Source organism: Bubalus kerabau, chromosome 19, assembly GCF_029407905.1.
Source record: "Bubalus kerabau isolate K-KA32 ecotype Philippines breed swamp buffalo chromosome 19, PCC_UOA_SB_1v2, whole genome shotgun sequence".
NCBI classification, from domain to species: Eukaryota; Metazoa; Chordata; class Mammalia; order Artiodactyla; family Bovidae; genus Bubalus; species Bubalus kerabau.
This window is the reverse complement of record NC_073642.1, coordinates 36553016-36622820: the sequence shown is the minus strand read 5'-3', so window position 1 is coordinate 36622820 and position 69805 is coordinate 36553016. Positions and strand designations below refer to the sequence as shown.

General features: G+C 39.1%; 1 long non-coding RNA gene across 1 annotated transcript; it reads left to right on the top strand.

The window, feature by feature from the left end:
* Positions 1–9484: 9484 nt before the first annotated feature.
* Positions 9485–46376, top strand: LOC129634344 (uncharacterized). Its single transcript, XR_008705568.1, has 2 exons — positions 9485–10338; positions 46120–46376. It is a non-coding gene; the product is annotated as an uncharacterized LOC129634344 (long non-coding RNA).
* Positions 46377–69805: the final 23429 nt, after the last annotated feature.

Here is a 69805-nt window from a genome sequence, read left to right as displayed (position 1 = left end):
TTTCTCATATACTTTAATATAAGTTTGTATATTTCAGGGCATGCTTGCTCTTACAGATAGATAACATAGATGATAGAGAGACAGATACATAGATAGATCTTCCTTCATAACAGATGACTTTGAGAAAAGGTAATCAGTAGTGAGTGTTATTCATTATTGCTGTAGGGAGAAGTGGAAAGAGAAATGGTGTGAAAGGCTGGGCTTTAGGTTTCCAGAGTACAGATTCTGACTTTGATTTTATGTTTAAATAAATAAGGGGAGAGAGAGAGAGAGTGAGAGAGAGCCTTAGAAACCCTTTCCACTCTACAATCTTACAGAACAGAACATAAAATATAAATCAAATGATTGAAGTGGAGGATGAGAGGGCTAGGTGCCCATTTTCTAGTCCATCCATTCTTTTCTGTTGCTCTTGAGACTCTTTTTAGGAATCTCTAATGGAAAGCAACATTTGAAAATGACTTTCAAAAATAATATCTAACCTTTTACCTTCTACATTGTTTAAAGTCCCTCTTTGTTAGTGAAGCACTTCTTGACCCTTTTATTCTTTTCCATCTTCTTCCTCATCTCCCATTTCTGCAGTACTTCTTCTGTTTAACTCTTTCATATCCTGCATTTTGAAAGCTTGTCTATGATTATACTGATTTCTTGAATTTTTATTTACTTTATTTTATTTTTTTAACATGAAAAACATTTTATATTGGGGTATAGCTGATGAGCAATATTGTGATAGTTTCAGGTGAACAGTGAAGGGACTCAGACATACATATACAGGTATCCATTCTCCCCAACCCCTTCCCATCCAGGCTGGCACATAACATTGAGCAGAGTTCCATGTGTTATGCCATAGGTTTTTGTTGGTTATCCATTTTTAATATAGCACTGTGTACATGACCTTCCCAAAGTCCTTAACTGTCCCACTCCCCTGGCAACCATGAATTTGTTTTCTAAGTCTGTGAGTCACTTTCTGTTTTGTTAAATAAGTTCATTTGTATTATTTCTTTTTAGATTCCACATATAAGGGACGCCATATGATATTTCTCCTTCTCTGTCTGACTTACTTCACTCTGTAGTCCATCCATGTTGCTGCAAATGGCCCTATTTCATTCTTTTTAATGGCTGAGTAATATTCCATTATATATATATATATACACACCACATCTTCTTTATCCATTCCTCTGTCGATGGATTTTCACTTTCCATATTGCATTTTACTTTAGTCAGAAAAATTGAAAAATGGAGCTGGCTAATCAGATTGTTTAATACCATGGTACTCTGTACCATTTGCCTCTTGCCTGGTTTTTTCATTATTTTTTTGTGTAGTTATAAGGCTTATGAGAATATTTAACAGTATCCATTGCAGTCAGGCAAATAAAATTCTTGCATCCTGCTACTATAAAGAATTCTGATAATTATCACTCATCCCCGAAAAATGAATTACCCAAAATGGAGTATTCTAGATCTTGAAATTGTAATTTTGCATTACAATAGGATTGTGCTGGAAATGCACTCCAAGCTGATTGTTCAACTAGCATACTGTGTAGCAAAAAATGTTTCCTATTTGGGTATTTGAAATAAATTAACAAGATCACTAAATATAATGGCTACTCAAAACTTGGAAACAGAAACAAATGGGCATGCGTGTATGTGTGTGTGTGTGTGTGTGTGTGTTGAAATAAATCATATTTATGTCAGAGAAGATAAGTGAACTTCAATCTCAAGATGAACCCAGCTAAGTTACCTAGATACCGTGAAAGGTCTACTAAGCTATCCTGAGTCTTATTTGTACATTACTGTCAGGTAAAGCAAAGAAGAACATATTTCAGCATTTGAAATCCCTCTAGTGACTAAATTGCTTATCTGTAGCTATTTTTCAAAAGCCATAAAATCACTTGACATATTGAAAACAAAATGCTCCATTTTGGTAGTCTGGAAATATTTATAGGGACCTAAAAGTTAAACTGTTGTCTTTATATAAGGTTCTTATCGATGCATATTCAATAGTGCAGTAGTACTCTGCATTTTATTTCAGTGATGAAGATACATGATCCATCCATAGCATCTTACTAGTTTTTCCTTAGTATGATAGCCTTTATTTATAAGATAAGTGATGGTGAAGAGAGCTATCATCATTGACTAGAGAACAGGATAAAGCTACCAGGCCCTAATGGTGATAAAATGAACCTTGGCTACTTTAAAAAAATTCTTGTAGTAAGAGTTTTATATTTCTGGCTATGGTGAATTAATTTGTAAAGACTAGCCTTTCTTCCTGTAAGAATAAGTAAGACTGGATAAGATGAAGAGAAGTCCATTTGAATGCACTGGAAATAGTACGAAGTCAGCAAGGACTACAGAGGCTGAGATCTTAGAGAAATACTGGAGAAAATGGAATAACAGAGAGGTGAGCTTAATATTCAGATTTGCTTCTTCCTCCTAGTGTTTATTCATTCATGGAAGTGGCCAAGGAAAAGCTAAGCAAAACTTTATTCAGTGTCCTAGAGCTTGGGAGACAAAAATTGGAGTTCAGTCAGTTCAGTTCAGTTCAATCGCTCAGTCATATCCGACTCTTTGTGACCCCATGAATCGCAGCACTCCAGGCCTCCCTGTCCATCACCAACTCCCGGAGTTCACTCAGACTCATGTCCATCGAGTCAGTGACGCCATCCAGCCATCTCATCCTCTGTTGTCCCCTTCTCCTCCTGCCCCCAATCCCTCCCAGCATCAGAGTTTAGGGACTGTCAAAGTGAGATGCCTGGGCTTCTAGTTGGGATTTCTAAAGATACATCTTGTGAGTGTGAGAGTGAGAGAGCTGTGGAATATCTTATGAGAAAGAGCAAATCAGAAAATTGATCAGCCTTCTTGAAACTGAAACCTAGCTTTAAATCAGCTCAATCACAGATTGGATTAATATGTTTTCCTCATAGCCTAAAATTGTCAAAAATAAAAACAAAAACTATTAAATCCTTGATAAAAGAGGACAGAATCTTTCAGACTCTCAAAATATGACAGTTTTCACACACAGTGATTATTATTTAGTCAAAAGTTACCATACACAGCAAAAAACAGTGCCAAATGGCAAAAAATTATGGGAATGTAAGTGATAGTAGGAAGACACCCATGAGAGATACAGATTTTGCAATTATTAAACACAGACTTTTAAATAACCATGATAAATATGTCCAGGAATACAGATGACAAGATGGGGAATCTATTAAAAAGAATCAAAGTTATGGAATTGAAAATTATAATAATCGTAACTAAAAACTCAATATATGGATATAATAGAAGATCCAATAAATCTCTTCTTGTCTATTTTTCTATCTTCCACCACTAGCAATATAAGCAGTTTATAGAATATAAGTTTCGTGAGAACTGAGATTTTCTTTGTTTTTCTGCAACATCTTTAACAATACCTAAAATCTGATGGATATTCAACAAATATTTTTTAAATGAAGGAATTAATGATGGCTTGAGTGTGTGTGTGTGTGTGTGTGTCTGTGTTATTAGTTGCTCAGTCATGTCTGACTCCTTGCGACTCCATGGGCTGTAACCCACCAGGCTCCTCTGTCCATGGTATTCTCCAGGCAAGAATACTGGAATGGGTAGCCAGTCTCTTCTCCAGGGGATCTTCCTGACCCAAGGATCAAACCCAGGTCTCTGGCATTGCAGGCATATTCTTTTCCATCTGAACCACCAGGGAAGCCCAATGATAGCTTGTTACTGCTAAGTCGCTTCAGTTGTGTCCGACTCTGTGCAACCCCATAGACGGCAGCCCACCAGGCTCCCCGTCCCTGGGATTCTCCAGGCAAGAACACTGGAGTGGGTTGCCATTTCCTTCTCCAATGCATGAGAGTGAAAATTGAAAGTGAAGTCGCTCAGTCGTGTCGGACTCTTAGCGACCCCATGGACTGCAGCCCACCAGGCTCCTCCGTCCATGGGATTTTGCAGGCAAGAGTACTGGAGTAGGGTGCCATTGCCTTCTCTGATGATAGCTTGGTAAGAGGCAAATAAAGTGGCCTACCCTTTTTTAAGGCCAGAGTTGTAAACAAGGAGATGAGAAAGGAAAGACATGGGCATAAATATTTGTTGGCAGAATGGCAGCAAAAGATGAAGATAGGACAAAGTTGCAGATTCATAGACAAGCCTTCACTCAATTTGGTCTCTTATTTGCCACCCTCTAATTCTCTCAACTCCCCCATGATAATGAGACTTTGTTTGGGTATAGAGAGAAATGGTTAAAGACCATCTGTTATTATGCACCTAGTATGCAATCATGGGCTTCCCAGAAGAAACAGTGAGTTACTAACTTGGTTCAAATCTCAATAGGAGAAGATATTAATAGAACCAGTAAATGTCCAGATAAAACTTTCCTCATTCAGATGGTGCTCTTTTCCTAACCTCTCATAGAGGGGTTGCAGGGAAATCCTTAGAATCCTCTACAGCCCAGGGGAACAGGGTTTACATGAACTACTTTTGTTTCAAAGGACACAAGAGGTCTCAACTTAGGTGGCAGTTTGTAATATTTGTGGATTCAAAATTAGATGGTAATTAAAAGGAGCCATAATAATTGGAAAAGAAGGCAGGGGTTAAAAAAGGTGAAGAACACAGGCAGGAACCAAGTAGTCCAGGCAGTTTATAGGCAATGGTTCTAACTTCAGATCCTTCTATTATGGCTTCTCTAAATATCTTCAAATTAACAGTAAGAGGGAAAGAAAAGGATTAGCTTTAGCTACAAAGTAGTTAGACTATAGGAAATGTTGAAAGCAAAAAAATAAAAGGCTAAAGTTAAGTATCTCCAAAGAGCTTTTCCTATCTCCATAGCACACACAGTTTTCTGGGAACTTTCCCCATTGATGTATAGAGATTATTGTTAGATGAGCTCACCAGTCTAGCCTGTCATCAGGTTTCTTTGCTTTAATTTTCAGTTCAGTGTTAGTGGTGTCTCTGTGAGGCTGGTGCAAGCCATCTACTGTGGACCTTAGCTACGTCAAAATGGAGGAGTCTGAATGGGCGCAGTTGAATAACAAATCCAGGTCCAGTGGAAGGAGAAATGTTGGGGGCCAGGGCCAGGAAGCCACTCCTAGAAGAGCCAAGAAGACACACCAGAATCCCAGCAATCATATACATGAGACACCCTCCCCTTGGCAATTTGGGGTAAAAGCTGACTAGAACGAAAGCTGGTCAGGGGCAGGCACTCAGGTCATACAAGGGCAGTTTAGAGTATTCTCTTTAATTTATAGGGACTAGCATTCTTTGTACGGAGAAGGCAATGGCACCCCACTCCAGTACTCTTGCCTGGAAAATCCCATGGACAGAGGAGCCTGGTGGGCTGCAGTCCATGGGGTCGCTAAGAGTCAGACACGACTGAGTGACTTCACTTTCACTTTTCACTTTCATGCATTGGAGAAGGAAATGGCAACCCACTCCAGTCTTCTTGCCTGGAGAATCCCAGGGACGGGGAGCCTGGTGGGCTGCCATTTATGGGGTCGCACAGAGTCGGACACGACTGAAGCGACTTAGCAGCAGCAGCAGCAGCATTCTTTGTTAAGGTCTAAGAATGGCCTCTTCAAACTCTGCTTAAAGGGGCAACTTGCCCTTTCACTGTATCTTTTAAAATACAGAAGTCATATTGGGTAGTTGGATCTTCTCTCAATCAGTCCCATTCTCCAAAGCAAAATAGAGCAATTAAAAGAACACTGGAGGTGTGTGAAAATATTAATGCTTTCCAGAGTTTGAGTGATTATTTGTGCTTAGCTTATCTGTGCTTTTGCATAGTCCCAGTCATTAAGAGGTGTTGTTTTAATAGCCGAGAAGAGAGCTCTCTTCATTGAAACATGGCAAAGAAGGAGAGAGAAGTTATAATGACAGTGGCTAGAAGGATTCTGGACAACTCTCTGTTAAAATTATGCAAAAGAATACACATACAATGCATACATATAAACACATACACACACAGTGAAATACAAATGATTCTACTGGAGCCCATTAGCGATTTATTTTATTCCTTTAAATCAGTGCCTTGCAATCCAATAACACACTATGAAACTGGGTAAGGGGGCTGTTTTTGTCACTCAGTGTGTCATGGTATAATTTTACCTATCATTATTTCAGCTGAAGGTGGCATTTAGGAGTTCATTAGCAATTAATAGAGCCCGCCATTGCTCAGAGATGATCTCAGATATTTAAGGAAAGCATTTAGTTTAGATTGACAGTTTTTCGACTCTTAGGATGGCTCTAAAACAAACAAACTAAAAAGTTATGTTGAATTCTATTAAGAAAAGTGTATTTCATGTAAATTTGCCATAAGATGAAAGCCTTCATGACAATGAAACATAGCTTTCTCTCTCTCTCTCTCCCAGCAAGCTTCATTTCCCTATCAAAAGAGAGCAGTGCTTGCAAGGTCTGAGTAGAAGACTCCTACCATTTTTCAGCACCGTCACTCTCTTTTTATGTTTTGTTCATAATGGCAACTGTCTGGCTTGATACATTGGTTCTGATGCTTTCACCTGCTTGTTGTCATTCAGGTGCTAAACGAGGAGGATGAATATGTATAATTCTTTCAAGAGTGCATGAGAATGACCCATCTTGGCATATTTTATGACATATCCCACCAGACCCTGATTATTTTGTGAAGTTGGCATTCCAGTTAAACTGGTTGGCTTTAATAGCTTTTGCCAACTTCCTCTGAGCATATGATTAATCAGTACAATAAAATGAGACACTCTAAAATGCAGGATTGATGCATGGGTAAGGATTTTAAAACTTTCATTCCTTTATCAGTCATTTGAGACAGTTTTAGTGGCTCGTTACCGGAAAGTATTTTAGGAAATCTCCCCCTATTTGATCACTGTTGCCAGTATTGTATAGCCTCTCTGGAGAGAGACGAATCTTTTGATTTTGATTAAGTCTCTTTCTTCCAGAATGAGGATGAAGTGTTTTCTTCTTTGGAGCCATGTCAGGTACCTTTGATAGGTAATAGAAACCAATAGCAGCTGGAGAAACTTAGGCCAAATTACTTTAAATGGCCTCCTGAGAAGAAAGTGTGGGCTTAAAATTGGAGAAGCCTCCTCTATATATGCCTATTGCAGGGTACCAGGAAAAACACACTTAAAGTTGGAAACTTGCAATCGCTTTCATTAATTCATTTATTTCATAAATTCTTAGTGAGCTCTGCATGTCAGGGACTAGGATAGAAATGATAACAAGTCAATAGTGAGTCCCTGTCCTTAAAATACTCATAGTTCAGTTGTAGAGGAAGATGAATATATGGAATCTTTCTGAGTTTAATGGGTGGAAGGAAAGTGTTCATAGAAATCAACTGGTAATCATTCAAACCTTAGAAGTGCACTTTCAGTAAATGCCTTAGCAAAGATCACGGCTTCGTATCGATGACTTCAAGAATCAACAAATGCAGACCAGATCAGTTAATACAGAAAGAAAAAAAAAAAAGCATATATTACAGAAAAGAAGAGTCAGGTTGGACTCTTATTCTCTTAGTCACATCATTTAGCTTGGGGCTAGTGCACTGGGACGACCCAGAGGGATGGTATGGGGAGGGAGGAGGGAGGAGGGTTCAGGGTGGGGAACACATGTATACCTGTGGTGGATTCATTTTGATATTTGGCAAAACTAATACAATTATGTAAAGTTTAAACATAAAATAAAATTAAAAAAAAAATTTATGGTCATTTCCTTACTGTGAAGGTCTGGAGTTTCATTTAAGGATACACTATGTATCTTTCATATTTAGTTTTATTTAAGTATGTCTATTGGAGTCTATACACTTTTCTTTAAGATTGTTAAGCCATCTTCATAAAATTATTTTTGTCATCTTCACACAATGCCAAGTTAAAGAATCTTTTGGCTATTGTACATACAATACTGGAACCTGGTGAACAACTTTAATTAGTAAGATCAAAATTGTGGTTCCCAGTGGCACCATTTGCAGAATCCCATCTCACCTGGCCAAATATTGCTAAGGCAGGGACAGAACCACCATGGTTTTCCACTCTTAACAAGGTCTCTTCATGGGAGATAAATGAAAGAGGATTCACAGTAGTGGAGGGAAAGCTAGGAGAAGATTCAAAAATTTCTAAAGTTTTAGGACCATTTATCGTGTTTTGCTGCTTCTCAGCAGAAGTAGAAATACTGATTCACCACAGTGTATGTTGTATGTCTCTTCCAAGATCTCTTTGTGTTCATCTTCATTCCTCCTACTGGCAACAGGAAGGAATTGATGAAATTTGTAGCTCCCTTTATATTCCATCTGTCCACAGAATCACCCCCAATAAGCCTACTATCTTAGTAAAATCAAGTTTGTAGGAAAGTTTCCATTCGTTTCCACTACCTGTCCCTCTCCCTAACTGAATTTGGTCCCTAAATGCCCCATGGATATCCCTGCTTATTACTTTTTTTTTTTTTTAATCTCCAACCAAAACAATAAATGAGGACTGGATAGGATAAAACATGGGAGCTGGACAGTTACCTGCAAGTCATAGTCCCTCTGTGCTACCTCCCTAACCTCAATGGATTTCATAGGATAATAACAACACGGAGAGCAGCCTGTGAAGGAAAAACAAGTTTCAAAAGACAAAGTTTACAGAAAATAATAGTAGTGTTTAACACTTACTTGATGCCAGTTGCTGTTCTGTTTGCTTTAGAATATTATAGCACTGAGCCTTAGCTTATTTAATTCACACATGCATTCCCAGTATGTAAAAGAGCTAAGATTTAGGCCTGGGTAGTCTGACCCTTGGAGAAGGCAGTGGCAACCCACTCCAGTACTCTTGCCTGGAAAATCCCATGGACAGAGGAGCCTGGTGGGCTGCTGTCTCTGGGGTCGCACAGAGTCAGACACGACTGAAGTGACTTAGCAGCAGCAGCAGCAGCAGTCTGACCCTAAAGTCATGTCCTTATACCTGGAGAGCAAGTTCTTTTTCATCCTACTGTCTACTTTCTCAAGCAACTCAAGGGGGGTGCAGAGTGGCAGCTTTAGTTTTAGATGAGGGGGTGCTTTTGAACCTCTTTCAGGGCTTTGAATCTGAATTAATTGATCATTTGATATTTATGAAGGAGTCAGTGCTGGTGAAAAGAGGTTGTGTCTAGGAGATAGAAGGGGTTCTATTTTCTTAGTGCTGTGTTGACTAGATTACAGAGTTAACTATCTAATTGCCAATTTTAGAAAAACCAAAAACTCTGTGACAGTTATGAAGTAGGTTGAAAATATGGAATAAGTCTGTATCCATCTTCACCTTCCCTTCCAGATGCCACTGGATTTAGATGAGCAGCTCCTTGGAGACAGAGACTCACTCCCTGCTTGTCCAGGACCAGTTTATCAACACAAAATTAATTTTCTCTACACCTGTTCATTTCATGGGGAGACTGAGAATAAGAAGATAATCTCTGTAGACTTCCAAAGGTAAGATGCTGCTGAATGCTTGATTTTTTTTCACAGAAAGTAATAAATGGAAGTGCCTAAAATTAATACATAGTTTTCAAAACAGAACCTTGGAGACACCTTTGATAAGCAGACGCTGACTTAACTGAAAACAAATACATGGGGCTTCCAAAGCTGAGAAACAAAAGCCTGGGTTTCTCTGCCCAGTTAAACAGTTACATTTCAGAAGAGGCAACCACAAGTGGTAAAAAAAATTTTTTTCTTTAAATCTATAGGGAAAAGATGTCTGATACTATCCTCAGCTTTTTGGTCTTTTTAGTTCATTTTCCAAATCTATACAAAAAGACAGTGAGAATACAGTAGAAAAATGTGTCCAGGAAGGAAATAAGTGCATTGGGGAATTGAATGAAAATGATAAAAATCACTCACATTTCTTTATTGTAATAATTAAATATGAAGTGGAGTGGAGAGTGGCAGATGAATTCTAATAGTAATTGAATTAGCACTTAGGAGTTATCTTATCTGCATTGCCACAATTCAAAAGTTCCACAGTTGTTTTCTCTCAGTCCGTATTATACTAATTACGCCTCTCATGCATCCTGGTGTTGACCGAAGTAGTTAGTATGCATGGAGAGGCGCCCAGCTCTCCTAAAGAGGTCTGGTCAGTACTGACTCCACATCCTCCTTGAAAATGCCATCTGCTTCTTGCGTACACCGCCATGGGGGACCCTTCCCTCCCGCTTTTGGAAAAAAGAACATATGTTTCTATTTGATATGATAGATGGTCAGGGAGAAGGGGCAGACCCGGAAGTGCATCAGCATCCCCTTCCGGGACGCGCTCGGCTGCCACCGTCTAACAAGTTTGTCTTGGTTTCTGTGTTTGAGAAAATCCTGAACTTCGGTTCTTGTCAACTCCATCTCCAAAAGTATCTGATTCTCTGAAAGTAAGTTCTCTCTCTTTTGTGTATCTTCGGGGATCCCAACTAGTGCATGTTGTTCGTGCAAGATATACTTGCTGATAACTTATTTGAACGTGGATATTTGTTATAAAATTATTCCTCCTTTAATATTGTTTTAGTATGCAATATATTCATTTCATGGAGAGGAGAACATTATTAACCCATGTTTTCCAGTCAGTTTTAATTATTCTGCCTCTGATCATCATACTTTGTTTTGGTTGGGAAATATAATGAAAGGTGATTCTGACTATATAGAAGTTCTTTCCAATTTGACTATATGGAGAAGTATTTGTTTTGTTTTAGCAGTATCTAGTTGGAAGGCTGAATTTGAGGAGTGGGAATTTTGCTTGCTAGAATCTTTCTCTCTTACTGTTCTGCTGTAATAGTTACAGCAAAAAAAAAAAAAAAAAAAAAAAAAAGAGGGGGTATTAACTACATTTAACCTAAGGCTTCCTCTTAGTATCTTCTGCTTTTGTTAGGTCCATACCATTTCTGTCCTTTATTGTGCCCATCATTGCATGGAATGTTCCCTTGATATCTCTTAATTTCTTGAAGAGATCTCTAGTCTTTCCCATTCTATTGTTTTCCTCTATTTCTTTGCATTGATCACTTAGGAAGGCTTTCTTATCTCTCCTAGCTATTCTTTGGAACTCTGCATTCAAATGGGTATATCTTTCCTTTTCTCCTTTGCCTTTAGGTTCTTTTCTCAGCTATTTGTAAGGCTACCTCAGATGACCATTTTGCCTTTTTGCATTTGTTTTTTCTTGGGTATGGTCCTGATCACTGCCTCCTTTACAATGTTAGGAACCTCCATCCATAGTTCTTCAGGCACTCTGTCTTTGCCAGTGGACCACGTTTTGTCAGAACACTCCACCATTACCCACTGTCTTGGATGGCCCTACACAGCATGGCTCATAGTTTCATTGGATTAGACAAGGCTGTGGTCTAATCAGTTTGATTCAGTTCAGTTCAGTACAGTCACTAAGTCGTGTCTGACTCTTTGCGACCCCATGAACCACAGCACGCCAGGCCTCCCTGTCCATCACCAACTCCCAGAGTTTACCCAAACCCATGTCCATTGCGGAGAAGGCAATGGCAACCCACTTCAGTACTCTTGCCTGGAAAATCCCATGGATGGAGGAGCCTGGTAGGCTGCAGTCCATGGGGTCGCTAAGAGTTGGGCACAACTGAGCGACTTCACTTTCATTTTTCACTTTAATGCTTTAGAGAAGGAAATGGCAACCCACTCCAGTGTTCTTGCCTGGAGAATCCAGGGACAGGGGAGCCTGGTGGGCTGCCATCTATGGGGTCGCACAGAGTCGGACATGACTGAAGCGACTTTGCAGCAGCAGCAGCATGTCAATTGAGTTGGTGATGCCATCCAACCACCTCATCCTCTGTCGTTCCCTTCTCCTCCTGCCCTCAATCTTTCCCAGCATCAGGGTCTTTTCCAGTTCTAACTGTTGCTTCCTGACCTGCATACAGGTTTCTCAAGAGGCAGGTAAAGTGGTCTTTTATCCCCATCTCTTTCAGAATTTTCCACAGTTTATTGTGATCCACACAGTCAAAGGCTTTGGCATAGTCAATAAAGCAGAAATACATGTTTTTCTGGAACTCTCTTGCTTTTTCCATGATCCAGCAGATGTTGACAATTTGATCTCTGTTCCTCTGCCTTTTCTAAAACCAGCTTGAACATCTGGAAGTTCCTGGTTTATGTATTGCTGAAGCCTGGCTTGGAGAATTTTGAGCATTACTTTACTAGCATGTGAGATGAGTGCAATTGTGCAGTAGTTTGAGCATTCTTTGGCATTGCCTTTCTTAGGAATTGGAATGAAAACTGACCTTTTCCAGTCCTATGGCCACTGCTGAGTTTTCCAAATTTGCTGACGTATTGAGTGCAGCACTTTAACAGCATCATCTTCCAGGATTTGAAATAGCTTAACTGGAATTCCATCACCTCCACTAGCTTTGTTCGTAGTGATGCTTCCTAAGGCCCACTTGACTTCAGACTCCAGGATGTCTGGCTCTAGGTGAGTGTGAGTGATCACATCATTGTGATTATCTGGGTTGTGAAGATCTTTTTTGTACAGTTCTTCTGTGTATTCTTGCCACCTCTTCTTAGTATCTTCTGCTTCTGTTAGGTCCCTACTGTTTCTGTCCTTTATTGAGCTCATCTTTGCATGAAATGTTGCCTTGGTATCTCTTATTTTCTTGAAGAGATCTCTAATCTTTCCCATTCTATTGTTTTCCTCTCTTTCTTTGCATTGACCACTGAGGAAGGCTTTCTCATCTCTCCTTGCTATTCTTTGGAACTCTGCATTCAGATAGGTATATCTTTCCTTTTCTCCTTTGCTTTTCACTTCTCTTCTTTTCACAGCTATTTGTAAGGCCTCCTCAGACAGCCATTTTGCTTTTTTGCGTTTCTTTTTCTTGGGGATCGTCTTGATTCCTGTCTCCAGTAGAATGTCATGAACCTCTGTCCATAGTTCATCAGGCACTCTGTCTATCAGATCTAGTCCCTTAAATCTATTTCTCACTTCCACTGTATAGTCATAAGGGATTTAATTGAGGTCAGTTTGATTAGTTTTCTGTGATCGTGGTTTTCTTTCTCTGTCCTCTGATAAGGGATAAGGATAAGAGGCTTAAGGAGGCTTCCTGATGGCAGAGACTGACTGAGCAGGGAAACTGGGTCTTGTTCTGATGGGTGGGGCCATGCTCCCTAAATCTTTAATCCAAGTGTACTGGAGTGGGTTGCTATTTTCTACTCCAGGGGTTCTTCCAGACCCAGGGATTGAACCCTCATTTTCTGCAGTGCTAGGCGGATTCTTTACCCCTGCTCCACTTGGGAAGCCCCGTCTATATCACTGCAACTAGTTTACTCCAAAAGTCATTCTCTGCCATTGTTATTTGACTCATAAATCGTTCTGTCTTGTCTATTACCCTTAGTTTCTGGCCAGACTGAGATTCAATCAAGAATAGATTTTCAGTCTCCATTGAGACCCCAAACTTAATTTTCACATTCTGATCTACCAAAATGTAGACCAGACTGAGAAACGATGCCTACAACCCTGCCATTCAATAAAATGGATATTGGAGATAACAAGACTTTTTAGAATGAGAAGCACTAATTTCAAAGTATACTTACATTTTAATCTTTAAAATATTTCTTGGTATTTTAAAATGGTTCCAAAATAAGATATAAGATGTCAGTTTTGGCAATCTTTGATAGAAGGGCTAACCTGCCATAAAGTAAAAATACGATCCTGAATAACTTGATTAGATCATCTGTATTTATCAAATTCATTACTTACTAAATCTACCTCCTTGCCTAGACTTGATGGACAAGGCAGTAAGTGTACAGGCTTCAGAAAGAACAAAACTGTAAATGTTGTAACAGAATGAAAGATTTAACACCAAACAGTGTGATTAACTAATGGAGCTGCATTGCAAATGGCAGTGCAACAGGAAAATCTTTGCAATATTGTGAGAAAAAAAAATATTAAGATGGGTAAAATGTATTAAATTCTACAAATGAGAAGGAAAAAAGTTGCAAGGAAGAAAACTTAAATTCTAGTGCAGGAAAATCAGCTTAGTGAAAATTGAAAATGCATGTAATAAAACTAATTCAAGCAGGATAGTAATCTTGTGTAAAAAAGATAAAAGCATGTTAAAGCCTGATTGTAAAATATTAATGTGCTAAACCATCATAAAACTTCACATATGCCCTTTAGCGATAGTATTGTTCATGATGATAAAAACTTATTTGCAAATTCTTCTTTTATGAAGTCTGGAAACAGAAAATCTGAAAAACGACTTATGTAGACATCTACGGTGTGTAAAAGACAGGAAATGGTGAAGGTTAATGAGGTTCAGGGTAACTAGTCTCTTGACATTTAGTTATGTGACCATATCAAGGACCCTCTGCAGGCTGTGAGTGTGATGATTCCATGTAATAGAGTTTGCACCCTAATAAACTTGGGGTATTCTTAACTCTATTCCTGGTATACTGATGGCCCAGAATGCTCTTGGAATTACATTTACCTTGGTTCACTATAAACTATAAGGCACCTTCATCCCTAGACTTTATCTTTCCACTGAAGCTCTATTTATGGAAAGCAAAGAGAATATGTATCCATCCTTATTTTGCTTTTGTGTTATTTTATTACTGGTTTTAAATTGCAGGGCTAGATTTGCTGAAATTCTGTGATAGCTCAAGGCATTGTTTTTGTGTAATAGAGATAGCATTGTATAGCAGGAAGAACTGAACTAGATGGTGAAATTGGCTTGACCTGTATGTTTATACCACTTACAATAGGATATTGATTAGTTTATCAAACTTCTCTGGGTCATGCATGCTTCATAAGAAAAATGCATAAACACACAAATAGGAATAATAAGTAATAATTGAAGTCACTCAGTTGTGTCTGACTCTTTGTGACCCCATGGACTGTAGCTTGCCAGGCTGCTCTGTCCATGGGGTTTTCCAGGCAAGAGTACTAGAATGGGTTGCCATTTCCTTCTCCAGGGGATCTTCCAGACCCAGGGATTGAACCCAGGTTTCCTGCATTACAACGAGGCTCTTTGCCATCTGAGCTACCAGGGAAGCTGCCTCTAAAATTTCTGTCATGCTTCATGTGCTCAAATGTAATAAAATGTATTAAAATGTTTTCTATTACTAGGGTTTTCTCTGCTTAGAAAGTTCTACTGTCTGACCTCCCACACATTTCAAGATTCATTCATCCATTTTTATGTAACTGGAATATTTCCCTTCTTCCCCTATATTTAAGCAAATTCTGTTTATGTCTTGAGGTCCAGACTACATCCTACTTCCTCTATGAAGCATTTTCTAACTGCTCTATTACACAGTGATCAATCTCTGGACTATGTTCCTTCTCTGAACTTTTGTTATAATTAATGCCTTTCCTTTTCTGGTTGAATCATGTTTTGTTTCCCCCTTGATAGTGGGAACAATGACTTGTACTTCTCTTGTATCTCACCTTCCTTACAACACCCTAAAATATTTAGCATGTTACTACAGTCTATACTCTCTTATATATTAATAATTAAGAGATAATCCTTAATAAATCATGGTTAGCATGAATAAGCTTAAGACAAGCTCCTGTGGTCATGTCACACTGAATACTATTTGGATTAAACCACCAATAAATAGAAGCATTTGTAATATATTATTTCTAGATTAGGTGAAGAAGCGCCTTGGACATGATAGATCAATAGATAGAAAAAACTCCAGACAATTAAATGAAGTTTACTTTTATCATTTTTAAGACTTTTCAAACACTGTTGACTTTGGGAAAACATAAGCATATATTGGCAGTGATTTAGTTCTCCATTTGACATCATAGATCCATATTCTGTTTCTTCTTATTTAGGATTTATGTTTTCAGATACCATGAAATTTAAATAATCTGACTATGTTTTGCAGACCTCTTTTTTTTTTTTTTTTTTAGGAATGTTTATTAGCAGAAGGCATTAGGAGCTGCATTAGTGTTGTCCAGAGAAACAAAACCAATAGGATAGATCAGATAAATAATAGATAGGGGATGACAGATAGGCAGATAATTGGTGATAAGAAGAGATTTATTAGAGAATTGACTTACTCAGTTATGGAAGCATAGATGTCCCAAGATCTGCTCTCTGTAAGCTGGAGACCCTGAAAAATTGCTAGTGTAATTCAACCTGAGCCTTAAGGTCCGAGAACCAGAGCAGTCAATGTCCAAGGGCAGGAGCTGTCTCAACTCAGAAGGAGCACATTTACCCTTCTCACGTTTTGGTTCTATTCAAGCCCTTAGTGGATTGTATGATGCCTGCCCACATTGGTGAAGTCCATCTGCTTTATTCAGCCTCTACTACTCAATTTAAATGTTAATCTTTTCTGAAGACACACTGGAAATAATATTTTACCAGCTATCTGGGTGTTCCTTAGCCCAGTGAAACTGATCCATAAAATTAACCATCACAGTAGCCATGTTGATCACAGGAAGAGACCTTGTAAGTCTGTGACACCAGTTAAAAACGTGAGATTTTTGTAGAATGAAGTATATTTAGCACTTGATTGTATGTTGTTTGTATTGGCTGCTAATGTCTTACATGTCTGATCTTCCCAGCCCAGTTGTAAGCACCTCTAGGTGTTTCTTTCACTGTTTCTAACAATGTTTGATGCTTACTGTTGACATATAGTGGAAAATATCGGTTTAGTAATTAGGAGACTGAGTCCTAACCCAACTCTATCTCTTACTAAATCCAGTGAGGCGAGACAAACTACAAATAACACTTAACTTCAGTTTTGTTTTCTATTAAGTGACAATAATTATACTTACCTTGATTAATTCATAGGCTCATGCTAAGGCTTGAATGAGCTATCAGATCTCAACAGTCCTGTTGAGTTTTAAAGTCCTATACAGAAATTAAGTGCTATTATTCTGATAGCTGACATCCAAAAGTAGTTTTTATTTTGTGTGGTATTATTATAATGAGATTGGTAGCTAAATATTTGGTTCTCTGAAATAATTTTTTGTTCATGATATGAAAAATAAGCAGTTTCTATATCAGCACCATTTTTCTAGATTCCATATACATGCAGTAATATATGATATTTGTTTTTCTCTTGCTTACTTACTGCATTCTGTATTACAGGCTCTAACTTCATCCACATCAATACAAATGACTCAATTTCATTCCTTTTTAATGGCCAAGTAATATTCTATTGTATATATGTACCACATCTTCTTTATCTGTTCACTTAGTAGTAGACATCTAGGTTGCTTCCACGTCCTGGCTATTGTGAATAGAACTGCAGTCAACATTGGGGTACCTATATCTTTTCGAGTTACAGTTTTCCCACTGTATATGCTCAGTTGTGGGAATGCTGGGTCATATGACAGTTCTATTTTTTAGTTTTTTAAGGGATCTTCATGCTGTTCTCCACAGTGGCTCTATCAGTTTACATTCCCAGGGTAGGAGGGTTGCCTTTTCTCCACACCATCTCCAGCATTTATTGTTTGTAGATCTTTTTGATGATGGCCATTCTGATGGGTGTGAGCAGAGCCAGACTAGAGATGCAGATGTGGAGAACAGATCTGTGGACACAGGAGGGGAAGACCAAAGGATGGGATGAATTGAGAGTGTAGCATTGACAATATACACTACCATGTGTAATATAGATAGCTAGTGGGAAGCAGCTAAATAACACAGGGAGCTCAGCTCAGTGCTCTGTTATGATCTAGGTGGGTGGGATGGGGGCTTGGGAGGAAGGTCCTAGAGGGAGAGGATATATGCATACATATGGCTGATTCATGTTGTACAGCAGAAACTAACATTGTAAAGCAATTATGTTCCAATAAAAATCAGTTTCTAAAATATTTCATGTAATTCTAATTGTAGTTTATAGACCATGAGAATTGAAAATATAATTTTATATATTTCCTCATATTGATGAGATAAAACCCGTTTTATCTTCTGAAGAAAATGTTTCTTAAGCAGAATATTTTTCATAATTCCAACATCTAGATTCATGGAATTTCCCATAAAGGTGAGAGATGATATACTAGTTTTTCCCAAATCTCTTTCAACACATATTTTGAAAACCTGAAAAATTCTAATTAAAACCATTAAAATTTTCATTGCTAACATTTTTATTCTCTATTCTTATTTTCTGAGGATTAATAAAATATTATGACTCAATATGGAACTCTACTAAAGAACTTCTTCATTGCCTGTAGGTGAGTGGAGGCAAATTCCAGTGACTATATTGTTGAGTATAGTATAGCCAAAGGAAGGAATATATGTAAGTTTTGATTTTTTTTTTTCTCCTAAGAAGTCAGCAGAAGGGTTAATGTAAAAACTTTCCTATTCTTGGTCACTGGATGCCTAGTATAAAATTCCAGAACTAGAATTATGCCAAGGCAGTGTGTCAGGCATTTGTTAAAAAAAAAAAAAAGTTCTTCTTTGCCATTACAAGCCAACTCATTCCTATATTAGTGAATCATAAATAAAAGAACACAGAATATATCAGAAACAGAGGAAGGAAGAAATTTTAAAACTTTCTTCTATTTCATGTCTTTATCCTTCCCTTAACAGCCAGACTTCTTAATTACGGAAGAGTACGTTTAATAAGACATTTTTCTTTTCTTGTTTTCTGGTTCCAACGTGAGGCACATGGGATCTTAGTTCCCCAGCCAGAACCAGGGATAGAACCTGTGCCCCATGCAATCCACGGAGTCCTAACCACTCTACTGCCAGGAATTCCCAGACGCTTTTCATTATACAAAAAGCTGTCCCAGTCCCATGACACTACTGGAACTTCTTCTACTGAAAGTCATATATGCTTTTTTTTTTTTTCCAGTAAAACAAATGGAAACTTCTTAGAACTCAACTTACTTGAAATCTCAGCAACATTGAACACCATTGATGACCTCCTTCTTTTTGAAGTACTTTCTTCTTTTGACCTCAGTGACACCCAATTCCCCATGTCCCTGGTTGTTCCTTTTACAGGCATCCCTTTCTCTGCCTGAAGATCAAATGTTTATTTTATTGAGGGTTCTGTTCTCTTCTAGACTTACATAATTTTCCTGTGGGAAATCTCATTCAACATTTATATGCTGATGACTCTTAATACAACAGAAACTCCTTCCTGAGTTTTAAACTCAGAAAGCCTAACTGCCTTCAGCTCATGTGTATTTTCCTGCCCTACTTCAAACTTAAATTGTTCAAAAGTGAATTTAGTATCTTCATCAACTCCAGAGTCTACTCTCCCTTCTCTGTTCTCTGTCTCAATAAATAGTATCATCATCCATCTGCTTGCCCAAGCTGGCCACTTGGTGAAATCTTCATCTGCACTTTTTCCCTCCCTGCCTCATGTCCAACCTGTATCAGTTGTTTTTTTTTTTTTTTAATTTTTCTGCCTGAAAAGTCTTCAGTCTCTGCTTCTCTCTGTCTTTAATTTCAGGCCTGTATGAATAGTACTGTGACCCAGGGAAAGGAAGTGTGGAGAACTTGAGTCCCCTCAGTCTTTGATATATCCTGTCACTTCCATATTTCCCTGGGACCAGAAAAGCAGTAAAATAATTCCAGATTAGATGTACATAATATTTTTAAGAGCCACTGATCTCCTGCACAGATTGGGAAGACTAACATAAAGCAGCAGCCTAAATTTCAGAGTCCTTTAGGTTTGAGGTTAAATTGTGTGGCCCAACTGTGTCATACTTTTGTCCCATTGACTGCCCTTCCACAGATCTGGCCACCATCACCTCTCACCTGGATCACCTTTGCAACCTCCTAACAAGTATTTCTGCCTATAGATTTACACCTCTGGTCTATGTTTCACACTGCAGTTAGAGTGACCCAGAAGTATTTGAGAATGAAAAGAAAACAAATAACTGTAAATATTTTAGAGGCTTTGGCATGTGAAAACTCATCCCAAATAAGAAGATTTAGTTGGTTGTAAAAAATTCCTGGATATATAAATGCCCATTAACTATCAGAAAGTTCTTTTTCTATCACACTGTAAAACAAAACTCTTATCCTAACTTAAAAAACAGTGCTAGATACTACTGTCTTATTTCTTAAACACTTTGTTTCATTAGGCCAATCGTTTGTCTTTCTGTGAGATGTATCACTTCTAAAGCTAAAAAAAAAACCCCCAAACTAGCAATGACAATATTCTTTCAATGACCCTATATTGTATGTTTGTATATAACCACATATGGGGCTTCCCTGGTGGCTCATTTGGTAAAGAATCCTCCTGTAATGCCAGAGACCTGGGTTTGATCCCTGGATCAGAAAGATCAGCTGGAGAAGGGATAGGCTAGTCACTCCAGTATTCTGGCCTGGAGAATCACAGGACTGAGTGACTTTCACTTTCAACCATATATGTAGTCATAAATAGTGTATAATTAATTTTCATATTAAATTGTGTATAACCAGTCCATCCTAAAGGAGATCAGTCCTGGGTGTTCATTGGAAGGACTGATGTTGAAGCTGAAGCACTAATACTTTGGCCACCTGATGCGAAGAGCTGACTTATTGGAAAAGACTGGGAAAGATTGGAGGCAAGAAGAGAAGGGGACAATGGAGGATGAGATGGTTGGGTGGCATCCCCAACTCAGTGGACATGGGTTTGGGTGTACTCCGGCAGTTGGTGATGGACAGGGAGGCCTGGCATGCTGCGGTTCATGGGGTCGCAAAGAGTTGGACGCGACTGAGCAACTGAACTGATACTGATACTGATAAATACTGATAAATATTTATCAGTGTACTGATAAATACACATTGTTTATAATTAGTGTTATATACTTATATGTGTGTGTGTGTGTATATATAGGCTGAGTCCCAGGTGGCTCAGTGGTAAAGAATCCACCTGCCAATGCAAGAGACATGGATTTGATCCCTGGGTAAGGAAGATCCCTTGGAGAAGGAAATGACAACCCACTCCAGTATTCTTGCCTGGAGAATTCCATGGAAACATGAGCCTGGCAGGCTATATAGTCCATGGGTTCACAAAGAGTTGGACATGATTGTGTGTGTGCATACACACACAGGATTATATGTAGCTTACATGATCTTAAGAATGTCCTCATAAAATATTTCTATAGATATTTTATAATGTAACATAATTGCATATGATTTATATAATTATATAAAATTATTATTAAGAATGTTCTCATAGTTCCTCCACAGAGAGGGTTGCAATTACATCATCTAATCTCCTCCATAAATCTTTATGACATCCCATTTCTTTTCAGTCCAACAGAGTTTATTTGTGATGTTTGAGACTTATCCCAGTTTAGTTTGGGTGCAGTCAGCTTTACAACCTTTGTGTTTACCACTACATGTTCTCCATGGTTGGGCACAGCCTGGATACATAAAAGCAGACCCAGTGATACAAGAAATACAACATACAATTTTCTAGCCCTGCTCCATTTTTATAGGCTACAATGCTATAGAAATGCTTGATTTCCTGGGCTATATTAATTGTATTTAAGCTTTCTTAAATTTCTTACACCACCAAATTTTAATTAAGAAGCTGTAATTGGAAAATTCATAAACTAAGCCTACTGTTTTTCTTATTCTGAAACTGAAGAGAAGTCTATTCCATGACATCACTACCAAGGGATACTGTGTGCTGTGCTCAGTCGCTTAGCCGCTCAGTAGTGCCTGGCTCTTTGTGACCCCATGGACTGTAGCCTGCCAGTCTCCTCTGTCCATGGAATTTTCTGGGCAAGAATACTGGAGTGGGTTGCCATTTCCTACTCCAGGGGACTAAGGGAAATTAGGGAATTATAATTCATCAGTATGGATATTGTCCATAATTCTCCAATGTTGAGGTAGGTGTACAATGAAGGTGATGCTCATCACTAACAGACTTTTTCTTTTGTATCAAGACCTGTATGATACAAAGATGAAAAATAAAAATAGCAATTATGGTCTCAGCCTTCCTGAAAGCAGATAGTGTACAGACATTTACACAACATGTACAGACATAATCACAGTGTAAAGCAGAATCTAAAAATAAGAGCAGCCATTTATTGCTAATTCTTAATATACACTGAGAATTACAAAAGGTATTTGTATGGATAATCACTGCTGCTGCTGCTGCTAAGTCACTTCAGTCGTGTCCGACTCTGTGTGACCCCATAGACGGCAGCCCACCAGGCTCCCCCATCCTTGGGATTCTCCAGGCAAGAACATTGGAGTGGGTTGCCATTTCCTTCTCCAATGCATGAAAGTGAAAAGTGAAAGTGAAGTCGCTCAGTTGTGTCCAACTCTTAGCAACCCCATGGACTACAGCCTACCCGGCTCCTCCATCCATGGGATTTTCCAGGCAAGGGTACTGGAGTGGGGTGCCATTGCCTTCTCCAGGATAATCACTAATATTTACCAAAAACCAGGTAACAAAATGGATGCTTGGAGAAGTTAAATTATTTGCCCAGTTTAACCAGTTCAGGATTTAAACCTAATTCCATATGCTTGTCTGTCCATAAAATACTTGCTACTTTTTAAGTTTCAGGGAAGAGATTCTGAGGAAGTTTTGTGTGGGTTCAAAGGAAGTTGTGATTATCCCTAGCTGATACTGCAAGGGAGAGCTTACAATAAAGACTTCAGTGGTATTTATGTTGAAAGAGTTAGTAAAGTTTCCAGAAGAAGGTGAGTGTTCCTGGTAGAAAGAATAACAGGAAAGGCACAAAAATAAGAGATGAGTGTGTACAGAAAGCAGCAAATTATATAGATTTATGTAGATTTTATGTAGATTGAGTGAAGGATGGAAAGATGAGTTGTGCTTAGTTAATGGAGGAGCTAAGCAGTTAGGACTTAACCCAGTAGGCTACAGCAAGCCATGTATGTTTTCTGAGGAGCATTATGACTGAAATACAATTGTATTCCAAATTTACCTGGCAACAGCATGTAAATGGACAGGTGTGTGGGAGGGGAGACTGAAAGATAATAATTGTGACAGGCTGTTGATGTAATAGGATAATGATCTGAACTGGGACAATGGAAGTAGGAAGGGGAAGGAGGGACTGTGTACCATAGCTGTCTTCCAAACTCCACAAACTCAAAGGATTCTTACCACTCATCCTCAAATAATAGACTGTGGTTTGAAACATGACAGGTCTAGGAACTGCAAGCCGTAGGAACTAAATGGTTCCATTTAGATCCATAGTACTTTTAATTATTGACCTGCCTTAAATTCTGTAAGGTAGAAACATTCAGAAGAAATACTCTTATGCAGCCTGAGAGGCAATTTACCACTGAAAATGGATGGTTCTCTCTGGAGTAGAAAGGAAGAGTTATTAAATGGTATAATCAAACCCTTAGGTATTTTCTTGAGGTCCCAGCATAACTGGTAGATGACTTAGACTTCTAGACTGCAGATTTCTCATTTGGAAAATGTGTATAGTAATAATTATCCTCCTTGCCTCTCTTGGCTTTTGTAGAAAATCAAATGAGATAATTAATATGGAAATACTCTAGAAAATGCAAAATTCTGTTTTTAAGTGTAGGTACTATTTGGTTTATGCCTCCTCATAGTTCACATTGCACTGTATTAAGCCCACAGTAGGGGCTGGAAATTTTTGCTGAGAGAGTGGGTGTACACAGAAGTTTTGTCAGGAGAATGACTCTTGTACCAATGTGTAGTAAATGTGTACTCCAAAGTATACCCATGCTTTGATACTATGTGCTGGGTAGTAAATGTGTTCCGTTCAGTTCAATCACTCAGTCATGTCCAAATCTTTGAAACCCCATGGACTGTAGTATGCCAGGCTTCCCAGTCCATCACCATCTCCTGTAGCCTACTCAAACTCATGTCCATTGAGTCAATGATGCCATCCAACCATCTCATCGACTGTCATCCCCTTCTGCTCCTGCCTTCAATCTTTCCCAGCATCAGGGTCTTTTCCAGTGAGTCACTTCTTCACATCAGGTGGCCAGAATATTGGAGTTTCAGCTTCAGCATCAGTCCTTCCAATGAATATTCAAGACTGATTTCCTTTAGGATTGACTGTTTGGATCTCCTTGCAGTCCAAGGATTCTCAAGAGTCTTCTTCAACACCACAGTTCAAAAGCATCAATTCTTTAGCGCTCAGCTTTCTTTATAGTCCAACACTCACATCCATACCTGACTACTGGAAAAACCATAGCTTTGACTAGATGTACCTTTGTTGGTAAAGTAATGTCTCTGCTTTTTAATATGCTGGCTAGGTTGGTCATAGCTTTTCTTCCAAGAAGCAAGCATCTTGCTTAATTTCATGGCTGCGGTCACCATCTGCAGTAATTTTGGAGCCCAGAAAAATAAAGTCTCTCACTGTTTCCATTGTTTCCCCATCTATTTCCCATGAAGTGATGGGACTGGATGCCATAATCTTCGTTTTCTGAATGTTGAGCTTTAAGCCAACTTTTGTACTCTCCTCTTTCACTTTCATCAAGAGGCTTTTTAGTTTCTCTTCACTTTCTGCCATAAGGGTGGTGTCATCTGCACATCTAAGGTTATTGATATTTCTCCCAGCAATCTTGATTCCAGCTTGTGTTTCTTCCAGTCCAGCGTTTCTCATGATGTACTCTGCATATTAGTTAAATAAGCAGGGTGACAATATACAGCCTTGATAGACTCCTTTCCCGATTTGGAACTAGTCTGTTGTTCCATGTTCAGTTCTAATTGTTGCTTCTTGACCTGCATAAATTTCTCAGGAGTCAGGTAAGGTGGTCTGGTATTCCCATCTCTTGAAGAATTTCCCACAATTTGTAGTGATCCACACAGTCAAAGGCTTTGGTGTAGTCAATAAAGCAAAAGTAGATGTTTTTCTGGAACTCTCTTGCTTTTTTGATGATCCAGCAGATGTTGGCAATTTGGTCTCTGGTTCTTCTGTCTTTTCTATACCCAGCTTGAACATCTGGAAGTTCATGGTTCATGTTGAAGCCTGGCTTGGAGAATTTTGAGCATTACTTTGCTAGCGTGTAAGCTGAGTACAATTGTGCAATAGTCTGAGCGTTCTTTTGCATTGCCTTTCTTTGGGATTGGAATGAAAACTGACCTTTTCCAGTCCTGTGGCCACTGCTGAGTTTTCCACATGTGCTGAGTGCAGAACTTTCACAGCATCATCTTTTAGGATTTGAACTAGTTCAACTGGAATTCCATCACCTCTACTAGCTTTGTTCATAGTGATGTCTCCTAAGACCCACTTGACTTCACATTCCAGGATGTCTGGCTCTAGGTGAATGATCATACTATTGTAATTATCTGCATCATGAAGATCTTTTTTGTAGTTCCTCTGTGTATTCTTGCCACTTTTTCTTAATATCTTCTGTTTCTGTTAGGTTCATACTGATTCTGTCCTTTATAGAGCCCGTCTTTGCATGAAATGTTTCCATGGTATCTCTAATTTTCTTGAAAAGATCTCTAGTCTTTCCCATTCTATTATTTTCCTCTATTTCTTTGCACTGATCATTGAGGAAGGCTTTATCTCTCCTCACTATTCTTCTTGAACTTTGCATTCAAATAGGTATATTTTTCCTTTACTCCTTTGACTTTAGCTTCTCTTCTTTTCTCAGCTATTTGTAAGACCTTGTCAGACAACCATTTTGCCTTTTTGCATTTCTTTATCTTGGGGATGGTCTTGATTACTGCCTCCTGTATAGTGTCACGAACCTCTGTAGTTCTGCAGGCACTCTGTCTATCAGATCTAATCCCTTGAATCTATTTGTCACTTCCACAAATAGATTCAAGAGTCTTCTCCAACACCACAGTTCAAAAGCTCAATTCTTCGGTGCTCAGCTTTCTTTATAGTCCAACAAATCATAGGTCATACCAGCGTGGTCTAGTGGTTTTCCCTACTTTCTTCAATTTAAGTCTGAATTTGCCAGTAAGGAGTCCATGAGCCACAGTCAGCTCCTGGTCTTGTTTTTCCCGACTGTATAGAATTTCTCCATCTTTGGCTGCAAAGAATATAACCAGTCTGGTTTCTGTATTGATCATTTGGTGATGTCCATGTGTAGAGTCTTCTCTTGTGTTGTTGGCAGTGGGTGTTTGCTATGACCAGTAAATGTGTACTACAAAGTATATGCATGCTTTGATACTGTGTGCTGTGTAGTAAATGTGTACTATAAAGTGTACCCATGCTCTGATCCCAAGTCATAAGCCTTTATAGAAAGAGAAGAAGGATGCAAGGCATAGTGATGACCAGCTTCATTGTAGAGACATGAAATACAATGCAATACTATTGGTTCACTTTCTGCTGCTGCTGCTGCTACTACTGCTAAGTCGCTTCAGTCGTGTCCGACTCTGTGCGACCCCATGGACTGCAGCCCACCAGGCTCCTCCGTCCATGGAATTTTCCAGGCAAGAGTACTGGAGTGGGTTGCCATCACCTTCTCCGTCATTTTCTGCTAGAGATCCTTTAATGCCTATTCTAAAGATGTAGAACTACAAAGGAAAAAACTCTAGTAAAGTAAGCATGTAGGCTGTAGACATTCTCCCAGAGATAGCAAAAGACTGGATCTCCTACAGCAGGTGCTTCATTGAACTATACCTGGGGGAAGATGGGGCAGAAAGAGGACTGTCTAATTGGTGTGTGAACTGTGAAGGAGGAAATACCACTTCTTCCTGTGACATGACTTTAGTACCCTGGACGTTGTTAAAGGGAAAGACCAAAAAGTGATGTTCAAGGGAATGAGGGAAAGCCACATACTTTCATTCACTCAACAAATACTTACTGAGTATATAAACAGGCATTGAAGGAAATAAAGCATGTGTGAGGTAAAGATGCTGTTCTCCAGAATTCACTGCCTTCAACTCATGAACTTTGAAGGTATAATGATGAGGAATTAATTTATAAATAAGCACATAATAAATTGTGTTTCTGACAAATAATGAACACAAATAACATTCAGCTTTTAAGCTATAAGAGGAATGTTTCAGTTCTGAATTTGTTTTCACTAAATTGAAACACATTTACTCTATAACAGATGGAGCACAAAGGAAATAAAAATTAAAAGAGGGATGAAAATGAGTAAGTGTGCTTTTCATTTAGTTATTTCTACCCTAAGACAATTCTCCTTTGATTATCAGGACATTGGTTGAGTTTTGATTTTAAAAAGAAAGTAGCTACTGTCCAAAAGTTTCAAATAGTAGGTCTTCGTTTTTGAAGGTCATGGTGAACACTGTATTTAATAGCTATTACATTTTGCATAAAGGGTGTGGATATGTGGAACAGTCTTCCACAGAGATACAAATGGAATGAAAACAAAATCAGAGGAATCCAGCTGAATCCACATTTGGACACAGAACAAATAAAAAGGCACTGACAGTGTAGTTCCAAATGGAAAACATTCACAAAGAAGGAAGCTAGGGAATATAAATTTTTGAGGCAAATTTGGCAAAAGCCAAGATCATCTGTTTCCCATGATCTAACAGATAAGATAAAATTTTGCTTGTCCTTTTCATTTTCAAATGCTTTCTCATTTTTAATCATGCATCTATTTCCAATATATGGGATTTATATATAAACATGTAGCGAATCGCACAGGTAAGATTGAACAAGGAGAGCTGACATGGAAATAGAAAAAGACCAAAGAGGCAAGGAAATAGGAGACAAGATGCATTAAAGGGGAGGATTACCCTTGGGTTTGTTTTTCATTACTTTCTTTTTTCCATTGACTAAAATATCATTTTTCTATCTTGAACATAAATCCTTGTCTAGGGTCACAGCTATATTTCCTTCCAGTTTAGATGACATATTCACTCGTATTTTGTATTTTATTTTGTGTTGATCTGTAATCTTGTAGCATTCTTATTTACAGGAAGTCGTAACTTCAGATAGCAAAGCCCTCTTGTTTGCTACAGATACAGACTTATCTAAAGCATTTATTTGGTGGCATTTAAAAAAGTCAATTGTGAATTTTAATATTTATAAACATGCTACTTTAAAAATAGGTGCTGATTTTTTTTTCCAAATTTGGAAGCAGGCAAGGTATTTACTTGGAACACCTTTGAGGGGTATGTGTCGGTTTTCAGTGTGATAACACCCACCATCATACAGCGCACCTGCATGTTCCTAACAAAGGAAAACATTGGAGAGTGCTCACTTCAGCGTCGTTCAGACTGTTGCCCTTCACCAACGTTTTGGAAACAGAATAATGGTATCTAATAATTTCAGCCAAGCTAGGTATTTATCACAGCTTCAAACAGACAGTAATTCACTTATATTTATTTTCTCAGAATGTAACACTAGTTTGAATTAAACATTATGATACATACCTACACTAGTATAAACTATTTTTTTAAAATTTTCTAGTCAAGATTTCTTTCTCCAAGAAGAAAATTAGACAGGTGCAGCACACCAAATGAGATGAACTTTGTCCTCAAAGAAAATTGGTTTTTCCTTTTCAATTTCATTTCAAAGAGATCTGACAAGTGTGGCTTTGAACAAACTTTAACAGCACAATATCCTTTGTGTAAGTTTTCCCTTGTCAGCTTTTCCATTCCAGCAGGAACTTAGAACAAAGTGGATGTTGCCCTTTGAGTTGAGAACTTCATCAGTTGAATGAACACCAGTATAGTGCAGTGAAATTGAGGGCATACTCTCTCCTCGAATCTCAGCAGTACAACGTCTCAACAAACATAATTTCTCTATCTGGTGTAAGGAGACACCAGCTATACATTTAGTTTCATACATTCGCCTTCCTTTTTTCATAGTAAAAGCCAAACTATTTGGCAATATAACCACTTGAAACTTTTACACATCATGCAAAAGAACCATCCACTGTGTGTGGAACACAAACACAATATTTTGTGATGTTGTTTGGAGCCACACCATTTTATACCAACGTCACAGGGAGCCTGAGGTTAGAGGTGCAAAATCAGACTTTCAGGTACACACTCTTTCTTTATATGCAAAAGAAAAAAAAATAGGTTTTTCTATTTGTTTTGCTTTGTTTCATTTTTAACATGTAGTTTTGTGACCATTTGAAAGTAAAATTCAAAAGCAGAGAAACAAATACAGGAAGCTGCTTCATAGAGATTCTAATCTGTATTGCACAAAAGCTTGTTATGGCTACTCATTCCTTAGAGTTTTAGATTGTGTATAAATTGGCTATTTTATACTGGTTACAATCCTCTTTGACAAGTGTATTTTTTTTCAGGTACTCTCCTAACTTTCTAAAGGTTTTTTTTTTTATTACAGTTGCCCCTTGCTATGTTTTTCTTTCTCTTGACTCCAACTGTTTCTTTCATCTTCTTTTTTTCCCTGTGCATTAATATTTAAAGACTGTACTAGTGTCAAACATTCATGTAGAGACAACTTAAATGCAAAGTGGATAAGGTTACAGAATAAGTCCATGCCCAATTTAATTACAGCATTTTGATTAACACAGATTGTAAGTAGTTTGAACTAAGAATTTTAAGTTGTTAAGCTTGAATATTACAAAGGCTAACCAGAGATGAAGTGTAACTTTGACTCAGAAACTGCCAGAAAACACTCTGATTAACCAATTTAGATGTACTATCTAATTAAGGATCTAAATATCTTTGGATCACAGAAATTCATGTTTATTGATAAGATAAAATATTTATTACCCAGAGAGCTGAATTAGCAAAAAGAACAGCTCTAATCAGATGCTAACTCCCAGAGAAAAGAACTTTGGTTGAAACTTGAAAATATAATACTTGGGAGCAAACCTGGCTTGTTTATTCAAAGGCCGTGCTTCTTGCCAGCAAACTCAGTATCCTTGAAAGGTTAGAGTTGATGAAGTCTGTGGCCAAGTTTCTAAATGGGTTAGATAGATAATGACCGCCCATAGCAATTGCTAATGGAGAATAATGACTGGCAAGGAAGAAAGGGCACAGATCAGATCAGGGGTGGAAGAAAACTGCTCTGAAGCAGGGGCCAGAAAACTGTTCAAGGTAAAGGGGAGAGAAACTCAAGCCTTTCATATTTACTAAATAAACTGCCATTGCTATTGCTACTGCTAAGTCACTTCAGTCGTGTCTGACTCTGTGTGACCCCCATAGACGGCAGCCCACCAGGCTCCACCATCCCTGGGATTCTCCAGGCAAGAACACTGGAGTGGGTTGCCGTTTCCTTCTACAATGCATGAAAGTGAAAAGTGAAAGTGAAGTCGCTCAGTCGTGTCCGAGTCTTAGCGACCCCATGGACTGCAGCCCACCAGGCTCCTCCATCCATGGGATTTTCCAGGCAAGAGTACTGGAGTGGGGTGCCATTGCCTTCTCCAAAACTGCCATTAGTTGACCCCAAATTTTTTTTATAAATACAATATTTTTCTAAAAAATTATAAGTGTAAAGAAGGTGAGGATATATTATAAGCTCCTATAATATAATTCCTAGTTCTTGCCGAATGCCTACACAGAGAAATCACTACATTTACAACTTTTTTGTTTTGAGAAACATGAAAATAGAGGTTCTCTGATTTCTCTGTTATATTTCATTTTGTGTTAACTTGTTTTTGTTGTTCTTCAATGCATCCCAAATAGAGATGAAATCAGGTGTGAGTTATGCAAAGAATGAAAGCAATATTAAGTAAGGTGATTGTTCTTTAAGTTCTAAAATTTTAAAAGCACCGTGAACGCAGAGTTTTGTACTCATGGATTTTATAGGTAGAATATAGTTTCTGATAGAGTAAAATCACATGAAAGAGCATGCCATATTTTATGTATTTAATCATATTAAAGACAAACTAAGTTCCAATACCTTTTTAAAGCCAATACCTTTCCAAAATGGGATAATTATCCAGGTAGAACCATTTGCTTGTTGGTAATTCTATTCAAATTATAATTAAAACGTAAAACATACATGACTCACACAGACATACACAAGCCCCATTCTAGTTTTGCAAACTCTTAACATACAAAGGATGAAGTCTAAGATTAGAGTAATGACAAATATTTCTTGTTTGGATGACCTTTACCTGGTGAGACTTTACTAGAAAATGTTTAGAAGGGGAGATGCTAGAACATTTATACATCTCATGATTATAGTTCTTGGCACATATGACACCTTTGTTTACTTTAAAAAGGAGATTTTCTAACTACAGAGAAGGTATATTCTGCATGTCAGATCCTGTAGTTAGAATCACTACTGTTCTGGGCCCTTACAGTTGGCCAAAAATGTCAATTTAAATGCCAGTAAATGCAATATTAAGAGAATCAGGAATGAAAAGTAGGTAGCTATTCAATATAAACGTGATAATCCAACTATTTCTTAACCACTTTTTCATAATTGACATTTACACATATATTTAGTGAGCCCTCTTTCTGGTTTCCTCTCCCTTTGTTTGGGCACAGTATAGTAATTGCTGCCAAGGCTGAATAATATACTTATTCCCTAGAAATTAGAGTTCAATATATTATCCTATTAAAATAATATATTACAGCATTACCAGCATCATTATTACAAAAATGGATTCAGAGCAATAAGCCAAATTTGACCAGGGGACTGTGCTGCTATAAATCTACAGGAATCACATGAGGCATGGTGTTGCTGACCAGAAATTTTCTGTGCCCAGGCCTCTTGAGACATGTTAGTTAGATTCGTGGGCATAGGACACAAACTTGTTAAGCAATTCTGTCTGAGTGCTATAGAGAAACCATTTAAGTAGAGAATGTCCTTCAAGAGCAAAAAAAGAAAAAAGTTCTGTTGAGATCAATATCCACTGATTTTTATATTTGGAGGAATATCAAATAGACATTAAAGTAAGACTTCTAAAATGACTACATGTAAATAGTGACAAGCTTTGCAATTAAATTTAGTGCCCATTGTGATTACAAATTATTATAATTTATTGCCTGTAACTGAGGTCTGGTTCTATGCAAAATTATAACTCAAATTCAAAAAGTAAAAGTAAAGTCGCTCAGTCGTGTCCGACTGTTTGCGACCCCATGACTGTAGCCTACCAGGCTCCTCTGTCCATGGGATTTTCCAGGCAAGAGTACTGGAGTGGGTTGCAATTTCCTTCTCCAAATTCAAAATTATAACTCAAATAAAATTTATCTCTGTTTTCTCCATGACTTGCATTTGTACTGTACTTTTCAACTGGCTACTTTCCCCACTAGCTACTTGATCTCTTTTATCCTAGGCCCAGTCATCTAGGGTACTCACTTTCTTTATAAGAAAAAAAGTAACAGACTGTTGGACTTGGAAATGTTCTTATTTAATTTACTCAACACACTACTTTTAAAAGTAAGGAAAGACATTCTGACATGTTATCTGAATCACTCAACATCACTCAGATGCTTCATAGCTGATTCTCAAACAGAACACCTCCTTTTTTGATTGATAAGATTCAGTATGTTCCCCTGGCATTGTTTTCATTAATAGGTAAATCGTTAAGCTAAAAGTGTATATTACTGATTGTGAAAATGTGGGTCACATCAGTGCAGTGATTCTGTGTATGTGTTCAGTGTCCGACGGGGCTTAAAGTGGAAGCCTAGCAAAGATAACTTTGTATTTTGGAAAACCTCTACCAATAATTCCTGTATATAGAAAGGAACATGTTTCTCATGGACCCATCAACATTTTGAAGAGTAGACAGAGCTCTTGGTTAATGCCTATGTTTTCTTGAAGAAAATAGACCAGTTGATGGATGTCATGGAATTCTTTGTAACCTCGATTTCCTTCTTTAAAGAAAAATTAAAAATTTGGTTCCTTTAAAGTTCCTTCAGTAGTTTACAAATTACTTGACAAATACACAAATTAGTAATTCCCTTCCTCCTTGTGTAATTTATCTGTGAAGTCTGTCCACATTTGAGTGCATATGTGCTTTTAGCATGATCCAGAGCAGCACTTCACAGACATCAGTTTGTGTAGATAGCTCCTGGGCCAGAGATGCTGTAACTCTAAAAAGCTCCCAAGCGATGCCCATGCTGTGCCTCTAGGGACCAGGTGTTGCTATAGACTGAAGAAAGAATGCCAGCCTAAGGATCATGATGTTTGAATTTGAGTCTGTGTCCTAGTTCTGTGCTTTTAGGAATATACAAATGTCCTTATGTGGCTCTTCTAACTACCTGGGCAACCTAACATTTGTGTCTTTAGCTATAAATGAGAATTATCTTGCCTTTTCAGCTCCTGGAATTGTTGAAAGATCAAATGATGTAATGTATTGAAATGCTTCATAAATTACAAAGTTCTGTGTTATCAATGTTAGTTATTAACATGTTATATCAAGGTCCTCACCTAATTCAACATAGCACTAGTCTGTGAGAACCAAAATTCCCTGGCAGGAAAAAAAAAAAAAAAATTGGGCTTTGTCTACCCTTTATTAAAATCATACAATAATTTTTTAGGAAATATATGGCATTTGGAAAGGACTCCATCCCTGATTACTAAAAATGCAAAGTTAAATAAGAATAATAAAACCTGTCATATTGGCAGTTATTTTCTCACTATGATCCTTAGTGATGGGTAAGGTGCAGTGAGACGGCCACTATGATATACTGCTGAGGAGAGTGTAAATTGGTACTCAGTTTCTATAAAGCATTTGAAAAATATGTGTTAAGAGCCTTAAAAAGTGTTGTTAAACTCAGTAACTTCACTTCTAGGAATCTATTTTAGGGAAATAAAAAGAGATATGGTAAAAATAATTTATATATCAAAGTACAGAATTATTATCATAATCAACTTTTGCATGATCTTGAATGACCAAGAATAGGAATACTGCTAAATAAATCTGGTGTATCAAATATAATGAAATATAAAGGCAAAACTTCATTCAGAAACACTTGGACTTTCAGATTTTCAATTCGCTGGATAAAAACAAAGTGGCTATCCACCAGAGCAAAATTTGTGAAATAGGAGAGCCTTAGTATGCAGTAAAATCTCAAATATTTTAAATATTTATTAATATTTTTGACCTTGGTAATATCACTTCTAGGAATCTACTTGTTCCCCTTCTCACAACTGAAGTAATCTGTTTCATAAAAACATGCCTAGTTCTAGGATTCTGTTAAGTCTGCACCAACTTGTGAGAAAATGTAGTTCAACTACCATTCTTTAAAATTCACAAGGTGGCATGTTTTAGGGCCTTTGCACTGCCCCTGCTTGATATTTTTTGCTGGTTTTAAAAGAGTGCTTTATTCAAGAGATATTTATTGATACTTACTACAAATCCAATATCACTCTGGATATGATGGATAGGAATTTAATGATAAATACAGATACAACTTTAACTTGGTTCTCGTAAAAGGAGATAATACAATTTAGTCATATGTAATACAGCATGACTGCAATAATGTAGCCGTAAGGGAAACACAGAAAACCTGATGAAAGACCAGAGTGGGTGACTTGTGGTGAAGCAAGAATAAAATGGTTCTGGTGGAAAGTAGCCTGAAGAATGAGTAGGACAGGTAAAATGGGCAAGAATGCAAGGAGATTTTCTGATATAGAAATTTATAAAAAACAAATGTAACAAACAAAATTATGTTATATCCAGGAATATTGGAATCTCCTAGATTACAATCTAATCTCCTAGATTAGATTACAACAGTGGACAGTTTGAGGAAAAAACTCAAGGAAGTTGAATGAGATCAGATCAAATCATCAAGTACCCTGAGTTTAAGGCCAAGTATTTAACTAATCTTAGAGGGAATGTGAAGTCATTAAAGGTCTTTAAGAGCAAAATAGTGCAAAGTCAGACTTCAGGAAGATGATTCTGATAATACTGTGCCAAAGAGTTTTGTGGGAAACTGTATCTAGGAAGTTTATACAAGAGACAGACAAAATTCCAAACCCATCTCAATAAACTATTTATGTTGCTCTGAAAAAGTTTCTTCCTCTCCTTTGTGGGATTTAGCCTACCACCAACATAAATAGACCTTTGTGTGAATTAGAAAAGGAGCCGTGTGGGTCAGGCAGCACCCAGAAGCACACTGCAGAACCAGACAGCACATTTGTACAAAGAAAACACTTCCTCCAGATCACTAAGTAGATTTTGGCAGTGTGATGTGTGTGGGGAATATGTTGAGTGTAACCCAGGTTGAGTTTTATCCCTCACTCTCCACACGCTAGTAAAGTAATGCTCAAAATTCTCCAAGCCAGGCTTCAGCAATATGTGAACCGTGAACTTCCTGATGTTCAAGCTGGTTTTAGAAAAGGCAGAGGAACCAGAGATCAAATTGCCAACATCCACTGGATCATAGAAAAAGCAAGAGAGTTCCATAAAAACATCTATTTCTGCTTTATTGACTATGCCAAAGCCTTTGACTGTGTGGATCACAATAAAGTGTGGAGAATTCTGAAAGAGATGGGAATACCAGACCACCTGATCTGCCTCTTGAGAAATTTGTATGCAGGTCAGGAAGAAACAGTTAGAACTGGACATGGAACAACAGACTGGTTCCAAATAGGAAAAGGAGTCTGTCAAGGCTGTATATTGTCACCCTGTTTATTTAACTTATATGCAGAGTACATCATGAGAAACGCTGGACTGGAAGAAACACAAGCTGGAATCAAGATTGCCAGGAGAAATATCAATAACCTCAGAAATGCAGATGACACCACCCTTATGGCAGAAAGTGAAGAGGAACTCAAATGCCTCTTGATGAAAGTGAAAGTGGAGACCGAAAAAGTTGACTTAAAGCTCAACATTCAGAAAACGAAGATGATAGCATCCGGTCCCATCACTTCGTGGCAAATACATGGGGAAACAGTGAAAACAGTGTCAGACTTTATTTTTCTGGGCTCCAAAATCACTACAGATGGTGACTGCAGCCATGAAATTAAAAGACGCTTACTCCTTGGAAGGAAAGTTATGACCAACCTAGATAGCATATTGAAAAGCAGAGACATTACTTTGCCAACAAAGTTTCGTCTAGTCAAGGCTATGGTTTTTCCTGTGGTCATGTATGGATGTGAGAGTTGGACTGTGAAGAAAGCTGAGCACTGAAGAATTGATGCTTTTGAACTGTGGTGTTGGAGAAGAGTCTTGAGAGTCCCTTGGACTACAAGGAGATCCAACCAGTTCATTCTAAAGGAGATCAGTCCTGGGATTTCTTTGGAAGGAATGATGCTAAAGCTGAAACTTCAGTACTTTGGCCACCTCATGTGAAGAGTTGACTCATTGGAAAAGACTCTGATGCTGGGAGGGATTGGGGGCAGGAGGAGAAGGGGACGACATAGGATGAGATGGCTGGATGGCATCACCGACTCGATGGACATGAGTCTGAGTGAACTCTGGGAGTTGGTGACGGACAGGGAGGCCTGGCGTGCTGTGATTCATGGGGTCGCAAAGAGTCGGACACGACTGAGCGACTGATCTGATCTGATCTCATCTCCACATAGCCAGGCATGGAATCATGTTCACCTAGCTTTGAAGTGAGACTATAGATCCTACCTTTAGGATTGTGGTTAAGCCATATACCCAGGGGTTGTGGAGGAGAATTGTATTAGCTGTCCAATGAATAACAGTGATGGTGATTACAATGGTGATGGTGATAGTGAGCAGCAATAGTAGTAGTAATTTTAGTCGTAATGTTTACTGCTGATATCTTGACTTGGGCTATTAAGGGCTTAGACTAATAGTCAGAGAATGGACGTGAACAGGTGAATAGAAAATGCAAAAGTAAGAGTGGATGGTACTTTATGACTAGTTATATCTGCAGAGTGAGAGAAAATACGTCAATGCTGATTTTCAGTTTGGTGAACGAAAAAAGAGTGATGATGCTCCAGACGGAAATAGTGAAGTTAGAAAGAGCCATTATGGGCAAGATGACAAGATCTGTTTTGCTTTGTGTTGTGTGTAAGGGAAACAGTGAGGTATCCCAATAGAAATAGTCATCAGGTGATTGAAACAATGGGATTAGAAGTCAATGTGAAGATGTAGACACACTGAGATCCAGGTGCATAATAAAGCTTAAAAATTGATGTGATCACTGAAGGGATGGTACATAAAGACAGGAGAACATGGACAGAAGATTCCTCTGTGCATTTATTACACATTATCTACTGCAAGTTTTAGGTGTTGCCATTCAGAGCATATTTGATATGATAAAACTCTCACGTAGAGGGACAGTGCACCTCTGTAGAATCATACAAGACAGTCCTGTTTGAGGATTTCCCATGTTTAGGAGATGATAGAGGAATAAGCACGATCCACTTTGTCAACATTCAGAAAACTAAGATCATGGCATCTAGTCCCATCACTTCATGGCAAATAGATGGGGAAAAAGTGGAAGCAGTGAGAGATTTTATTTTCTTGGGCTCTAAAATCTCTGCAGACAGTGACTGCAGCCATGAAATTAAAAGACACTTGCTCCTTGAAAGAAAAGCTATGACAAACTTAGCATATTAAAAAGCAGAGACATAACTTTACTGACAATGGTCTGTCTAGTCAAAGCTATGATTTTTCCAGTTATGTATAGATGTGAGAGTTGGACCATAAAGAAGGATGAGCACCAATGCTTTCAAATTGTGGTGCTGGAGAAGACTCTTAAAAGTCCCTTGGACAGCAAGGAGATCAAATCAGTCATTCCTAAAGGAAATCAACCCTGAATATTCATTGGAAGGACTGATGCTGAATCTGAAGTTCCAATACTTTGGTCTTTGGCCACCTGATTCAAAGAGCTGACTCATTGAAAAAGAGCCTGATGCTGGGAAAGATTGAGGTCAAGAGGAGAAGAGGGCAACAGAAGATGAAATGGTTGGACAATATCATTGACTCAGTGGACCTTAATTTGAGCACACTCTGAAAGACAGTGGAAGAACAGGGTAGCCTAGCATGCTGCAGTTCATGGAGTCACAGAGTTGGACACAACTTAGCAACTAAACAAGATCTTGTCTGAAATGTAGGGAGTGGCCACAGAAACGAAAAGAAGAGGAGGGACCTCCCTCTTCAATTGGTGGAGCTGTGGTCCCCAAAAAAGTGCATGAACCTTTGTTGCTTTTGTGTCCTCTCTCTGTCTGTCTGCCTTTTGGCTCCCAATGTGGTCATGGAAATACATGGCAAAATGAGGCAACTAGAGGCTCAGATTTTTAGCTGGATAACCACACAGGGGAGCCCTAGAGAAGAGGAAACTCACAGAGAGATGGCAGAGAGGGAGAGCCTCAAGATAGCTACCCCAAAATGTTGTTTATGAACATCTTCATTCACTCAAGCTGTGCATATATGGATCTAATCAGCATACCAGAGACTTTGAGAATCAAACTAACAGATCACTGCTAACAGTGGTTAATATGTAGGGCAGATCTGAATAACACTACAAAGCTTTTGAAAACTGAGCTGCCATGGGAACCACAGTCCACAGAAGCAAAACTGGTTGGAACCTGCAGATTGAACTTAACCATGCCAATTGCCTACTAAAACAAAAATCCTAATATTTTCCATAAAATTTAAATAGGTCTAGAGTCCCATAATATTCAGAATGTCCAGGACACTATCCAGTATTACTCAAGATATATTAAAAACAGGCAAAACCTCAACTCTCATGGGAAAAGACAATAGTTACCAGTGATAAGAAGACACAGGTGCTGGATTTTCTGACAGATACTTTGAAGCAGTTAATATATTGATCTTCAACATTGCTAATTACTAGAGAAATGCAAATCAAAACTATGAGATACCACCTCACAGTGGTCAGAATGGCCATCAATAAAAAGTCTACAAATACTGGAAAGGGTATGGAGAAAGGGAATCTTCCTACACTGTTGGTGGGAGTGTAAGCTGGTGCAGGCACTTTGGAGAATAATACAGAGATTTCCCAAAACACTAAAAATAGAGTTGCCATATGAACCAGAAATGCCTCTCCTGGGCATGTATCCAGACAAAACTATAGTTCAGAAAGATACATGCACCCCTGTGTTTACAACAGCACTGTTTACAATAGCCATGACAGCTGCTTAAATGTCCATCAGCAGATGAATGCATGAAGAAGACGTGGTGCGTATATACAATGGAATCCTACTAAACCATAAAAACAACGAAATAATGCCACCTGCAGCAACATGGATGGACCTAGAGATTATCATATTCAGTGGAGTAAGTCAGAGAAACACAAATATCATATGATATCATTTATATGTGGAATCTAAAATATGACATGTACAGGCTTACCTACAAAACAGACTCACAGAGGACAGACTGTTGTTGACAAATGGAAAGGATGGTGGGGTAGGGATAGAATGAAGGATGGATGCAAACTAGTATATATAGAATAGGCAAACAACAAGACCCCACTGTATACTATAAGGAGGTAAATGCCCTGCTGCTAAGTCGCTTCAGTCGTGTCCGACTCTGGGCGACCCCATAGATGGCAGCCCACCAGGCTCCCCTGTCCCTGGGATTTTCCAGGCAAGAACACTGGAGTGGGTTGCCATTTCCTTCTCCAACGCATGAAAGTGAAAAGTGAAAGTGAAGTCGCTCAGTCATGTCCGACTCTTAGCAACCCCATGGACTGCAGCCCACCAGGCTCCTCCATCCATGGGATTTTCCAGGCAAGAGTACTGGAGTGGGGTGCCATCGCCTTCTCTGACTAAATGCCCTATCCTGTAATAAACTGTAAGGGGAAAGAGTATAAACAAGAAAATATGTGTATGTATAACTGAATCACTTTGCTGTACAGCAGAAATTAATACATTGTAAATTATACTTCAGTGAAAAATCCAAACCATTAAAAGTAAAACCAAGCTTAAAATATATATGTATAGTTCAGTTGCTCAGTCATGTCCGACTCTTTGTGACCCCATGAACTGCAGCACACCAGGCCTCCCTGTCCATCCCCAACTCCCGGAGTTTACCCAAACTCATGTCCATTGAGTCAAGGATGCCATCCAACCGTCTCATCCTCTGTCGTCCCCTTCTCCTTCTGCCCCCAATCCCTCCCAGCATCAGTCTTTTCCAATAGGTCAACTCTTTGCATCAGGTGGCCAAAGTACTGGAGTTTCAACTTCAACATCAGTCCTTCCAATGAACACCCAGGACTGATCTTTAGGATGAATTGGTTGGATCTCCTTGCAGTCCAAGGGACTCTCAAGAGTCTTCTCCAACACCACAGCTCAAAAGCATCAATTCTTTGGCACTCAGCTTTCTTTATAGTCCAACTCTCACATCCATACATGACTACTGGAAAAACCATAGTCTTGACTAGACAGACTTTTGTTGGCAAAGTAATGTCTCTGCTTTTTAATATGCTGTCTAGGTTGGTCATAAATTTCCTGCCAAGGAGTAATTTTCTTTTAATTTCATGGCTGCAGTCAACATCTGCAATGATTTTGGAGCCCAGAAAAATGAAGTCAGTCACTGTTTCCACTGTTTCCCCATCTATTTCCCATGAAGTGATGGGACTGCATGCCATGATCTTAGTTTTCTGAATGTTGAGCTTTAAGCCAACTTTTTCACTCTCCTCTTTCACTTTCATCAAGAGGCTCTTTAGTTCTTCTTCACTTTCTGCCATAAGAATGGTGTCATCTGCATATCTGAGGTTACTGATATTTCTCCCAGCAATCTTGATTCCAGCTTGTGCTTCCTCCAGCCCAGCGTTTTTCTCATGATGTACTCTGCATAGAAGTTAAATAAGCAGGGTGACAATATACAGCCTTGATGTACTCCTTTCATGATTTGGAACCAGTTTGTTGTTCCATGTCCAGTTCTAACTTCTGCTTCCTGACCTGCATACAGATTTCTCAAGAAGCAGGTCAGGTGGTCTGGTATTCCCATATATATAAGTGCTTCAATAAATAATGACAGACAATCTTGAATGGAGAAATAGAAAGTTTTAGCAAAGAAGTGGGCTTCCTCAGTAGCTCAGCTTGTAAAGAATCTGCTTGCAATGCAAGAGACCCAGTTGGATTCCTGGGTCAGGAAGTTCCCCTGGAGAAGGGATAGGCAACCCACTCCAGTATTCTTGCCTGGAGAATCTCCATGGACAGAAGAGCCTGGTGGTCTACAGTCCATGGGGTTGCAACAAGTTGGACACAACTGAGTGACTAAGCACAGCAAAGTGTAAGATATGTACTAGACTCAAATGTTATGTATAGAACTGAAATACAATAAATGAAATAAAAATCTCACTGGATGGACTCAATAGCAGATTGGAGACTAACTTAAATCTGAAGAGTGAGCTTAAATGATTAATAAAAATTATCCAGTCTGAGATGTAGAAATAAAAAGAGATTTAAATATAAGCCAAGCCTTACACCTATGGGACAATATAAAAGACCTGATATTTGTGTCATGAAGAGTCCTAGAAGAAGAGGGGAAAGAGTGTGATGTTTTAAGCAATAGTTGAATAAATAATGAGTGGAAGCTTCACATTTTTGGTTAAAGATAAATATCTCCAGTTTGGGGGAACATGACAAACATCAATCATAAACCCCAGTGTAAACCTCCAAAAATCTGTGCTTATACATGGCATAATCAAACAGTTGCAAACTAAAGAAGATGAATACAGTCTTGAATGCAACTGAAGTAAAATGGTGGATTTCCTGGAGGGGAACAGTATTCACATGAAGATGAATTTCTCATCAGAAACGATGGAAATGAGAAGGAACTGCCAAAATAGCTTTAAAGTGCTAGCAGAAAGCAACTGTCAACTCAGAATTCTACATCAGGAATGAAGGTGAATAAAGATACAACATGGAGAAATTTTTTTTTGGATGATGGAGCTGTTCTGTATCCTGATTCTGATGGTGATTGCACAAATATATGTGTGGTGTGTCACTTAAATGGTGTCTGACTCTCTGTGACCCTATGGAATGTAGCCTGCCAGGCTCCTCTGTCCATGGGATTCACTAGGCAGGATTACTGGAATGGGTTGCCTTTTCTTCTTCCAGGGAATCTTCCTGACTCAGGGGTCAAACTTGCCTCTCCTGCATTGGCAGGCAGGTTCTTTACCACTAGTGCCATCTCAGAGCAAATGTATACATATGTTAAAAATTTGTAACACTTCTTTTACATCGGGAGTAATTTTGCTGTATGATAATTAAAGATAAAATTAATAAAGAAAAATAATGAGTAAGAATCTAAATCCAGAAAATAAATGTATCTATAGATGATTTGATTTTAACATACTGTTTCCCTCTCACCACTATATTCTTGACCTTTCACCAAGTTTAGAAAGAGTGACATCATAGAGAATATTTAGTGAAGAGGTGATATTATGATTATTTTTGTAATTAAGTAGGATAGCTTTTCCAAAAACAATAAATTCCTAGCGGCAATTTGGAAATGATATTCAGTATTTCAGGTCATTAAGATATCATTTGTTGAATACAAATGCAGTAACTTAAAAGCTGACAACCAGTGGCTGATGAACCATACAAGGCTTGTAAGAGGGATCTCATTGATCAGTAACTTGGAAGCCATCTTGTGCTACTCACCATGGAATGAGTGGTGAGAGTGTCACGATCAGAGCTGCTAAAAACAGTGTCAGCAAGAGTGAGTTAGGAGCAACTGGTAGAATTGTTTATGTAACCCTACACTTTGACTAATAACATACTTGACTCATCCATGGTCATTTTATGGGTCACGGCAACATTTTTAAAACATTGTTCTGGAAGACCTAGGGTTTAGTATGGGTGCCGAGTAGCCTTGCTGGTGAGGCTGTGACAAGGCCAGGTAGTTGTTTCCAGCCACCACCCCAGCCTCAGCAACGCAGGCTCCAGTATTTGGTTTCTGTAAAATATTTTCTTGAAAATAGGGTTGTATTTCTAGAGGGGGAACAAGCATTGTATGGGTCATATTAAACACTGGCCCACATAGAGGCATTCAGCCAAAAACAGGTGTACAAGTAAAAGAACCACATTCGTGAATTGCTTCTTAGAAGAACATGTGAGAGACTTTAGGAGCAGCCGGCTTCTTCAGGAAGTTCATGGACTGCTTTAAGAGAAGCCACTAAAACAGGAATAAAGAAAGAAAAGAAAATGCTGAGGAAGCCTATTGGAGAATAGTATATCCAGTGTTGAAAATCAGAGAGAAACATACAACAAAATTTTAGATTTCCTGCTTGACCCGCATGCAGATGAACCCAGAGTGCAGTGTTACCTTCTGGATTCTCAGCACAAGTGCTTTGGAGCCACTTCACTGAGAATGTGAAAGAGGTTACCAAAAATGTGGGAAAAGAGAACAGAAGGGGCATGTAATGACAAGGAGAGAATAATGCGGGCCTGTGGAGGTGAACAGTTTTAAAATCACTAAAGAATACAAAGAAAAACCAGAGAAGATTTTAAAAGGTATGATTTGAGAGCTTAAAAAGGGGGAGGATGACTAAAGAGCAATGGTTCTCATGCAGCCAAAAGTGAGAGTCAGCCATGACAAGTGGGGTCTGGGCCAAAGTTTTAGACTTATCCCATCCTCACAGGAACAGGTCCATATACCTGCCACAGGGTTAATAGATACTGCCGCAGGACCACAGTTGGTCTAAGAGACTCCCACAAAATCGGGGCTATGACCTCAGTCTCACTTCTTCTTAGTGCTTTAAAACACGAGGGCCAGGTGTGTAGCTGGGGTTTAGGGGCAGCGTCGACTCACAATAAAAAAGTCCTTTGGTCTTGCTTTTAGTAGCAGAGATAAAACATTATTTTAAGAATCTAAAAATAAGAGGTTAGCAAGGAAAAGAAGTTGTTTCTCAGGTCATGTTAACTCATGGCAAGAGGAATAGCAGGAAGTGCCAGAGAAGGCATAGACTATTTGAAGACAGACCACTATAGATTTCTCCCATCTCCAGCAAAAAAAAATTCATTCAGCAAGTCAAAAGGTAACATGTCTTCAGTGTTGTGAAAGTTGAAAACTTCTAAAGCTGCTTTTCCAAGAGCTGCTGGTTACGGAGAATTTGTATTAGGGTTTACTTTCTTTGTTTGTTTATGTTTAAAAGCAAGTTTTCTGAACCCAGTAATTTTCCTTGTGGTCTAGCAGGTCAATACATGCTTTGGAAATTTTAGCAAGCATGCTTTATTTATTTTCTCAACCAACCAAAAAGCCCCTTAGGAACCATTGTAGTCTGTTGGTTAAGTATGGTTTCATTCATATGCTTCTTAAAGGTCTGTTATTTACAGACAGACAGTAATGACTTTATCTGAGCTCATCTAGTTCATTATGTCATTATATATTTAGGGCATGTCCTGCATTCAGAAAAAAATCCCTGTGAGAACCCTGTAAAGAGTGCCAAGAACCACAATAGTATTCATCAAATTTCCTGATTGCGGTGTTACATGCATTGTTTTTTTTTTTTTTTTCTTTCCTTCTTCTAAGCAAAGATTAGCAATTCATTTCTTGCTCCAGGAGTACTCAAGCAAAAACAGTTCAGATACTTGGTTTCAATTACTTTTCAGGAAACCGTCCAGAACTTGTCCTCAGCTGAACAGGTAACAGTAGAGACTTTTGGACATTGAGCAGTGTCGAGGGAGAACACAGACACAAATTTGTCACTACAAAGTAACTATCAGCTATTTGGTATCTGTGAAGTGCATTGCTTTTGGTGTCCCCAGACAGAGAAGAGATTTTAGGAACTGGGCAGTGCTCATTTCCACTTAATCTCAGCTGGGCTTCTTATAAGAGATTCTTTAAGTTTTATTTCCTTCATAACCACCATATGACCCAGCAATTCCACTCTTAGGCGTATACCCTGAGGAAACCAAAATTGAAAGAGACACATGTATCCCATTGTTCATTGCAGCACTGTTTACAATAGATAGAACATGGAAGCAACCTAGATGTCCATCGACAGGTGAATGGATAAAGAAGTTGTGGTACATATACTAAATGGAATATACTCAGCCATAAAAAGGAACATATTTGAGTCAGTTCTAATGAGGTGGATGAACCTAGAACCTATTATACTGAGTAAAGTGAGTCAGAAAGAGAAAGATACATACCGTATTCTAACGCATATATATGGAATCTAAAAAAATGGTACTGAAGAATTTATTTACAGGGCAACAGTGGAGAAATAGACATAGAGAATAGACTTATGGACATGGGGAGAAGGGAGGAGAGGGTGAGATGTATGGAAAGAGTAACATGGGAACTTACATTACCATATGTAATATAGATAGCCGAATATAGGGAATTTGCTGTATGGCTCAGGAAACTCAAACAGGTGATCTGTATCAACCTAGAGGTGTGGGATGGGGAGGCAGATGGGAGGGAGTTTCACAAGAGAGGGGATATATGTATACCTGTGGCTGATTCATGTTGAGGTTTGACAGAAAACAGCAAAATTCTGTAAAGCAATTATCCTTCAATTAAAAAAAAGAAAAAAAGAGAAAAAGGTTTTTTAAAAAAAGTTCTGGCTTATTTTTTAAAACACTGATATTCCTTATTGAACTTTTTTCCTTGTAGCTGAAGGAACGAGACTTTGGTAAAATATTTATTTTATTGGCTGTATGTTAATCTTTTGTGTATATACATCCCCAAGATACCACCCTGTGGGAAGTGAAATCTAAGGCAAACTCAGAAAAAGTGGTTATGAATGGATATGAAGGAGCCTTAAAACAGATATATGTAGATGATGGGGCAGTAAGTAAGATACACGATGCAGCCCTTTAAACCCTTGCCTATCAGGGATGTCCCCAGTGAGGGGCTCCTTAGGTTTTGGCTGCTTGCTGGGCTCCATGCCTTGCTTTGTGACACTCTTCTTTAAATGCTGTGTCACATCTCCTATTATTTGTTGAATTTGGGGGCATTGTCATTGACCCTTTAAAGTGAATGAACTGAAGGAGTAAATAGAAAATAGATCTTTGTCTGTTCACCACACTTCAGACTAAGATCTATTTTCTATTATTCCTTCTGTTTGGGCTTCACTCATAGCTCAGTTGGTAAAGAATCCACCTGCAATGCAGGAGACCCTGGTTCAATTCCTGGGTAGGGAAGATCCCCTGGAGAAGGGATAGGCTACCCACTCCAGTATTCTTGGGCTTCCCTTGTGGCTCAGCTGGTAAAGAATCTGCCTGCAATGTGGGAGACCTGGGTTTGATTCCTGGCTTGGGAAGATCCCCTGGAGAAGGGAAAATAGATCTTAATCTGAAGTCTGGTGAACAGACAAAAGCTGGTCAACAAAACTCTGGTGAGAATGCCTTGTAGGAGGGAGTCATAATGGCATTGACCAAAACAAAGACAGCAATGACTTCCGATTTGCAGAGGGGAGGTGTAATGCTCTAATCTTTTAGGTCCTGACCCAGCTCCTCAAAGCTATGCTAACATGTGTTCAAATACATATTTTAAATAACAAACGTGAAGGGGGCATGAGCAAGTGTGAGGGTCTTGAGGACGATAGATGCTTAATTTTCCATTTTCTACATTTTTCTTTTGTTTCAGACAATTCCAGACTCCATTCCCAATTTTTTTTCTATGTGCAAAAACGAAGGCTTTGTGCACTCTGTTGCTATGGAAACAGGAGAGAGAGAAACAGTTTATGTATTTCAAAAGCTGTCAGCCTATATGCTGTGGATTTTGATAACTAAACCTACATGTGAACCATCTTTTCTCTACTCCCAACGCCCAACACTATAACGTTTATTTTATTTTATACATGTGTGTATATGTTGCTTGAGAAAATTAAAGATCTATTTATTTATCTGTGGTGCAATCCATTTTATATTTAATTTAATGTCCAGGGGACAGAGAGAGGCTTTGGTGATGCAGTTAGAGAAATATAAAACTGTTCTTAATAAATGCTTACTAAATCAGAATGAAGACAGAGTTAGCAGGCATCACAACTCAATCTATTGGCAAAATAAAAAAGATTGAAGCTCTATTAATTTTAAAACAGATCTGAACCTTGCTTGGCTTATATTTCATATAAATGTAATGTCTGCTATACCCTCTTCAGCTCTCTAATAAAAGAGCTATTTTGAAATTACAAAATACACTGTGTTCTCCCCAAGAGAACCCAGTTCAATAGCTTATTGATTTTCCCTGGCATCCTTACTCCAGTGTGAAGGGGTTTCTGGGCTCCTGGACCTGGAAGGCGAGAGTTTGTTTGTAATTGATTCAGATTCTGTTCAGCAGAGCACTCCCCACCACCCCTAACCAATGAATAGTCTTTATGATGGTCCAGCCCATTAAGTGCTGGCCTTCCTACTATTCTCAGTTGCTTTCCAGCACTTCCTAATATTTTCAAGAAAATGACTGCCATTGTAAGGTCATTTTTATCAAGTTTAGATGATGCAGTTAAGTGGACCAGGAAAAATACTTAAGAACTTCAACCTTCAAATCTAGAGTACACTCCAGTAGCTAAAGGGTCTGTTGGGCTCTCTGCTCTAAGGCCCGCTTTCCCAGTCTTTAGAACTAGATGATTCACTTGAGTCTGAAAATCAGGTCCTTGTCTAAAAGTGTCTGTTTTTTCCCCTTCATGAAGACATACTAGCAATAATTGATCTAAGTGTGTATAAAGGATAAGTGAAAGATGAATGGGAAAATGAAGTTAGCGATGCTCCCTGCTGTCTTTTTTTTTTTTTTTAACAAGAAAATGGAATGTCTTTGATCTTAACACACACATGCACACACACACACACACATACAGACACATACACACACACACACCTCCTAAGTTCAAAATCTTTTCATCACAGTGTTTCAGAGTTGTAGTAACTTAGTCTCCTTGTCCAGTGTAGTTACTTCCCCAGTAAATGATAATGGTTACAGAAAGATCAGTAGGACTCTCCAAAGTAAATTATTTTGTTATTCTTAATAACCATAGACATATAGTCCTTTCTCCTCTAAGAAACTTGAAGTATCCAATTGACCTTATCTCACAAATACCCTGTTTCTGAGACGTGATACACTTTAAATTTCCATTAAATTGCTGGGGGTAAATAAAACCCAGAGATATAAAATAGCCCCAGCAAGACATTTGTCAAATTGTCTGTAATTATTTACAGGTAAAATAGAAAAACAAAATCTGACTGATTAAATCTTAAGTATGTAAATTATAGTATCTCCATTAATTTGGAGAAAGGTTTTTACAAAGTGTCAAGAGATTCTGTCTCTGTGGCTTTGTCCTGCTCACAGATTTTGCCAGCTACTTAGATCAGAGTATTAAATGCATGATTATCAAATTTTCAAATGGTATATTTTATGCTATAAGAAATTGAAAATATACTGTAGCATCTGATTTCAAAAAGATACTATCTTGGGACAGTGGCTAGAGCCAACAAAGTTAAGTTTAGTAATAATGCACGTGCCTAATCTTTGATTTTTTTTAAAAATAGAAACGTCTGTGAAAGAACATCTAGGGAAAGATGTAAATATTATTTTTATAGATTTTAATAACAATAAAAGTATGAATTTGTCTTGTGTTCAGTTCAGTCACTCAGTCATGTCTGACTCTTTGTGACCCCATAAATCGCAGCACGCCAGGCCTCCCTGTCCATCACCAACTCCTGGAGTTCACTCAAACTCATGTCCATCGAGTCGGTGATACCACACAGCCATCTCATCCTCTGTCGTCCCCTTCTCCTCCTGCCTTCTAAAAAGAGGAAAATGGCTTGGGCATAATTATGATATTCTGAATAAAGAAAGTGTTAGTTTCTCTGTAATCTAGCTGGTCAAACATTCTCTAATAGGCTCACCCCACTGATCTTGAGAATCACCTACAGATACAGAATCTCCTGGGGAAGAGACTCAGGCGGCGCACTAAGCGCAGGCGGCTGCGACTAAGCGTGGCCGAGAGGAGCTACCCCACGTCTGAGGTCAGGGGCAGAAGTCGGGAGGACCCCATGCCTGAAGGGCGGTGGCCAAGAGGAGCTACCCCGTGTCCGAGGTCAGGGGCAGTGACGAGAGGAGTTACCCAGCATCTGAGGTCAGGGGCGGCAGCAGGGAGGAGCAACCCCACGCCCGAGGCCAGGGGCGGCAGCCTGGAGGACCAACCAAGGATCGTGGCTGCGCGGGCAGGCGCAGGAGGGCCTAGAGGAGCTGTCCCACGTTGAAGGTCAGGAAGGGTGGCGGTGAGGGGATAAGCCTTGTCCAAGCTAAGGAGCGGTGGCTGCGCTTTTCTGGAGTAGCCGTGAAGAGATACCCCACGCCCAAGGTAAGAGAAACCCGAGTAAGATGGTAGGTGTTGCAAGAGGGCATCAGAGGGCAAACACACTGAAACCATACTCACAGAAAACTAGTCAATCTAATCACACTAGGACCACAGCCTTGTCTAACTCAATGAAACTAAGCCATGCCCGTGGGGCAACCCAAGATGGTTGGGTCATGGTGGAGAGATCTGACAGAATGTGGTCCACTGGAGAAGGGAATGGCAAACCACTTCAGTATTCTTGCCTTGAGAACCCCATGAACAGTACAAAAAGACAAAATGATAGGATACTGAAAGAGGAACTCCCCAGGTCAGTAGGTGCCCAATATGCTACTGGAGATCAGTGGAGAAATAACTCCAGAAAGAATGAAGGGATGGAGCCAAAGCAAAAACAATACCCAGCTGTGGATGTGACTGGTCATAGAAGCAAGGTCCGATGCTGTAAAGAGCAATATTGCACAGGAACCTGGAATGTCAGGTCCATGAATCAAGGCAAATTGGAAGTGGTCAAACAAGAAATGGCAAGAGTGAATGTCGACATTCTAGGAATCAGCGAACTGAAATGGACTGGAATGGGTGAATTTAACTCAGATGATGATTATATCTACTACTGCAGGCAGGAGCCCCTCAGAAGAAATGGAGTGGCCATCATGGTCAACAAAAGAGTCCGAAATGCAGTACTTGCATGCAGTCTCAAAAACGACAGAATGATCTCTGTTTATTTCCAAGGCAAAACCATTCAATATCACAGCAATCCAAGTCTATGCCCCAACCAGTAACGCTGAAGAAGCTGAAGTTGAACGGTTCTATGAAGACCTACAAGACCTTTTAGAACTAACACCCAAAAAAGATGTCCTTTTCATTATAGGGGACTGGAATGCAAAAGTAGGAAGTCAAGAAACACCTGGAGTAACAGGCAAATTTGGCCTTGGAATATGGAATGAAGCAGGGCAAAGACTAATAGAGTTTTGCCAAGAAAATGCACTGATCATAACAAACACCCTTTTCCAACAACACAAGAGAAGACTCTACACATGGACATCACCAGATGGTCAACACCGAAATCAGATTGATTATATTCTTTGCAGCCAAAGATGGAGAAGCTCTATACAGTCAGCAAAACAAGACCAGGAGCTGACTGTGGCTCAGATCATGAACTCCTTATTGCCAAATTCAGACTTAAATTGAAGAAAGTAGGGAAAACCACTAGACCATACAGGTATGACCTAAATCAAATCCCTTATGATTATACAGTGGAAGTGAGAAATAGATTTAAGGGCCTAGATCTGATACATAGAGTGCCTGATGAACTATGGACTGAGGTTCGTGACATTGTACAGGAGACAGGGATCAAGATCATCCCCTTGGAAAAAAAAATGCAAAAAAGCAAAATGGCTCTCTGGGGAGGCCTTACAAATACTGTGAAAAGAAGAGAAGCGAAAAGCAAAGGAGCAAAGGAAAGATATAAGCATCTGAATGCAGAGTTTCAAAGAAGAGCAAGAAGAGATAAGAAAGCCTTCTTCAGTGATCAATGCAAAGAAATAGAGAACAACAACAGTATGGGAAAGACTAGAGATCTCTTCAAGAAAATTAGAGATACCAAGGGAACATTTCATGCAAAGATGGGCTCGATAAAGGACAGAAATGGTATGGACCTAACAGAAGCAGAAGATATTAAGAAGAGCTGGCAAGAATACACAGAAGAACTGTACAAAAAAGATCTTCACAACCCAGATAATCACGATGGTGTGATCACTGACCTAGAGCAGACATCCTGGAATGTGAAGTCAAGTGGGCCTTAGGAAGCATCACTACGAACAAAGCTAGTGGGGGTGATGGAATTCCAGTTGAGCTATTTCAAATCCTGAAAGATGATGCTGTGAAAGTGCTGCACTCAATATGCCAGCAAATTTGGAAAACTCAGCAGTGGCCACAGGACTGGAAAAGGTCAGTTTTCATTCCAATCCCAAAGAAAGGCAATGCCAAAGAATGCTCAAACTACCACACAATTGCACTCGTCTCACACGCTAGTAAAGTAATGCTCAAAATTCTCCAAGCCAGGCTTCAGCAATATGTGAACCGTGAACTTCCTGATGTTCAAGCTGGTTTCAGAAAAGGCAGAGGAACCAGAGATCATATTGCCAACATCTGCTGGATCATGGAAAAAGCAAGAGAGTTCCAGAAAAACATCTATTTCTGCTTTATTGACTATGCCAAAGCCTTTGACTGTGTGGATCACAATAAACTGTGGAAAATTCTGAAAGAGATGGGAATACCAGACCACCTGCTCTGCCTCTTGAGAAATTTGTATGCAGGTCAGGAAGCAACAGTTAGAATTGGACATGGAATAATAGACTGGTTCCAAATAGGAAAAGGAGTTCGTCAAGGCTGTATATTGTCACCCTGCTTATTTAACTTCTATGCAGAGTACATCATGAGAAACAATGGACTGGAAGAAACACAAGCTGGAATCAAGATTGCCGGGAGAAATATCAATAACCTCAGATATGCAGATGACACCACCCTTATGGCAGAAAGTGAAGAGAAACTAAAAAGCCTCTTGAAAGTGAAAGTGGAGAGTGAAAAAGTTGGCTTAAAGCTCTACATTCAGAAAATGAAGATCATGGCATCTGGTCCCATCACTTCATGGGAAATAGATGGGCAAACAGTGGAAACAGTGTCAGACTTTATTTTTCTGGGCTCCAAAATCACTACAGATGGTGACTGCAGCCATGAAAGTAAAAGATGCTTACTCCTTGGAAGGAAAGTTATGACCAACCTACATAGCATATTGAAAAGCAGAGACATTACTTTGCCCACAAAGGTCCATCTAGTCAAGGCTATGGTTTTTCCAGTAGTCATGTATGGATGTGAGAGTTGGACTGTGAAGAAGGCTGAGCGCCGAAGAATTGATGCTTTTGAACTGTGGTGTTGGAGAAGAGTCTTGAGAGTCCCTTGGACTGCAAGGAGATCCAACCAGTCCATTCTGAAGGAGATCAGCCCTGGGATTTCTTTGGAAGGAATGATGCTAAAGCTGAAACTCCAGTACTATGGCCACCTGATGTGAAGAGTTGACTCATTGGAAAAGACTCTGATGCTGGGAGGGATTGGGGGCAGGAGGAGAAGGGGACGACAGAGGATGAGATGGCTGGATGGCATCACTGACTCGATGGACGTGAGTCTCAGTGAAATCCGGGAGTTGGTGATGGACAGGGAGGCCTGGCATGCTGCGATTCATGGGGTCGCAAAGAGTGGGACATGACTGAGTGACTGAACTGAACTGAACTGATACCAGAAATGGGAGGAGAGTTCAGGAGGAATTAAAGCCTGTTCCATGGTGAATATCTGATAGAGCTGGTGATGCTCACCCTAGACAAAGGAGACCAAGGGAAGACTGATAGTTGTCCTCACTGTTTCCTCAGAGACAAAATTAGGACTGATGTTTTGAAGTTACAGAGGCCAGATTTTTGTGTGACATAACTTTAAAAAAAATATTTATGTGTTTTTATCTGTATTTGGCTGCGCCTGGTCTTAGTTGCCGCATGTGGGATCTTTTTTTTTTTCCTTTTTAGTTGTGTCTTGCAGGATCTTTAGTTGCCGCATCTGAACACTTGCTTATAGCTTGTAGCATCTAGTTCCCTATGAGGGATCAAACCTGGACCACCTGCATTGGGCATGTGGAGTCTTAACCACTGGACTACCAGGGAAGTCCCTGTGGAATACATTAAAAACTTTTTAAACAATCTTAGTACTCCAAAGAGAAATGTTATGCTTCTGTGGATAGTGAGTGCTCCATGGCTGGATCCAATTTTCAAATGGGTAATTAAATTATTTAGCCTTTGATGTCAATTCTGAATTTCATCTATAACACTGTGATTATAGAATTTGCTCCAGAACACATGATAGTTATCCCTGGCACAAAATAATTAAATATATAATGGAATGATACATTAAAACATAAATCCGTAATGCACCTGGACAGTTGAATGTCTGGAGCTTCAAGTTTGTCTGCCTAGCATGTGTGACAGGAGTTTTTGTTAAACTCTTCTTCACTTCTAATAAGTTGTAAATATGGTGACTGCAGTCATGAAATTAAAACATGCTTGCTCCTTGGAAGAAAAGCTATGACCAACCTAGACAACATATTAAAAAGCAGAGACATTACTTTGCCAACAAAGGTCCGTCTAGCCAAAGCTTTGGTTTTTCCAGTAGTCATGTATGAATGTGAGAGTTGGACCATAAAGAAAGATGAGCACCAAAGAATTGATGCTTTTGAACTGTGGTGTTAGGGAAGACTCTTGAGAGTCCCTTGGACTACAAGGAGATCCAAACAGTCCATCCTAAAGTAAATCAGTCCTGAATATTCATTGGAAGAACTGATGCTGAAGCTGAAATGCTAATACTTCAGCCACCTTGATGCAAAGAACTGGCTCATTGGAAAAGACCCTGATGCTGGGAAAGATTGAAGGTGAGAAGAGAAGGGAATGATAGAGGATGAGATGATTGGATGGCATCACTGACTCGAGGGATATGAGTTTGAGCAAGCTCCGGGAGTTGGTGATGGACAGGGAAGTCTGGTGTGCTGCAGTCCATGGGGTCACAAAGAGTCAGACACAACTGAGTGACTGAACTGAACTTAACCAAAATATGTATCTACTAAGGCAGGGTGGTCCTCATATCTATCACTTTGATGTAGGTGTTCTCTTGTAGATTCATCCCAGTTGCTATCTGCCACAATTGTCCTGCGCATTGAATGGTAGACAAAAGAAATTCAGAATGGTTACCAGGGCCTGGGAGAAGCTGTAATGGGAGTTAATGTTCAATGAGTGTAGGGTTTCAATTCAGGAAGATGAAAATATTCTGGTAATGGATGGTGGTGATGGCGATACAACAGTGTGAATGTACTTAATGCCACAGAACTGTATCCTTTAAAAAGTTAAAATGGGAATTTTTGTTTTATCTTACCACAAAAAAAATCAAAAAGAAAACCTCAGATATTCTCACTCTGAGTGGCTGCGTTTGCCCCCCAAGGCAGTATCAATAATTTGGTCAGGATATCCAAAGTAAAATCATCATTCTAAAACTTGATTGCCAGATTATCCTGGGTCTTCCCGTTTTCATTCAAGATTATGTCTCCTTTTGAAAGTATATGTAAACACAGGGACCCAGTATGCAGGTGCACCTAGAGTATACATGAGTGAAGGAGAAAGGACCAGAATCTAGCTCTTTTAAACTCAGTTTTTCGTATTCCATCTATGATGAGATAGAATATGCAGATGACAGCACCCTTACGGCAGAAAGTGAAGAGGAACTAAAAAGCTTCTTGAAAGTGAAAGAGGAGAGTGAAAAAGTTGGCTTAAAGCTTAACATTCAGAAAACGAAGATCATGGCATCTGGTCCCATCACTTCATGGGAAATAGATGGGGCAACAGTGAAAACAGTGTCAGACTTTATTTTTCTGGGCTCCAAAATCACTGCAGATGGTGACTGCAGCCATGAAATTAAAAGACATTTACTCCTTGGAAGGAAAGTTATGACCAGCCTAGATAGCATATTGAAAAGCAGAGACATTACTTTGCCCACAAAGGTCCGTCTAGTCAAGGCTATGGTTTTTCCAGTAGTCATGTATGGATGTGAGAGTTGGACTATACGGAAAGCTGAGTGCCGAAGAATTGATGCTTTTGAACTGTGGTGTTGGAGAAGACTTTTGAGAGTCCCTTGGACGGCAAGGAGATCCAACCAGTCCATTCCAAAGGAGATCGGTCCTGGGTGTTCTATGGAAGGAATGATGCTAAAGCTGAAACTCCAGTACTTTGGCCACCTCATGTGAAGAGTTGACTCACTGGAAAAGACACTGATTCTGGGAAGGATTGGGGTCAGGAGGAGAAGAGGACAACAGAGGATGAGATGGCTGGATGGCATCACTGACTCGATGGACGTGAGTCTGAGTGAACTCCGGGAGTTGGTGATGGACAGGGAGGCCTGGCGTGCTGTGATTCATGGGGTTGCAAAGAGTCGCACAGGACTGAGTGACTGAACTGAACTGAACTGAACTATGATGAGATAACATTTACCTTTTATCTGTGGAAAAGAAGCGGGGTTACAGAGTAGGGATGTTGAGTGAAGAGTACTCACAATGAGCTGTGATTGCTGTTAGATTAATTTACATATGTTGGATAGTATGGACTTACTCCTGTTTATAGTATAAATCATCATACTTTATTATGCAAGAGATTCACCCAGCAGAGCTTAATTGAAATTCAGATTTATAGGCCCCACCTAGTGATTCTAATCCAGTTGACCTTGGACTGGGGAAATTAACTTTTTAAAAAGAAATGTAGATGTTTATGAAGAAGTTAGCTGAAGAAGACATTTGAGAAACATAACCTAGCGTGTAGCCCAAAAGTCTTCAAATCTCTCTCAGGATCCCTTTTTATTTTTAAAAATCATTGAGGACGCCAAAGAACTCTTGTCCATGAGAGTTATATATATCACTATTTACTGAATCGGAGAAGGCAATGGCACCCCACTCCAGTACTCTTGCCTAGAAAATCCCATGGATGGAGAAGGCTGGTGGACTGCAGTCCATGGGGTTTCGAAGAGTCGGACATGACTGAGCGACTTCACTTTCACTTTTCACTTTCATGCATTGGAGAAGGAAATGGCAACACACTCCAGTGTTCTTACCTGGAGAATCCCAGGGACTGGGGAGCCTGGTGGGCTGCCGTCTATGGGGTCGCCCAGAGTCGGACATGATGACTGAAGCGACTTAGCAGCAGTAGCAGCATTTACTGAATTAGAAATACTTAGAAAATTTTATTTAAAATAACAGTAATAAATCATTACAGGTTATAGTCAACATTAATTTGAAAAAGCTGTTTTTTTAAACAAAAAGAATTAGGGGGAAGATGAACCTTGTTTTGCATTTTTGCACATCCTAATGTCTGCCTTCCCTGGTGGCTCGATAGTAAAGAAACCACCTGCCAATGCAGGAGCTGCAGGAGACATGGGTTCAATACCTATGTTGGGAAAATCCCCTGGAGGAGGGAATGGCAACCCACTCCAGTATTCTTGCCTGGGAAATCACATGGACAGAGGAGCCCGGCAGAGTATAGTCTATGGGGTTGCAGAAGAGTCACACATGACTTATAGACTAAACAACAACAAATGTCTATCTTAATAGAAGACTTCTGTTTTTTCACGTATATTTCTGTATTGAATTTAATGAAATAATTGTTTCTATTGAAATACATGAAGAAGATTGGCCTCAAACAAATATTTAATTGGAAAAAAGAAGAATATTTTAATAACATTTTCAAATATTTGTACATATTGCTCTTTGGTGTTACACTGAAACTCAGAAAGTGGTCATTTCTAAAAGTTTAGCTGCAGTGAGAAATCTGAAACCATGTCAAATTTTTTGTGTTCTCCTTAGCTTAGAATACATTCAGTTCAGTTCAGTCGCTAAGTTGTGTCCGACTCTTTGTGACCCCATGAACCACAGCATGCCAGGCCTCCCTGTCTATCACCAACTCCCAGAGTTTACCCAAACCCATTTCCATTGAGTTGGTGATGCCATCCAACCATCTCATCCTCTGTCGTCCCCTTCTCCTGCCCTCAGTCTTTCCCAGCATCAGGGTCTTTTCAAATGAGTCAGCTGTTCACATCAGGTGGCCAGAGTATTGGAGTTTCAGCTTCAGCATCAATCCTTCCAGTGAATACCCAGGACTGATCTCCTTTAGGATGGACTGGTTGGATCTCCTTGCAGTCCAAGGGACTCTCAAGAGTCATCTCCAACACCACAGTTCAAAAGCATCAATTCTTCGGCGCTCAGCTTTCTTTATAGTCCAACTCTCACATCCATACATGACCACTGGAAAAACCATAGGCTTGACTAGACGGACCTTTGTTGACAAAGTAATGTCTCTGCTTTTGCATATGCTGTCTAGGTTGGTCATAACTTTCCTTCCAAAGAGTATGCATCTTTTAATTTCATGGCTGCAATCACCATCCACAGTGATTTTGGAGCCCCCAAAAATAAAGTCAGCCACTGTTTCCACCGTTTCCCCATCTATTTGCCGTGAAGTGATGGGACCAGATGCCATGATCTTCGTTTTCTGAATGTTGAGCTTTAAGCTAACTTTTTCACTCCTCTTTCACTTTCATCAAGAGGCTCTTTTGTTCTTCTTCACTTTCTGCCATAAGGGTGGTGTCATCTGCGTATCTAAGGTAATACATTAGTTTGTTTTACACTTTGTATGTATCTTTACCCATGCATATTGTTGTAATGGCAGGCATTAATTTGTGAAATCTTACTTTTTAGTTATACAAACCTTCTAAAAATGATATATTTTTATCATGTGACAGCAAAGAGTCATACCACATTTATTAATTTCACCACTGTTCTTAGGAGAAAAGTCTTAACATATAGAGAAACTTCCAAGTTTGTAATAATGGATAAACTTTTCCCACAGTTCTAATCATTATGTGAAAGCTTGAATGTTATAGCTTGCAACAAATGCTGAAAGTTATTTTCCTTGAAGAAACAAACACACTTAATTTTAGAAAAATGAATGGCAAATACATATATCTGTCAGTCATTCTTTCAAGTGTTTTAAAAATAAATTTTCCATGAAAATGGTAGCTAGTTCAGTTTGCAACTCAAAAACAGGTACTTTTTCTTGAGACAGCCATTTTACTTTCATGTACAGTAAATGTGCTTTATTCCTATTTCTCATTTCATGATAGAAATATTCATCAGATGTGTATTCATAGATTGAGATTTAATGAAATGACTAACTTTTACAAACTTTTCTAACTTTGAGGATATGTTGGTAAAGAATGTAATAACTACTAGTATATTTTGCAGTGCTATGTTGATCCGTCATAAATTATAGCAGTTTTTCCCACCACTGCTTTGGTGACACTATGCCTGTGGACTGTGAATTTCGCAAGTGTTTCTCAGTCTTTTCCTCTCCCCTTTAGGTGGGATAGGATGGTTAGAATGTGCTGGAAGTGGGTATTCCCTGCCCCTAGATCAGTCAGGCTCTCATGACCTAACCCCATCAGATTGGGTCCTGGCTAACTAGCTTCTCTTGAGGCCTTGTTAAGCAAAGAGTGTTCTATTTCAAAATGATTCCTCTTCCCCACCCCTACCCTGTAAGAATTGTAAAAAGATTTTTATTTACTGTGGCAACCTGGTTAAGGTAGAACTTACAAAACTGTGAAGTTGCCCCTGTGACTTGGTCCTCCTGGAGTTTTAGCTCTCAGAACTTGTTCACCCTCAGCCTCCAGCAGTTCATCAATTACAGTCCAGGTTTTTCTACTTTAGCACTGCTTTCCACTGCATTTTCTGCTCTGAGTCTCTGCTCTGTGACTCCCTGTATTTGCCTCTCTCTCCAGTCTTGGGACTTGTGTCCTTACCTGTCTTTGAGATCCAAGAAGAGTTGATATTTCAGTCTGTTCATCTTTTTTGGTGGTTTTAGAATGAGCGGTGATGTGGAAACAAAGCGGAAGTTCCCCATCACTGCCTTTGTGTTATCTGTGCAAAACCAATAAAGTGAAAAAGGCAAATAACACCTTAGTATTACTCTGAAAAAATTTTGACCTCACAGACCTGAAAGGGCATCGGAAATCTAGGGGTCTTGAGAACCTCTGATGAACCCCATCCAGTGTTCATGTATTGAGGTGTTCAGGTTGAAGTTAATGCTATTATTACCATGAAGACTCATTGAAAAAGACCCTGATGCAGGGAAATATTGAAGGCAGGAGGACAAGGGAATGACAGAGGATGAGATGGTTGGATGGCATCACCGACTCAGTGGACATGGACATGAGTTTGAGCAAGCTTTGGCAGTTGGTGATGGACAGGGAAGCCTGGCATGCTGCATCCATGGGTCTCAAAGGACACGACTGAGCACCTGAACTGAACATGAAGAGAGAAGCTAACATTTTTGTGCTGCAAATTTTTTGAGTTTCAAATATATTTCTTTCAAGCCTCACCAGAAAATGAGAGTGATAATACTTATTATTATTTCCATTTTACAAGTGAGGATATGAGGTAGAAAGAAGTTAAGACACTAACCCAAGATCACAACGTTGATAAGTGTCAAAGCAAGAATTGTCCTTCAGACCTTTTTCTGGAAGTGAGAGATGTGTGCAGTGGGAAGAGGCATCACCTGGGAACTGAAGCCCAGGACATCGGAGATGGTCCACCAGCAGGAATAGTGGATGGAAAGTTATCTATCAAGGTTATGCTTGCCTGGATAAACACTATCAGCCTGTCTTGACAGCACTTAGGTTTTAGTTATTCTTAATGGAGAAAATACCTGTTCTATAAACATCTGTTTCCTTACTTTCATCATTTTCATTTTATCTCACTTTGGTTGAAGAAACTTAACCAAATCCATTGCTTTAGCTTTCTTAGTTTTCTTTACAAATGATCTTTTACAATGAACTTTATCAACAGTCACTGCCTACTCACTCAGATATGTAAAAATATATAGGTACATTTATGTGTCTATTCAGTATAAACTAGAAGAGAGGCTTTGCCTCTAGACATTAAAAGAAAAGATATACCATATAAGAAACTCTATGTGACTCCAGAGAGTCACATATTTATTCACAAATATTAGAGAATAAACCATTTATGTGCATCTGTTCCCCTCATTAGAGGGACCTAGTCCACACATAAATGCCCATATTCTTTCCAAATATTTAACACCCATCCTGCAACTAAAATCGTTTGCTTTTCCATATATTTTGATGTTTCCATTTCATAAGGAGACTAGTAGCATTCAAATAAAACTGCCATTTACTCAGTATCTATATTATGCTCAAGCTAAGTCCATCCTGGTTTTCTCCTTTCCCATCTCACAAGTCTTTTGAGACAATTCATGTCTAGTGACTTCTACTGTGACTTTATTGACATATCTGTCCTTTCCATCTGACTTCAAAAGAAGAAATTGAAGCTTAGAGACGTTGAAGGACTAGCCCACAGTCATGCAGTTTTAGCCTGAGACTTCTAACACCAAATCCAGAGAAATATGAGAACAGAACAAAAAAGGAAAACTGCATAGTTTTGTTCAAACAGTACAGTATAGTTAGAACAGGCTGGTAACATTTATCCAGGCAAGCTGCTTTGGTCTATCCAGTAGACCCTGTATCCTTTTTTTTTTTTCCCCGGTAACCCTGTATCTTGAAATAATAAAACACCTATGAGTTGATCAGAGCTAGCTATCTCTCAGCAGTTGGTGATTTTCTTTTTCTTCCAAACAGTAATGAATTAAGAGTTAGAATATGTATGAATGGTATAGAGAAAGGATGAGGTACAAGGATGCCGTTCCCTTCTGTGTAATTTACCGTAGTTTTCTTTTCCATGAGCCCTGAGGTTGCTTCAATATTCTTCTCAACACAGAACTCCAAGTACCACTACCAATTGATCACAGTTAGCAATTCAAGATGAAAGCAGTTTTCTTCTCTGGTTTAAAGTAAGTCTTCATCATTGTAAAGGACTCAAGAGCTATTTTCTCTTTTAGAATTACATATTGAAAGGTCACATTTCTGAGCTGTGTATGTTTAAGATTAGATGGATGCTCATTATCATAAAAGAAATAGTCCGACACTGCTTAACAGGTTAACTCTACCTAATCACACAGACAGGGTAAATTGTCCATTGCCAGACAGCATCTGTGCCCTCTTCTCAGAACTTGAATGCAGCCACTTGCCACTTGTTTTTCTCCTGTGCCCTTCAGTAAGTCAAGGAAGGTTAGCGTCAGAGCTCTATACCACCGGGATCCAAAGAAAATGAGTCATACACACCTGAGCACTGTGAGCTCCGGCCCAGACATCCTCTCTTGCTCACTCATCCGCCCTTGCCTGCATACTCAAAAAAAGAAAAGGACAGAGTTGAAATTTTGGATGAGCTCTCCAGAAGAAATCCCTCAGCTATACTAACAGGACTCTTAAATCAACTGGCAAATTCCCTCAGGCTTTTCAGAAAAGTTAGGCAAGGTCTGCAGATAAGCCTCTAATAAAAATTAAGGTGATTATTCATTGCAGTACAATAGGAGAACCACAATTCCCTGGTAGGCAGCAGGGAATGGTACAACCCAACAGCTGTGCACTAGCATCGAAACTCTCCCTCGGGTGCTTTCAAGCCTCAGTCAGGACAGTGATGAGGGAACTACATTGGAAATATGGAGCTTCTGATGGCTCAGGTGAGTCGGTCAAAATCAAAAGAAAAAAAGAAAAAAAATCACACTTCAAAGGGTTGTCTGCATTAAGAAAAGCACAACGAACGAGGAGAAGAGAGAGGGCAGCCCCACACCTCCAACTCTATCATGGAGGCTCTTCTTATCATTCTGCTCCAGTCCCTGCGATTATGAGGAGGGAGGGGAAGCACCCACTAATCAGGGCAGTGTGGTGTGCTATTCACAAGCTCATAACTGGCAGTAAAACAGAAAGGCCCGTGTCTGCTCTGCTGAGTAATTTCCACACTGAGGCCCTGAGCAGAGATGTTGTGTCATTTGTAACATCTGCCTTGGCATCCAGGAGCCAAAGTAAGCTAGTTAGAGGGTTCCACTGCTTCTTTCTCCCTCCTCTTATGACAAGTCTAAAGGACTCAGGGTTATTTATAAAGAAAACTAGTCTGAGCTCTTCAGAGAGTTGTCAGTTTGATGCAGGTGAGACAGAAGAGAGGATTGGAAGTTAGGAAGACACTCTGGCCTCTTATTTACCTAGAAAAGAGGGGAGAGGAGCATCAGGTGTATATGGAGAAATCCTCAAGTATCAAAGCAGAAATAGGAAGAGTAGAGGGGGGTCGTCAAAACTGCACAGATGGGAAGATGGTCTTTATGCCTTATTAGTTTTCAGGCTCTTCACAATGTCTCAGACAACAAGAGTGAACAATTTTTATATATGAGACAAAGCTCCAGGAATAATGGGGCTTCCCAGGTGGCTCAGTGGTAAAGAATCCGCCTGCCAATGCAGGAGATGCAGGAGACAAGGGTTTGATTCCTGCGTTGGGAAGATCCCGTAGAGAAGGAAATGGTAATCCACTCTAGTATTCTTGCCTGGAGAATCCAATGGATAGTGGAAACTGGCAGGCTGCCGTCCATGTGGTTGCAAAGCGTTGGACACGACTGAGTGTGCACGCATACATGCTCAGTAGCAATGATGGAGCTTGATACTAACTGCTAATTTCAAAAGTAGTTGGTTTTTAATTGTAATCTTAACCTTTCCTACTTATCCTAAAATGCAGATCCTAGACCAGTGCTTCTCACTCTTAATGTACATACGAATGACCTGGAGATATTGTTAGACCAATGATTCTGATTCTGAAGCTCTCGGTGGGACTGAATACAACTTCCAGGTGATACCTATGCAAGTGGCCTGCAACCCCAACCCTTCTCAGTAGCACAGTACTGCATAACACATTTTTGGGCCACAGCAGCACTTATTAAAAAGCCTTCACTTTTTCTTTCTTTCATTACCTTGACTTAAAAAAAAAAAAATAATAAAGGGTCCAAAGTGCAGTCATAGCATATGAACCACATCTTATGGAGAGCAAGTCTCATTTCTCACATAGATGGGAGAAGCAAAGCAGTAAAGGAGGACTCCACCCAGTCATGAACAGGTGTGGATGGTCACTTTCTTATGAGCTTGAGGGTCCAGTAAAGCTTTAGTGGGTGTTTGCCCAAGCTATACACCTGTGCAACTGACTGCATATTTAGTGAGCCCAAAGAAACTGGAAAATAGAAATATGAAACCTCTTAACAATTTGGCACTTAGGAATTATTTCCACATAATACAAGGAAAGTCAAAGCCATTAGCCATTCTATCCAAAAGTTAAAGTCCCAAGGACCTTTCATTATAGTTTCTCTTGGCCTTGAACCATTGATTCATTGAACTAGTGACTCTCAACTGATAGTTTCTTTGATGCAAACTCTAATGCAGATACTATGGATCACGCAAAACTTGAAGAAGATGTAGAAAATGGCATCAAGAAGCCTTTGGAAAGTGGGAGAATAGAGGATCTAATGCACTTTTTAAAAATTTGATATATTTCTATTATTGTCCTTCAAAATCTCCACAAAGCAGTTCTTGCCTCAGCAGTTCCTAAAAGGCTGGCTACACACAGCAGCCTATGCTATATTGAAGACTTGCTGGACCAGAATTGCCAAACAGTAATCATTTTAATGACATTTATACCGAATGATCTCACACTGAAATGGTTTTAAGCTTTTCCATTGTTCTTTCTGTGTGTTAATTGTGGAGGGGTTCTGCCTCATAGCTTCTCTGAGGATTTTTATCAGTATTCCTGTTTCCATTTTATATGGGAGGACTGGGCAGAGAGAGGTTAAGTGACTGCCTAAAGCAGGAGTTGGAGTCAGTGGCAGTGCTTGGGCCCTCTGTTCTCATCCTTAACCACTGAGACATCCTGGCTCTGTCACCCCGACTTCCTGCACACACCAAGCCTGCAACAGCCAGTGACAGCCGAGTCATGATGAGCCGCTATGTTGGGAAAAGAAAATATAAGCCAGATTCTCATCCTATGTAACTCTAGGGGAACTTTAAATTGCCAGATGTCAATCTGGAACCTTTCCTGAGTGGGAAGCTCGCAACACACAGATGGAAAACACGGTTCCCTACGGAGGACTGGGCTTTAAGGACACATTCAAGGCAGACCTCAGTCCAGAACACAGGAATGGCACCTGGCTCTCCATGACTCAAAGTGTCCCTGTGCTGTACGTCATTTAATCTTTCCAGACACCAGATCTTATCTCTAGAGGGGATTTGTTTTCTCATTTGCCTGTGAGTCAGAGTACTGTGTTGGAAAGATAATAGGCTTTGTTATCGTCAGACTTGGACTTGTATCTTGTCCCCACCTCTCATTAACTGTGTGTCATTGGACCAGCTGTTGAACCTTGCTGGGCCCCACTGTTCTCATGTTTCAAAATTTAAAGCTTCCAGAAGCAATTTTCACTATGATACCATGAGGGTTAAATGTGACGGCATAACTAAAATGTTGCTGTTGTATAACAGACTCCCAGTGCATGCCCTGTTTCTCTCCTTCTTTGTTGATATTCATGAAGGAGATGTCTTGGAAATATTTGGTAAAAGGAAATAATGTTAATACATTAGTCCCATTTAATATGCATTCACTCTGGGTCAAAAATGTATCAACAAGTTATCTCATAAAGAAGCAAGGTAATTGAGATAAATTAACTGGAAAAATGGAATGCTAAAAAGGGGTTAGTTAATTGTCCTCAAATAAATGAACTGCTTTCATTCAATAAATTATGGTTTCTTATTAGTTTTCACCTCTGCTGAAAGACGCAATGAAATGTGTGTAGAATCAAGTAGTGCATAAAGAAAAACCTAATAATAATAATAATGGTTAAAATCTAGAATATTTTTCTTGGAGAGAATGCCCAGAGGTTTATGGAAAGACAGATATAGTCCCATTTTAGGGCAACAGAATCAATGAGAACCTGCAGTTACACTAACATTCCTAAAATAATATATGACAAATATGGGGAATTATTTGATTAGCTAGAAAACTATTAATAAGAAGAAAGGATTCACAGAGACAGCCTAATATTGAGAGGAAAGGATAAGAGTTGTTATTTTGTAACTTTCCTTTTCACCTTACCTCCCAAGAAAAGGTATTTATAACTGCCCTCTTCACCTTAGATAAGTTTAGTTTAGTCCTCGGTCTCCTCATATGTAAGTGGGATTGTTGAATTACCTTATTTTAGGATAATTTTTAAGCAGTTGGTTTCTTTCTGATTTAAGATGTCTCTAGAATTACAAAATAAAGGGATATTTTCATACCTTTTTTTTTAGAATCAGACATACTTTGCAAGATGAAGTATGTCTGAAATACAAATTTTCATCTATCTAAAAATGACGAAGCTACTTTTCAGTTTGGAGGCAGGATGATGGATTTGAGGTCACAGTGCACATTGCATCTATGCCTGCCATGCAAATGTTCAATAAAATTTTTTTGAATAAAATATTGCACAACCAGATAATCTCAGACAGTAGCTCTACAATCTTTACAAGTACTCATTCAGCAAACCTACTCTGTGGCAGGCAGTATATCTGTTATTTGCAGTGGTATTTGGATATGATATGAGCACCAAATTTAATTCTTTAAGAGTACCCTCTACTCAATTAAAAAATTTCCCAGTACTCTCAAGGGCAAATGAAATCAGGTGATTTTATATACTAGAGTAGAAGCTGCTAAGGACAATTTTCTGACCTTGATATGCAAGTTTGTCTCTTCAGTAACCGAGGCTCTCAGAGAGGAGAGTTGAGATGAACTGGAGGATTTATAAAATTCTGAGGATAAAGGAATTTTCTCTTAGTCTTCAGCAAATGAGGTGATGGGCACTAAAGCAGTGGTAACTTGGAGAGAAAAATGAGATTTCTGGTAAGTGTGGACCTTATTAATGAATCACTAAATTGTTTCAGCCTACACTGAAAAAGGCGAAATGGATAAGGATGAACAGTAAAGATGTGTGCAAGTAGATTTTCATGGGGATTTGACATGCAGACTGATTTTCAAAGGCTTTGACTCAGAGGACTCAGAAAGTAAAGCCAAGGAAAAAGTAGGTGTATAGAGTGAGTCTCTTCTGGTGGGTGAGTGAGTCATACCATAGGTTTCTTTCCTTCAAATAGTATTGTCCTAGCGTCGGCTTAAGTTATTTGATCCAAGCTTTAAAAAGAAATATAGCAAGGCTCCCTTTCAGAAAAAAGACCCTAAGGAGTTTAACAGAAATGATGGTTTCTTTTCATCAACAGTTCTACTAGTCTTACTGCCACCAGCACTAATTACTGTGGCTTACAAACGCTGATCGCCTTCAGTTTAAGCCCTCAAGGATACTCAGAGCCAAGCAGTGAAAATCCAACACCGACATGGGCTTTCTGCTCTCATTTTAAAATGCATTATGTAAGAGGAGAATCCTTATCTGAAACTACAGGTTTGAACACACCGTACGTCTTAAATTAGACCTCTCTTTGAAGCTTACTTACAGAAAGGTAGATGGGAACACAGATAGAGCTGAAAGTCAGATTCTGGGCCCATCCTACAGTGCCTTTTATGTGAGAGGGTTAGAAAAAGATGAGCAAAAACTGAAAAACTATAGACACTAAATAGCTGTATTTATTTGAGGAAGGGACGTCCATTGTTGAGAACATTTCCTTGAGATTTATTCTTTGGAATTATGTCCTTATGAGAACTGAGGTTAACTCTTCCTGGGAGGAAAATATTTCCTCTCATGAGAGAAATTAAATTAACTCTTTTAGTCACAATGCTGTGCAAGGTAGAATTGTAGCAGATGCTAAATGAAAGAACTATCCTTCATCTGAATTTTGCAATGTTTAGCTTTATCTTTCTTCTAGGACAGCCTGTCCCTCTCTCCATATAATTCTTATGCTTACCCCATTCTATACTTACCATCTCTTTACTGGTCTTCCCTCCCTTTTACTCATTAGTTGTTACAACTTTATTATATGGGGCATGATTTAGAAAATATGTCCAACATATATGTGTTCAATACTTACTCTGCTCAGTCATATCCAACTCTTTGCAACCCCATGGACTGTAGCCTGCCAGGCTCCTCTGTCCATGTAATTTTCCAGGCAAGAGTACTGGAATGGATGGCCATTCCTTTCTCCAGTGGATCTTCCCAACCCAGGGGATCGAACCTGGGTCTCCTACATTGCAGGCAGATTCTTTACCATCTGAGCCACCAGGGAAGCCTTTTCATTTTTAAAATTTATTTTAATTCTTAAGTTGACTCAGTATTACAGAGTTTATAACGTAGAGAGACCAAAATCATCCATAACCTTACCATTCAAGCCAGCAAACATTATTTTGGGAAAGGAATGCTTTTTGGAGGAAACACAAATCTAAAATTAAATGTCATTTTACATTTTTAGGTAGAAAGCACAAAATCATACTCAGAGTATTCTTAAAAACATATTTGCTATATTTAAATTTCCTTAAAAGCCATCACACTTCATCAAGAAGTCTTCAGTGGGTGAAGATGATCTTGTTTAGCAGATGAGGAGAAAGAGCTTCAGACAACTATTGCAGTGACAAAGAACGGATTAGATTTAAAATGATCCTCCCAGTCCAGGCTCAAATAGCGTGACATACTTTCCCTTCATGGGCTGGGAATGGGTCTGGAATTGTTTCTTGTATCAGAAGGTTGTACTGAAAATTGCCTTGAAAATATTTTCTAAATTGTAGGTGTGATGAAAAGTCTTTGGGGACTGTGTCTTTTTTTTTTTTTAAACCAGACCCCAATTTTCAAAGGTGAATATGAGAATAAAGTATATCCAGGCAGCTCCTAGACTATTAAGAGTGGAGATTCATATCCATGTCATTTTCTCGGTATTGGCAGACTAGGTCACAGGTCTCTGCTTTACAGAGGCATTACCAGAGCCCTTCATGAGCAGTATAGGCAAATGTAATTTGACTTTTCATTTTTCTTAGTTTAGAGCCTATATAAAAATGATGGATATTATAATGCCAGTAGTAACCTAGGTGTTTTATCACTTGATTTTTTGGTGTGGCTCTTGTACTTTTATATGAAGTTAGGTATAATCACCAAAATGAGTTTTTAATGTAATTTACCCATATCATTGTGGTTTCTGTAAACAAAAAAAAAATTAAATAGATTTGACGTCTACCCCCTGGTGTTTGGTGAAAACACAGAGTTTGGCTTAAGATTCAAAATAACCCTTCCTCTTAGATCAGGCAATTGACTCTCATTTTGCCTGTTTGTGTTGGAGTAGATTCAGTGATATCAAACCTGTGCAACATGATTAACCCAAAAGGATCAGAGGAGGAAAGGTTTGTTTGTTTGTTTTCTGCTTTGAATATTTGATAACATTTTTTTCTTCCATATTATTCATACAAATTTGTTCAAAGTGAAAAAAATTATTTAGGTAACCCATTTTGAATAGGTTGAAAGGAAGATAGGTTGAAACCCATTTGGGTAGGTAATTAACTGGCCCAAGAAATTTTTCAGAGCTAGAGTTACTTTTCACCAGATCTCTTTTCAGAATAGCTTTATGTATTAATCATGCCAATATCCACACTCTGAGAAAACCACTCTACAGTTAGACAAGAGAGACCAGGCATTGAAACCAGTTCCTCAAACCACTGGAATCAATCAGTTCAGTTCAGTTCAGTCGCTCAGTCCTGTCCAACTCTTTGCGACCCCATGGACCGCAGCACACCAGACTTCCCTGTCCATCACCAACTCCCGGAGACTGCTCAAACTCATGGCCATTGAGTCAGTGATGTCATCCAGCCATCTCATCCTCTGTCATCCCCTTCTCCTCCTACCTTCAATCTTTCCCAGCATCAGGGTCTTTTCCAATGAGTCAATAAGACTTATCAATAAATTGGATGTGATTGATAAGTAAAAGGAGGATTTTAGGATGAAACTCAGATATCTGACTTGGAAACAGGATATAAAAAGTAGATTTTATCATGAATTTCATTTTAGGTAGATCAAACTTAGGATGTCTATGAGAAGTCTATTAGGATATATTATAAATGGGTCTAGAACTAAAAAATGAGGTCAAGTTCTGAAATAGATAATTGTGAGTCATTAGCATATAACCTAAATTAAAGGGTGTTTAGCAGATTAAATGTGATGGGGCCAGAAGAGACACTTTAATTGTAGTGGGGAGGGTAGGTCCAGAGCTTAAGATACCACGCAACTGTGAAGGTGATCAATGGCAGATCAGAGCTGGTTGCTGGAGTGGCTCTCTTGTCTCCATGCATTCCCTCTCACAACGGAGGTACCGGCAGCAGCCCTCTGCTTTGAATGGGGCAAAAATATAAGACAAAGACTGCAGAAATGCAACCCCCTTCCCTCAAAAATCACTTAAGCTTGCCAATAGATAGAGGTTCTGGTTATCATGGCATCCCAAGGAAATATCCCCCTGAGTCAGCTCTCCATAGTCTGGGGGCTGAACAGTGAAGATTATGGGTAGATTGAGAAGGCAGGGAAGTGCTCGTCCCTTCTATATGAATGGAGCATCTCATACTGACCATGTATAAGGCTAAGACTAAAATTAGGCAGTCTCTGTACCAAACCTCAGTCTCAAAGGCTGCTTCTTTATTATTCTAACACTCTTCTTTTAAATATAACCTGGTTTTTAGTCTACAGAGGTATCTATTAAAAAAAACAAAAACAAAAACACATATACCTGGGAGATGCCACACTTTGAGAACATATTATGAATTACCTGGATGTTATAATGGCAAAAGTATTGAACTTAAAATCAGAACATTTCACTCTAATTTTCTGTCCTCCTATAGTCATTTTTCCTTTCCCAGGCCTCTATGTCTAAGCTTATAATAAGTGATAGAGTTACATGAGATAATCTCTAAGATTTGTTCTCTAAACATTTCTGGATGAAAGTTGGTTGATAGCCAGCCACATGTAAATGTTTATTCATATGCTAACTCGATTCTTCAACTATTTGTTTAATGATCACGCTAAGCACACGTTAGGTGCTCCAAGGATACAGAGATAAATAAAGAGCCTGGAGACTAGTGGAACTGAGATATATATTTTTCCCTAGGTGAAAATGTATTTTCTCAAGAACCATTTCTTCAGGTTGTAGGTCCTTTTTTTATGAGTCAGACTTGGCGTGTGGGGTTGGAGGTTGCTGGAGAGTAGAAAAAACATTTATTGTCCAAAGTGATGTCCTGAGAAACTAATCTTGAAACTGTAGATGCTGAGGGTCACAACATAACCACACTTCGGGGGACTTTTAACAAAGAGTAGTGCCAATAGATTGCAGTTAAATAGACATCCTGGTAACAGAATGATCTAAAATAAAATAGCAAGACTCTACCTCTTAAGGTAAGAGTCAGAAGATACTCAAAGGTATAAGAGAAGAATAGCCATGTGGTTTTAGGGTCTTTCAGTGGGTATGGAGCTA